This window comes from Suncus etruscus, chromosome 6 (assembly GCF_024139225.1).
Source record: "Suncus etruscus isolate mSunEtr1 chromosome 6, mSunEtr1.pri.cur, whole genome shotgun sequence".
Taxonomy (NCBI): Eukaryota; Metazoa; Chordata; class Mammalia; order Eulipotyphla; family Soricidae; genus Suncus; species Suncus etruscus.
Window position 1 is genome coordinate 117,607,434 of NC_064853.1, and position 62,176 is coordinate 117,669,609.

General features: G+C 50.7%; 2 protein-coding genes and 1 non-coding gene across 5 annotated transcripts; all 3 read left to right on the forward strand.

The window, feature by feature from the left end:
• Positions 1–2,212: 2,212 nt before the first annotated feature.
• Positions 2,213–8,184, forward strand: DOK3 (docking protein 3). The gene is made up of 5 exons (XM_049775637.1): positions 2,213–2,278; positions 3,559–3,867; positions 6,551–6,650; positions 6,735–6,907; positions 7,552–8,184. Exons 1-5 carry the CDS (start codon positions 2,213–2,215, stop codon positions 8,182–8,184), a joined length of 1,281 nt encoding a protein of 426 aa, XP_049631594.1.
• Positions 8,185–14,394: 6,210 nt separating this feature from the next.
• On the forward strand, positions 14,395–14,605 carry LOC126012806 (small nucleolar RNA U3). Its single transcript, XR_007497178.1, has one exon. It is a non-coding gene; the product is annotated as a small nucleolar RNA U3 (small nucleolar RNA).
• A 2,966-nt stretch (positions 14,606–17,571) lies between these two features.
• On the forward strand, positions 17,572–40,061 carry PDLIM7 (PDZ and LIM domain 7). Of its 3 annotated transcripts, none has more exons than XM_049775726.1 (13): positions 17,572–17,660; positions 18,415–18,521; positions 23,990–24,141; positions 24,231–24,260; positions 24,698–24,811; positions 25,400–25,536; positions 25,639–25,675; positions 27,017–27,078; positions 27,232–27,448; positions 29,194–29,374; positions 39,242–39,362; positions 39,456–39,571; positions 39,671–40,061. In XM_049775726.1, the coding sequence occupies exons 2-13, from the start codon at positions 18,426–18,428 to the stop codon at positions 39,755–39,757; spliced, it is 1,350 nt and encodes a 449-aa protein (XP_049631683.1). In that variant the 5' UTR covers positions 17,572–17,660; positions 18,415–18,425; the 3' UTR covers positions 39,758–40,061. The 3 variants fall into 3 exon arrangements, with proteins under 3 accessions (XP_049631683.1, XP_049631684.1, XP_049631685.1); XM_049775727.1 differs by having other exon boundaries at positions 27,235–27,448; XM_049775728.1 differs by lacking the exons at positions 27,017–27,078; positions 27,232–27,448; positions 29,194–29,374; ... (1 more) ...; positions 39,456–39,571; positions 39,671–40,061 and adding an exon at positions 26,338–26,475 and having other exon boundaries at positions 17,575–17,660.
• The last annotated feature ends 22,115 nt before the right edge of the window (positions 40,062–62,176 follow it).

Genomic DNA, 62,176 nt, shown 5'->3' on the forward strand with positions numbered 1-62,176 from the left:
CCCAATAAAGGCTGCTTGGGGCCTCAAGGAGCCTCCCATTTTGGCTCGTGGTTCCACATGGTGGAAGGACTAGCTTGTGAATGAAGAGCTTGCAGTGTGAGTTTCTGGCTTGCCAACTATGTGTGGATTATGTCCTGCATCGGAATAGCTGCCGGACCTACGTCTCTTGTCCTACCCAGACTCGGGGCATGGAGATTCCCCCCCCTCCCCCCGGGATTGTGGAACACAACCCACCATTTCACAAACATGACCAACCGAGATTTGGTCTCCCACACACTTCCAGGAGGTATGTAAGAGCACAGAGCCTGAAGTAACCTAATGGGCATCACCAGGTGTGACCCCAAAAAGCAAAAAGCTGGAGGATTGGGGCCGAAGAGATGACATGGAGGTAGGGCATTTGCCTTACATGCAGAAGGATGATGGTTTGAATCCTGGCATCCCATATGATCCCCCAAGCCTGCCGGGAGCAATTTCTGGGCAAAGCGCTAGGAATAACCCCTGAGCATTGCCGAGTGTGACCCCACCCCCCAAAAAGAAAAGCTAGAGGCACTACCTTGCACATGTCCAAGCCCAGTTTGAACCCCTGGCTCTGCATAGGGTTCCCCCCAAAGCATATGAGTGATGCATGAGCACAGAACCAGAGTAACCACTGAGTGTGGACCAACATCCCCTCTTCTAGAAGAAAAGCATAATCAGGGTACCAGGAGTAGCACCCACAAACTCAGTCCTCTCAGCCAGGAAGGGGTGTCTACCTACAGTGAGAGGTTCTGGACTCAGTAAAGAATGTAGGAGGCTTCCTGTAGGAAGTATCACAAATGGCCCAAGAATGAAGGGTGCAGGGCTGGAGAGAGAGCATGGAGGTAAGGCTTTGCCTTTCATGCAGAAGGACGGTGGTTCGAATCCCGACATCCCACATGGTCTCCTGTACCTACCAGGGGTCATTTCTGAGCATAAATAGCCAGGAGTGGCCCCTGAGTGTTTCCGGGTGTGACCAAAATAAAAAAAAAAAAAAAAAAGAATGAAGGGTGCCCCAATGTGCCCACTGTGAGTGTGTGCAGAGAAATCCAAGCTGTTCTTCAAGGCAAATTAGAAGGGAGCCATCCAGGAAACAAGGAGGGATGTAGAGGTGGGGTATAGTCATAGTCCAGCGGAGAGAGCACTTGCCTTGCATGTGGCCAACCCAGGTTCAATCCTTGGCAACCCATATTGTCCCCCAAGCCTGCCAGGAGTAACCTGAGTGTTAAGTGTAGCCTCCAAAGCAAACAAAAAAAAGTGTCAGAGGGTAGGGGCAATGTCTCCCAGAGGCAGCTATGTAGGGCCACACTGGGTAGAGCCAGCAGCCAGACTCAAAAGTGGCCCCCCAGGAGTTACCTAGTCTTTGAGAGGTGTGACTAAATGCAAGGTGAGGGAAAGGGGAATGACCAAGTCCCAGGCATAGTGGGTGAGGAGCTAACTCTAGGGTGAGTCCCATTATCCATTCCTGCCAATCACACACAGGCACCTGTTACCCTCCCCTCAACTTCCTGTCTATCTCACCTGGAGAGGGAGAACCCCCCATAGCTGAGAGGGGTCTGGTTGGTAATTTAAGGGGTTGCCTTGGGAGGAGAGAGGGAGATGCAGCAAGAGAGGACGGAGAGATGAGACCCATAGATTGGGTGCAGAGAAGCATCTGGATAGGGCCTTATTAATAAAGCTCCTGAACTTTACCTGACTTCTACTGACTGCCTGTGGGTCATTTCCTTGCCATTATCCTGAACCCTCAGACCCGCTTGCCAAAAGGGGCTGCAGGTACGATCCATCCATCCAACCCATGCGCCATATAGGACTCTATAATTAATATTTAATTCAGGGGCCCGGAGAGATAGCACAGCTGTGTTTGCCTTGCAAGCAGCCGATCCAGGACCAAAGGTGGTTGGTTCGAATCCCGGTCTCCCATAGGGTCCCCCGTGCCTGCCCTGCCAGGAGCTATTTCTGAGCAGACAGCCAGGAGTTAACCCCTGAGCAATGCCGGGTGTGGCCCAAAAACTAAAAAAAAAAAAAAAAATTTAATTCAACGGGCACCCCCATCCAAGTGCCTGCACTGATGCCGGGCTCCCCTCCCCCCAACCCTGCAGCTGCCACTCTGGACAGAGGGAGGGGAAGTGGCCAGAAAGGGGAAGTGAATAGTCGCTCCCCTGGGCCCCAGAGCAGAGCCCAGGCCCCCGGCGCGGCCATGGACGCCCTGGACCCTCCAGTCAAGGACGGGATCCTCTTCCAACAGCAGATCAAGTTCGGCAAGGTGGGGATCCCTCAGGCTACTCAGGACACAGATGGTCCCTGTCCTGAACCCCTGGCACCCTCTTCCCCACATTAGATACGGGACTATGGGAGGTAGGGGCTCAAGTCTGAGAAACCAAACCTGATCCCCGGGACTGAGAGAGCCCAGAGGATGGAAATTCTGAGAAGCCCACACTGGGACCTCAGAGAGCCAGCAACTGGCAGATCCCACAGCCCTACACCCCAATCCAGCCGGTTGCTGCTCCACCCTCTACCTTATACAGGGTATCAAGGGGAGGCTGAGTTGGGGAGCCCCACCCTGCAGAAGTTAGCTTCTCGCTGAGAGCTCACAGCCTGGTCACAGGACTGAAAGAAGGGGTGCCTTCACTACCCTGCACCCACCCTGCACCCCACAGCTGCTGCCTGCGCAGATAAACACTTGGGGATTCTTTGAAGCTATTTGCATGTTTCCTTCCCTGCTTGCAAGAAGCCCAACGCTGCTTTCCCACACCCCTCCCAGTCTTGGGACACAGGATCTTCTATTGGCGGGGGGTTTTGCCCGGGCACTGGACACTACACAGACTTCACCCAGGAGAACCTTTCACCCTCCCCCCATGTACTCAGAACCCTCAGAGACACAAGGGCAGACAGCTCAGTCACTGGAAAATTAAGGAGATGAGGCTGGAGTGATAGTACAGCAGGGAAGGCGTTTGCCTTGCATGCGGCTGAGGTGAAGTCCACCCCAGCACCCCATACAATCCCCAGAGTCCTGCCATAAGTGGCCCTGAACACAGAGCCAGGAGTAATTCCTGAGCGCCTCTGGGTGTGACTCTAAATCAAAAAGAAAGAGAGGCTGGAGCAATAGTACAGTGGGGAGGATTCTTGCCTTGTACCCAGTTGACCTGGATTCAATCCCCAGACTTCCATAGGGTCCCCCAAGCACCACCAGGAGTAATTCCTGAGTGCAGACCAGGAGTAATCCCTTAGTGTTTCTGAATATCGAAATAAAAAAAGAAAAGAAAATTCAACAGAACTGGAAACCAGGTTGGTAATTCCAAAGCCTCATCTGCTCAATGAGCTGTAAGCCAGGTCGCCTACTGAAAGTGAGGGACTTACCCAGCTGCCTGCCACCCCCACATACCTGCATGCTCAGGCTTATGCCTAGCTCTGCACTCAGGGATCATTCCTGGTGGTGCCAGGATCCAACCCCAGTTGACCACCTGCAAGGCAAGTTCCCTCCCCTATACTATGGCTCCAGCCCTGTCTGCCACCGCCCCACTAATCCTGGACTCCTTGCATTAGAAATTCTGGCGGAGGCTGTGGGCTCATCTGTATGCTGGGGGGCCCTTGGGAGTGGCCCGACTGGAGACCTGGGAGATGCGAGATGGAGGCCCAGCAGGAAGCCCAGGTGAGCGGGGTGTAGGGCCCTGCCGGCGGGGAGAGCGTCGGGTGATCCGCCTGGCGGACTGTGTGTCAGTGCTGCCCACCGAAGGTGAGAGCTGCCCAAGGGACACCAGCGCCTTCCTGCTGAGCACCACGGAGCGAAGCCACCTGCTGGCAGCCCAGCACCGGCACGAGTGGCTGGATGCCATCTGCCAGCTGGCCTTCCCGGTGAGTCCCTGAATCTTCCCTATTTCCTGTCCGATCCTTGTGTATGCACACCCTGGGGAAAAGGCAGCAACCAGCATGCCCAGGAAAACCCAGGGAACAATCCTGCTGGACACTGCAAGTTTCTCTGTAAGAAGCAGAGTGCAGAGACAGAAGAGATAGCATGGAGGTAGGGCGTTTGCCTTGAATGCAGAAGGATGGTGGTTCCAATCCCGGCATACCATATAGTCCCCCAGGCGTGCCAGGAGCGATTTCAGAGCACAGAGCCAGGAGTAACCCTGAGCACCGTGGGTGTGACCCAAAAACCAAAAAAAAGAAAAAGAAAAAGAAAGAAAAAGAAGCAAAGTGCAATGCCTCTGAGTGATACCACAGAGGGAGGCCTTGCTCACAGCTGCCCCAGGTTCGATTTCCAATATAGTCCAGGAGCACCACCAGGAGTAATTCCTCAGTGCAGAGCCAGGAGTTACCACTGAGCACTTCTGGGTGTGGTCCCCAAACAAACAAAAACAAAAAGAAGGGAGCAGAGAGCTAATGGGGGCAGGGGTAATGCTTGCCTTCCCTTCATTGTGGCAAAATCAACCCCAGGAGGTCTTTTGTTTGTTTTAGTTATGTTTGTTTTAGTTAGTACCACAAACCCTGTGGTACTTAGGGCCTGACTCTATGCTTAGGAATCATTCCTGGTTGGTCTCGAAGAACCATATGGGATTTCAGGGATTGAACTCTGATCAACTCAAGTGCCCTCCCTGCTGTACTATTTTTTTTTTTTTTTTTTTTTTTTTGTGGTTTTTGGGTCACACCCGGCAGTGCTCAGGGGTTATTCCTGGCTCCTGGCTCAGAAATTGCTCCTGGCAGGCACGGGGGACCATATGGGACGCCGGGATTCGAACCGATGACCTCCTGCATGAAAGGCAAATGCCTTACCTCCATGCTATCTCTCCGGCCCCCTGCTGTACTATTGCTCCAGCCCTATGATCCCAGTACTGCATGGTCTCCCCCAAAAACTCTTAGTGACCCCCCAAGAGTAATGCTAGGAATGGTCCCTGAGCACTGATAGGGTAGCCCCCTCCAAAACAAAGACGATAGGGTCTGAATGATAATACAGCAGGGAGGACATTTGCTTAGCATGCAGCCCACATGGGTTTGATCTTTGGCATCCCATAGGGTCCACAGAGCACCACCATCTGTATTCCTGAATGTAAGAGTGTATAAGTGTATAAGGCCTGAGCACCACTAGATGTGGCCCAAAAGCTTAAAAAAGAGAGATAAACTAAATAAAGGTTAAGCCTGCAGATGGCTGCAATGTAAGTGTAAAAGTCCAGGAGAGCAGGAAAGAACTGGTTGTGTATTCGAAGGGCAGGAAACATGCAACCTGCAGGGTGGGGGTGGACTAGGAGCCAGGAGGAGGTAGAGGAGAGAGACAGATGGGAGGCTGGGTGGGGAAGGGAACGGGTAGAGTGGCCTACCCGCCTCCTCATCTATATCCTGACAGTTTGGTTGTGAGAAGAAGCTCTGAGGGAAAGGAGCTGGGGCTGAGCCAAGAACAGAGCTTAAAAGGTTCTCAGAGGTGGTGATGAGTGAGGCAAGGAAATGAGACAGAGCTTCCTCAAACGGCGGTGTGCAGAGTTCCTGGTGGCTCAGCCACTCAGCAATTCATTCAACAGCAATTCAAACAGAAGTACCAGGAACTTGAGCGATAGTACAATGGGGAGGGCACTTGCCTTGCACATGGCCAACTTGGACTCAATCCCCAACACTCCATAGGTGTGAGCACAGAGCCAGAAGTAAGTCCTAAATAAAAATAAGCTGTGGCTGGAGAGATAATACAGAATTTAATGCACTCACCTTGCATGCAACCAACTCAAAGTTGACCCCCAGCATCAACTGGTGCCCCAAGAGTATCCCAGATCACTTCTGAGCACAGAGTCAGGAACAGACCCTGAGCAATGCCATCTAGAGCTCCGTCATCACCATCTCCAAATAATATAAATGAAAACAAAACTTTTTTGGCAGGGGTCACACCCAGAGAGACTCAGGGGGTTACTTTTTTTTTTTTTTTTTTTGGTTTTTGGTTTTTGGGCCACACCCGGCACTGCTCAGGGGTTACTCCTGGCTGTCTGCTCAGAAATAGCTCCTGGCAGGCACGGGGGACCATATGGCAGGCACACTGGGATTTGAACCAACCACCCTAGGTCCTGGATCGGCTGCTTGCAAGACAAACTCCACTGTGCTATCTCTCCGGGCCCAGGGGGTTACTCTTGACTCTGTACTCAGGAATTATTCCTGCAGAGCTCAAGAGACCATATGGGATACTGGAGATCAAACCCAGATTGGCCACATGCAACCCCCAGGACTGACCCTTGAGCACAGATCCAGGGAAAAGTTCTGAGCACCACCAGGTGTGATTCCCCCCATAAAAAAAAAAAAATCTATCGAAAAAGGAAATATAGGGGGCACAGCCAGTAGGGTGTTTGCCTTGCGTGTGGTTGATCTGAGTTTGATCCCCAGATGTGTCTCGCTCCCCCCCCCCCCCGCAAGTGAGACCCTTGAATAAACAAATTCCAAGGAGTGCCTAGAGACAAGGGGCACAGCTACCAGCTCCCAACAGCCAGAAAACTCTAAGTAGCCTGAACCCAAGAAAGGATGGGGCACTCTGATTTCTGACCTCTGACTTTGGTCTCTTCCCCAGGGCACAGGAGAGTGTCCCTCAGGCTCCAAGGAAGTGGAGTCCCCCCAGAGAGGCCTGGTACACATGGAGGAGAATTCCATCTACTCTTCGTTGACAGAAGGTGACGCTGGGAGGGACTGGTATGGGATGGAATTTTGGAGGTGGGCTGCAGGGACCCCCTCCTCACGTGTGTTCTGGCCCGCAGTGGATGAGTTTCCAGTGGTGGTGCAAAGGACAGAGGCTGCGGCCCGCTGCCAGCTCAAGGGCACATACATCCTGCGGCTGAGCCATGAGGGCATCCAGCTGAGCCTGCCGGGATGCGCCTTGGCACTTTATTCGTGGCCCTATCACTTCCTGCGCAAATTCGGCTCCTACCAGGTGAGAGGAGGGTCTGAGCCCAAACATAGAACCAGAGTTCCATCCCTGGTGCTCTCCAGTGATACTGGATAGCAGAGCCAGGAGTCAGTCCGGAGCACTGCGGTGTGTGGCCCATGGTCCTAAAACAGACTTTAGAGATAAATTCGTGGGAGGAGCCCAGGAGATAGTCCAGTGGGCACAATGCTTGCCCACTGCCCTTGCAGCTGCCCGGGTGCAGTCCCCTGAGCTCCACCGTAGGGTGGTCCCTGAATGAAGGAAGCCCCAAACACCACATAGCCAGGCATATCCCTGAACAAGAGGGTGAGCGTGTCAGCAATTTGCATTGCGTGTGGTCCACCGGGATGCCCACCTGGTGTCTTGGGCGGTGCCATGAGTGATCCTAGAGCACAAGACAGAACCCAAAACAAATGGGCTGGAGCGCGAGGACAGCGGGGAGGACACTTGCTTGCCCGGTGCCAACCCCGGGCTCCATCTCCGACACCCCAGATGGCCCCTGAGCGACCCTCCCCGAGTGGCTGGAGGCAGAGCGGGGAGTCCCGCGGGCACCTCCAGCCTGGCACCCTAGTCGCCCGGCCGGGGTGAAGGGAGGGCTGCCCGGCCGGCCGGCCGCGGGCGCTTACCTGACGGGCCCTGCCCGCCGCCAGGGCGTGTTCTCCTTCGAGGCCGGCCGGCGCTGCGACTCCGGGGAGGGCGTCTTCGCCTTCGGGAGCGCCCGCGCCCAGGACCTGTGCCAGGCGGTCGCCGCGGCCATCGCGCGCCAGCGGGACCAGCTGCCCGACGGCCCCGGCGCCCGGCCCGTGCCGCTGCCGCGCGCCGCCTCCCTCCCGTCGCTGGACGCCCCGGGGGAGCTCCGCGAGGCGCCGCCCGCCGCCCCGCAGTGCGCCCCGCTGCCCGCCGACCCGGGCCCCCGGAGCCTGCCGCTGCTGCTGGGCCCCGCGCCCCCGGACGAGCCGGCGGCCGGGCTGTACGCCACGGTGCACAAGGGCGCCGCCGACCCGCTCTACGAGAACCTGCAGGGCCTGGAGGGCTCCCACGGCCGCGCGGCGCCCGCCAGCCCCGGCTCCCTCTGCCACGGCCGCGCCGGCGAGGCGCCCAGCTGGCCCGGCCCGGGCCCCGACGCCGGCCTGGAGGCGCAGTACCGGCGGCTGCTGGAGCAGGAGCTGGCGGACGACGACGGCGACGAGGCGGCCGCGGCGGGGCGGCTCGGCCTGCACAGCGGCTTCAAGGCCAAGCTGGTGACGCTGCTGAGCCGCGAGCGCCGCAAAGGGCCGCCCTGAGAAGCCCCAGCGCCGGAGGGGACCCCGAAAGGACGGGAAGGAGCGGGGCGACATGGCGAGGAGGGCGCAGCTAATAAAGCCCCACCTGCTAGCGAGTCTCCCTGGAGATCTTCATTCCGAGGGTTGGGGTTCGGGGTTCGGGGAGGCTCAGATCTCTGCTCCCAGGGATCGCTCCTGGGGGGCTGGGGAACCCTGCGGGGTGCGAGGGACCCCACGGGGGTTCGTTGCATGCTCAGCAGGTGTAGCAGAGATGGGCCCCGGTGCACGCCGCATCTAGAACTCACCTGTGTCAGGTGAAGCGGCCGGGTGGCACTCCTGCTCCAGAGCCCACACGAATGCCTTTATCCCGGGCCCGCACCCAGCAGCATTCGCTTAGTAGACTCTGCGCTTAGAAATTACTCCTGACAGTGCTCAGGGAACCATATCAGATGCTAGGGATAGAACCGGGTCAGCCATGTGCAAGGCAAGCACGCTAACCTCTGACCTACCGCTCTGGTTCTCCAAATTGGTTTGGTTTGGTTTGGTTTGGGGGCTATATCCAGCAGTATTTATTCAGGGCTTACTCCAGGTTCTGTACTTGAGAATCACCCCTGATGGGCTCAGGGGACCATGTGGAATTCAGAAGGCTGAGCCCAAGTGACCACGTGCAAGACAAGTGCCCTATCTGCTGTGCTATCATTCCAAACCAGATTGCATTTTCTTTTCCTTTTCTTTTCTCCTAGCAGGCTCGGGGACTATATGGGATGCCGGGAATGAACCAGGGTCCAACGGGAGGGGGGGGTGTCCTTCGGGTTTGGACGCCTGCAAAGCAAACGCCCTACCTATGCTATTGCTCCAGCCCCTGCATCTTTCTTTCTTTCTTTCTTTCTTTCTTTCTTTCTTTCTTTCTTTCTTTCTTTCTTTCTTTCTTTCTTTCTTTCTTTCTTTCTTTCTTTCTTTCTTTCTTTCTTTCTTTCTTTCTTTCCTTTCTTTCTTGATTTCTTTCTTTCTCCCTTCCTTCCTTCCTTCCTTCCTTCCTTCCTTTCTCTCTCTTTCTTTCTTTCTTTTCTTTTTTCTTTTTTTTTTTTGGTTTTTGGGTCACACCCGGCGATGCTCAGGGGTTACTCCTGACTGTCTGCTCAGAAATAACTCCTGGCAGGCACAGGGAACATATGGGACACCGGGATTCGAATCAACCACCTTTGGTCCTGGATCACCTGCTTGCAAGGCAAACGCCGCTGTGCTATCTCTCCGGGCCCCATCTTTTTCTTTCTTCTTCCTTCCTTTCTTTCTCCCTTCCTTCCTTCCTTCCTTCCTTCCTTCCTTTCTCTTTCTTTCTTTCTTTCTTTCTTTCTTTCTTTCTTTCTTTCTTTCTTTCTTTCTTTCTTTCTTTCTTCCCTTCCCTCCTCCTCCTCCTCCTCCTCCTCTTCTTCTTCTTCTTCTTCTTCTTCTTCTTCTTCTTCTTCTTCTTCTTCTTCTTCTTCTTCTTCTTCTTCTTCTTCTTCTTTTTTGGTTTTTGGGTCACACCTGGCAGCGCTCAGGGGTTACTCCTGGCTTCACGCTTAGAAATCACTCCTGACAGGCTCGGGGACCACATGGGATGCTGGGATTCAAACCACCGTCCTTCTGCATGAAAGGCAAATGCCTTACCTCCATGCTATCTCTCTGACCCCTCTTTCGTCTTCTCCCTCCCTCCCTCCCTCCCTCCCTCCCTCCCTCCTTTCTTTCTTTCTTTCTTTCTTTCTTTCTTTCTTTCTTTCTTTCTTTCTTTCTTTCTTTCTTTCTTTCTTTCTTTCTTGGGCTATTCCTAGCTTTGCTCAGGACGCCTTCCTGGAACTCAGGTCAAGCGCGTGCAAGGCAAGCACCCTACCTGCTGTTCAATCGCTCCGGCCCCCTCTTTCTTTCTTTCCTGCATTCTCTCCTCTCTCTCTCTCTCTCTCTCTCTCTCTCTCTCTCTCTCTCTCTCTCTCTCTCTCATTTTGGGACTACACTGGTCCCCATGGTTTACCCTGGCTCTACACTCTGTGATTACTCCTGATGGTGCTCTGGGGACCCTATGGGATGCTGGGGATAGAATCATGAGAAGGCAAGCACCTTCCTCAATGTTCTATTGCTCCAGCCCAGATTACATTTTTTTTCTCTTTTTTGGGGGGTGGAGGATTGGGCCACACATGACAGTGCTCAGGGATTACTCCTGGCTCTGCACCCAGAAATTGCTCCAGACAGGTTTGGAGGACCATATGGGATGCCAGAGATCAAACCCAGGTCTGTACAGGGTGGGCCACGTGCAAAGCAAACACCCTACCTCTTTGCTATAGTTCCAGCCCCCAACATTACATTTTTTTGTATTTTTTGGGGGGCCACACCCGGTAATGCTCAGGGGTTACTCCTGGTTATGCGCTCAGAAGTCACTCTTGGCCTGGGGGACCATATGGGATGCTGGGGGATCGAACCGCGGTCCATCCTAGGCTAGCGCTGGCAAGGCAGACACCTTACCTCTAGCGCCACTGTGCTGGCCCCAAGATTACATTTTTTTTAAACATGTGACCACAACCCCCAGACTGGTCTCCGAGAGACAACCCTTTTCCTCCCCTCCACCCAAAACTTCCTCTTCACTCACCTTTACCTTGTACCCTCCTCTTATGGATGAACATATTGTTCTCCAATATGGCACATGCTCTGGTCCCACACTCAGGGAGAGGCCTGCTGGGTCCTCTCTCCTCCAACCACTCATCCCATCACCCACAAATACACTCCATGATTCCACATTTGAATTAACCCAACCCGTGACCTCAAATTCAGCTGGCTTCTCTGTTCCTCTTCACAGTGAAACTCCACAAAAGACTTGATTACTCTCATTTCCATTTTTTCATCATCTCCTATTCTCTGTTCACCACCCCCATTCTCCCCAGAGCACCCCTCTCTGTGTCATTACACTCAATCATTCATGTAAACCAAATCAACCTGGACTCCCCCCAACATTTTTTGGGGGGTCACACCTGACAGTGCTCAGGGGTTACTCCTGGTTCTATGCTCATAAATAGCTCCTGTCAGGCTCTGGGGATCATATGGGATGCTGAGATTTGAACCACCGTCCTTCTGCATCAAGGCAAATGCCCTACCACCATGCTATCCGCTCTGGCCCTCCCCCCAACTTTTGGAAGGGCACATCTGACAATAATCAGTGCTTACTCTTGGTTCTGCACTCAGGGAACACTCCTGGCAGGGCTTGGAGAACCATGTGAGGTGCCAGGGGTCAACCATGTTCAACTATGTGCAAGGCAAGCATTGTAATCTCTCTGTTATCTTTTTTGCTTCTCTCCCCACCTTTTTTTCTTTTTTCCTATTTTTGGGACACATCTGATGGTGGAGCTCAGGTTATACACCCAGCTCTGTGTTTAAAAGTCACCCTGCCAGTTCTTGGAGGACCATTTGATGTCGTGGATCAAACTTAGAACCCCCTCTTAACACATCAATCTCTTTCTTCAACTTCCTTCTTTTCTTTCTTTCTTCCTTCTTACTCTCCTTTCTAGCTTTCTCTCTTTCTCTCCTATTTCTTTTCTTCTTCATTTTTTTTGTTTTAGTATCACACACAGTGATGCTCAGAATACTCATGGCTCTGTGCTCAGAAATTGCTCCTGGTAAACTCGGGGGACAATATGGGTTGCTGGGAATCGAACCCGAGTTCGTTCTGGGTTGGCTATGTGCAAAGTAAATGCCTTACCATTGTGCTATCACTCTGGCCCTCTTTCTTTTCTTTCTTTCTTTTCTTTTTCTTTCTTTTTTTTTTTTTTTGGTTTTTGGGCCACACCCGGTGTTGCTCAGGGGTTACTTCTGGCTGTCTGCTCAGAAATAGCTCCTGGCAGGCACGGGGGACCATATGGGACACCGGGATTTGAACCAACCACCTTTGGTCCTGGATCGGCTGCTTGCAAGGCAAATGCCGCTCTGCTATCTCTCCGGGCCCTCTTTCTTTTCTTTTTCTTTCTTTCTTTTCTCTTTCTTTCTTTTCTTTCTTTCTTTCTTTCTTTCTTTCTTTCTTTCTTTCTTTCTTTCTTTCTTTCTTTCTTTCTTTCTTTCTTTCTTTCTTTCTTTCTTTCTTTCTTTCTTTCTTTCTTTCTTTCTTTCTTTTTCTCTTTCTTCCACAGTGCTCAGGACTGACTTCTATCCCTGCACTCAAGAATCACTACCTGGGTTGGCAGTGTGTGTACAAGGCAAGTGCCCCACACACTGTACTCTTATCTCTCAGACCCTTCTACTGGAAAGGGGGGTTGTGCAATGGTATATAGGGTGTTCTGCAGTCACAGAGGACAAAACCTGGAAGATGAGATTGTTTATGAGAGGCTGATCCTGCCTTCTTTCTGGAAATGTCTCCTGATTTTGCCCATCAGGCTGTCTGCCTGCAAGTGAACTGAGTCCAGAAAATTTCTGATCATAGGAGCAGCCATAGGAACCCTCCACTGCATACAAATTTTAGCTGGGGCTATTTTCCTGATATTATAATAACCAAAGAAAGGGCTCAAAGGGCAGGAGCACAGGTTTTGCAGGTTCCATTTACAGCAACACTAGCTGGTCATCTAGCATTACTGGAAGAAACTGACAAGCACCTAGCTAAGGAGTAGCTCCTGAGAACCACCAGTGTGTCCCCTACACCACCACAGCGCAAAATAAAATAATTCTCTGGGTGCTTGCAATCAGAGAATAGAGTGAAAATCCTTGGGAAATTGAACTTCGGTGAACTCACCCCAGAAGTATCGATGTTGACCACCAGGTGGCAATGCGACCTCGCCCAGCGCCAGTTTCAGTCCTGGGTTCTTTTCCAGGATATCCAAAAATAGGAGATCCTTGCTGCAGAAAGAGTTCCAAGACTCCCCAAACTGACACTGCCTTTGTTTATTTACTTTTGGGGGGAGAAACGCGGCTGTGCTCAGAGGTTACTCCTGGCTTTGCACTCAGGAATCACTTGGGCAGTGATCAAGGACCATATGGGGTGCTGGGGATCAAACGTGAAAGGCAAATGCCCTATCCTCTGTGCTATCCACTCTGGCCACCTGTTGTGTGCTATTTCTTTGTTTGTTAGTTTTACTTTTTGGGTCACACCTGGAGGTGCTCAGGACCCTGTGGGGTGCTGGAGAGATCAAACTGGGTTAGTCCTGTGCAAGGCAACTGCCCTCTCTGCTTTGGTCCCTCACTGTATTATTTATCTGGCCCTCGGCTCTTATTTTTTGAGGGGTGCTCCATGTGGATTCAGGGGACCATGCAGTGCTGGGAATCAAATCTAGGACTCTCACATAAAAAAATCTGTGTGTTCCAAAAAAAATCCTTCTTCAGGAGATGTCTCTAATAATCTGGGAATTTTCCTGAACTTATTCTTTCCCATAAATATTTTCTGAAAACAAACAACAAAAATTCCAGTTCTTAAAGCTAGCTCCCAAGGGCCAGAATGATAGCACAGCAGTAGGGCATTTGCTTTGCATGCAGCCAACCCTGGATAGACCTGGATTTGATCCCCAGCATCCCTTAAGGTCCCCCAAGCCTGCCAGGAGCAATTTCTTAGCACAGAGCCAGGATTAACCTCTGAACTCCGCTGGATGTGGCCCCCAACCATAAACAAACAAAAAAAGTTAACTCCCAAATCAAAATGGGCAGCTGCATTAAGGTAATCAGGGGCTGACTGGAAATAATACAGCAGGGAGGGCACTTACCTTGTATGTGGCTGATTCAAGTTTAATATCTGACACCCCAAATAGTCTTCAGAGCCCTGCCAGGAGTAATCCCTGAGCACAGAACCAGAAGTAATCCCTGAGAATTTCTGGGTGTGGCCCAAACTCTACAAAAATTAAAGTTAAAAATAAATTTAGGGGCCTGAGAGATAGCACAGCAGTAGGGAGTTTGCCCTGCAGGCAACCGACCCAGAATTGACTGCGTGGTTCGAATCCTGACATCCTGTATGGTCCCTAGTGCCTGTCAGGAGTGATTTCTGAGCACAGAGTCATAAGTAACCCCTAAGAACGGCCGGGTGTGACCCAAAAACCAAAAAAATTAAAATAAGGAGCCAGAGAGATAGCATGGAGGTAAGGCGTTTGCTTTGCATGTAGAAGGACGGTTTGAATCCTGGCATCCCACATGGTCCCCTGAGCCTGCCAGAGATGATTTCTGAGCATAGAGCCAGGAGTAACCCCTGAGTGCTGCCAGGTATGACTCAAAATTTTTTAAATAAAATAAATTTGGAAGACTATACTTTCAGGGATCATTTCTATACTATGTGACTAGAGAAGTTTCTCTGATCATTGTAGAGCATCGGAAGCCATGAGGAGGAGTCAGAGCATCCTCTCCTGAGCATGAAAATGGTTCTAGGTGTTGCTTCTGCAACTGCCCTTTGCCATTGATGATCATTCTTCCCTCCCTTTATAAGGGGTAGAGGGAGAGGATGCAGTTAAATAATAAAAACAGGGCCTGGAGAGATAGCACAGCGGCGTTTGCCTTGCAAGCAGCCGATCCAGGACCAAAGGTGGTTGGTTCAAATCCCGGTGTCCCATATGGTCCCCCGTGCCTGCCAGGAGCTATTTCTGAGCAGACAGCCAGGAGTAACCCCTGAGCACTGCCGGGTGTGGCCCAAAAACCAAAAAAATAAATAAAAATAGAAGAAGAAGAAGAAGAAGAAGAAGAAGAAGAAGAAGAAGAAGAAGAAGAAGAAACCCCTGAGCACTGCTAGGTGTGACCAAAAAAAAACACAAAATAATTAATTCATTAATTAAAATAATGTCAGGGATGTAGAAGAGAAATAATTCAGGGGTAAGGCACTTACCTTCCATATAGACAAACAAGTTTCAATCCCCAGCACACTATATGGCCTTCTGAGTTCCACCACGAGTTATCTGTGAGTGTAAAGCCAAGAGTAAGTCCTGAAAAACCATTGGGAGTGGCCCGAAAACAAATCACTCAGCAAGTAGTGAAAACAGCCAAGGATAAAATTGGGAGAGAGGCAGAGCAATAGTACAGCGGGCAGGGTGCTTTCACATTCCTTGCATGTGAATGGCCCAGGTTTAATCACTGGTACCCCAGTCTCCTGGGCCCCACGAGGAACGCAGAACAAGGACTCAGCTCTGAGCACTGCTGGGTGTGACCCAAAAATCAAAAAAAAAAAAAAAAAAGAAAGAAAGAAAAAGACAGGATACAAAAGAAATCAATAAGGGGCAGGAGAGATAGCATGGAAGTTGGGCATTTGCCTGGCATGAAGAAGGATGGTGGTTTGAATCCCAGCATCCCATATGGTCCCCGAGCCTGCCAGGGGCGATTCTGAGCATAGAAACAGAAATAGCTCCTGAGCTAAGCGCTGCCAGGTGTGATCCAAAAAAAAAAAAAAAAAAAAAAGGGGCCGGGCGGTGGCGCTGGAGGTAAGGTGCCTGCCTTACCTGCGCTAGCCTAGGAGACGGACCGCGGTTCGATCCCCCGGCGTCCCATATGGTCCCCCAAGCCAGGAGCGACTTCTGAGCGCATAGCCAGGAGTAACCCCTGAGCGTCACCGGGTGTGGCCCAAAAACCAAAAAAAAAAAAAAAAAAAAAAAAAAAGAAAAGACAGGATAGTGATAGCTGTGGTATTTCAGGACTGACTAGTTCCAGCACTACATTCTAAAGTGACCTTTGGTTGTGCTTGGGGACCTTATGTGATACTGAAGATAGAATTGGGATTTGCTGGGGCTGGAGAGATGGCATGGAGGTAAGCCATTTGTCTTGCGTGAAGGAGGACGGTGGTTCAAATCCCAGCATCCCATATGGTTCCCCAAATGAGCCTGCCAGGAGCGATTTCTAAGCATAGAACCAGGAGTAACCCCTGAACCCTGCTTGGTGTGACTGCCCCGCCACCCAAAAAAGAATTAGGATTTGCTGTATACCATGGCCAGCTCCTTATGCCCTGTCTTATATCTCTGGCCTCTTAAAATTTTTATTTATTTTGTTGTACCAGGGACCCAATTCAAAGCCTTAAGCATAACATACATGAACTTTGGGGCTGGAGAGATAGCATGGAGGCAGGGCATTTGCCTTGCATGCAGAAGGACGGTAGTTCGAATCCCGGCATCCCATATGGTCTCCGGAGCCTGCCAGGAGCAATTTCTGAGCGTAGAGCTAGGAGGAACCCCTGAGCGCTGCCAGGTGTGACCCCCCCAAAAAAAACTGCTTTTGAGGGCTTTAGTCGTAGTGTAGAAGTAGGGTGTTTGCCTTGCGCGGCTGACTCAGGATGGACCTCGATTGGATCCCTGGCATCCCTATGGTTCCCCAAGCCTGGAGTGATTTCTGAGCGCATAGCCAGGAGTACCTCTGAGCGTCACCAGGTGTGGCCCAAAAACAAAAACAAAAAATAAAGCTACTTTTGGGGGGCTGGAGAGATTGTACATCAGATAGTGCATTTCCTTGTAGGCTGCTAGCCCAAATCCAATTTCTGGCACCCCATATGATTCGCCAAAGTCCACCAGAGTAAACCCTGAGCACTGCAGGGTCTGGACCCAGATCCCCCTAAAATACACTGTGCTTTTGCTGGGAGTCCCGAGAGGGTATCACGTGACTCAGGCCATCCCAACACAGCACAGAGAGGAGAAGGCAGCTGGGGAGATGGCTCAAGTGGGGCATGTGCTTTACATAGACAGAAGCCTTTTTTGTTGTTGTTGCTTTTTCGGCCGCACCCGGTGATGCTCAGGGGTTCCTCCTGGCTCTGTGCTCAGAAATCGCCCCTGGCAGGCACAGGGGACCATATGGGATGCCCGGATTCGAACCACCGTCTTTCTGCATGCAAGACCAACACTCTACTTCCATGTTATCTCTCCGGCCCCTATTGTATTGCTTTTGGTTTTGTTTGTTTTTGGGTCACACCCAGCGGTGCTCAGGGGTCACTCCTGTCTCGGCTCAGAAATCGTTCCTGGCAGTCTGAAGGTGACCCTATGCGAAGCCATATGGGATTCGAGGCCCGTCCTTCTGCAAGCAAGGCAAATGCCTTTGCATGATAGCCTCCATGCTATCTCTCCGGCCCTAATTTTTTTGTTCAGACAGACATTGTTAAGTCAAGCCCCAGGGGATGCGCATCGCCTCGCGCGGGGCGACGTCCACCACACGGCGGCCCTGCGACTGCGACTGCGACGCGATGCTTCGTGGCCAAACGCCTCATGTCCTCCGGAGGACGCGGCGGTCCAAAGGGTCCGTCAGGATGCCCGGGGGCGGTGTCACCCTCAGACCACGCCCATATGGGCGTGGTCCTCCAATCCGCCGCCGATTGGCCCTCCGTGATTGGGCGGGCGGGAGGACGGGGCGGGCTTCCCGCCGGTGGCGGGGCCGAGAGAGAAGGAGGGAGGGGCGTGTCCTGGAGTGGGCGTGGTTATCGGCCCCGCCCTTTGGCGCCGGCTTTAAAGGGTCGCGGCCTGGGGGCGGGGCCAGGACTCGGCGGCCGAGCCCGAGGCAGCTACGGGAGCGGGCGGGGAGCTTCGCCCCGCGGTGGGGCCGAGCAGGTACGCGGAGCGGCGGCGGCGGGGCGCGGTGCGGAGCCCGCGGGCGGGCGGGCGAGCGGGCGAGCGGGCGGGCGGACCCTGAGGGCCCGCGGGGGGTCGTGCTTGGCCAACGCGGCGTTTCCTCTCACAAGCCTCCGCCCCCGCCTTCCTGCCGCTCGCGCCGGCGCCTGCGCCGCTTCCTGCCCTTGCGCGGCCCGGCCCGCGTGTGGGGCCCTGGGAGGGAAACTGAGTCACGCCGTCGGACGGCGGAGGCGGCACCCCCAGGCGAGGCCCCGGACGCGGCGCTTTCCAGGCCGGCCGCCTCCTCCCTCCCCTCCCCCGAGCCCGAGCCCCCGCGTGCGTGCGCCGGCAGCTGGCCCCGCGCAGTGTCGGCTTACACGCCTTATATAGTCCTCCCTGCAGGCTCGAGCCGGCCTGCCGGGCCAGCCAGGACTTGGGGGGCCCCTGACCCCACCCACTGTCCTAGGCTCCAGCTGACCAGTGGCACGCATGCACCCTCGGCCTCCTTCACGCAGCACACCTCCCTTCTGGATGTGGGCCTCTCCCCGCACCCTCCCGGGGCCCCTCGTGGCTGCCTCTGCCTGCCTCAAGTAAGGGGGGTGCAGCCCAGCCCGTTAAGGTCTCCAGGACCCTCTGCGCCCTGCTTGGGCTTTGTGTGTGTGTGTCCATGCCTGCACCAGCCCGATGCGGGTGTCCAGAGCTTCGCCTGCCTGCCTACCTGGACGTCCAGCTTTCACCTGGTCTCTCTCTTCAGGATCTGGCACCATGGAGTCGTTCAAGGTGGTGTTGGAGGGACCAGCCCCGTGGGGCTTCCGTCTGCAGGGGGGCAAGGACTTCAATGTCCCCCTGTCCATCTCCCGGGTGAGCCTGACTTGCAGCTGGGGCATCCCCAGAGCTAAGGATGCTCAGGGCTTCCAGAGGCTGTGGGGGAAACTTGGAGCAGTGGCAAACCAGGGCAGAGACCCCACGGGGGTCCTGGACCACAGCCAGACAGTCAGATCTAAGCAGAGGATCCTTGAACCTTATGGGGCCCTCAGTGTCCTCAGGCTGGGGGACTCTTACCTAGTTCCATTCCACGAAGTTTTGAGTCATGGCTTGCTGGGGTGTAGGGGCGTGATCACACCCATTTTGTAGGAGGAAAGCCTGAGGGAGTTTAGTAGCCTTCAAGAAGCACTACTTGGGGGGCCAGAGCAATAGCACAGTAGGAAGGGTGCTTGCCTTGCATGTAGCTGACCCTGGTTCGACCTCAGGTATTCCATATGGTCCCTCAAGCCTGCTAGGAGTGATTCCTGAGTGCAGAGCCAGGAATAATACCAGATCACCGCTGGGTATAGCCCCAGAACAGAACACAAACAAGCCCAAACAAACAAAACACAACTTGGGTGGCCTAAGAGATAGCATGGAGGCAGGGTGTTTGCCTTGCATGCAGAAGGACAGTAGTTCAAATCCAGCATCCTATCTGGTCCCCAAAGCCTGCCAGGAGCAATTTCTGAGCATAGAGCCAGGAGTAACCCCTGAGTGCTGCCGAGTGTGACCCAAAAACCAAAAAGAAAAAAGAAAGAAAAAAACACAACTTGGTTTGGGTTTGGGTTTTGATTTTGGGGGCCACACCTGATGTCACTCAGAGGTTACCCGTGGCTGTTAGCTCAGGAACCACTTCTGGCTCCATACCCAGGAATTATTCCTGATACGGGGTGCCAGGAATTGAACCTGGGTCAGCTGTATGCAAGACCAGTGCCTTCCCTGCTGTACTATGACTCCAGCCCCTGAGAAACAGTGCTTGGAGCCAGGGCCTCCGGTGGGTACTCTGGTGAGAAGCACATTTTCACTTTAGACCCCACAGAATTAAACAAGCCCATCTGATCTTCCAGAGGAGAGAAGATCTTCCACCCAGGGCTGTGAGAAGTAGAGAGGCTCCTTCTACTAGGTTTGAAGATCCATCCTGCATTAGGATGCACTTTTATTTTCTTCCCCTTCCCCGGGATGCACTTTTGTTTTGGGGTCAGAGTTTCTTCCTGACTCTGGCTGGAATCACTCCTTAGTGGGTCTCAGGTGACCACATGGATGCCGGGGATTGAACCCCAGTCAAGCTCCTTGCTGTACTATCACTCCAGCCTCTTGGGTGCACTTTGCTGGTAGGAGATTCTCTCTCCAGTACCTGTGCAAACTTCCACCCCAGTGCATTGGTTGCATCCCGGATGTGGTGGGGGTGGCCTTTGACCCTCAACTAGGCTTCAGAGCTTCAGACTGCTGAGCAATTTCCCAGAGCCTGCCCTTGTGAGGGCGTGCCTAGGGCCTAGCTCCACCCATGGCTCAGGATTGCCTTATAAGCCCAAGAATGCAGCCCCACATTGCTTGGGCTGAAAGGGCTGGGGGGCAGGGGACCTGCATCGGTAGGGCCGGAAAGGTGGCTGGCCTGGGTCCTTGAACCCCACAGGTGGTCCCCGTCCGTGGGTCACCCCTCAAAGCGATGGCTGTGGCTGTGGGGTCATTTGGGGGCCATGACTACAAACCCAAGGCTCTTGCCAGGGTGAGGCCAGGCTGTGTGGCCTGAGGGTCAGGAGGGGGTGGCTGCTTCCTGCATTGCATCTCTCTGGCCACAGAGACCCACCCAGGCACTGGGTGGGCAGGCAGCGGTTGGCTGGAAGCCCAGAACCTGCTGGGATGGGAGCAGAGGGTTTCTAGGCACTGCTACCCAGCCGGACACTGGCCTTTGGGCAGAGCCTGCCCTCAGCAGTTGGGCAAGGTGTCCTGGGTGGTCCCTTCTTCCCAGGGGACCTTTCCCAGGAGTTCTAGAAACATGGGGTAATTAAACCAGCTCCCCACTCTGAAACCTTTCCTGTCCTGAAAACCTATCCCATGTCCCTCTCACTGCGAAAATGCTGAGTGCAGGGTTGCTGAGCCAGGTTCTGGCTGGCCTCAGGGTTGACCCAATGGGCGGGCCTGAACAACCTCAAAACTTGGGGCACTCTTCCAGGAGTGGGTCACTCCTGGCTCCACCCACTTGTGGGCCAGCCCTTCCAGTAGCCCAGCCCTACAGCTGAAGCTTAACCCTGATAGGAGGGGCCAGCAAAGGAGGGGGTCTTTGCTGAGGTGTTGGCCCCCTCCCTCTCCCCTGACCCCTAGCCAGAAGGGAGGAAGGAGGGGCTAGGCCTGGCTGTGGGCCCAGGCCTGGGTGATGAGGTAATGTCTGGGACTTAGGGGGTTGGGCTGGCCCTGGGAGCCCTCAGGCTGACTCACCCCCACCCCAGACTAGTGTCCAACCTCCCCTGGCTTTTCTCCTTCTGGGTCTGTTTCACCAGGCATCAATTCCAGGCGGCTTCCCTGGGGGTTGTGAGTTTCCTGTCCTGGAAGGGAGGCAGGGCTGAAACAGTCTCCAATCCCCCCTTCATTACACCTCCAGCCAGCCCAGGGGCCAGAGCCATAGCACAGTGGGTAGGACTTTTGCCTTGCGTGTGGCCAACTTGGATTTGATCCCTGACATATGATCCCCTGAGCCTGCCAGGAATGATTTCTGAGTGCAGAGCCAGGAGTAACTCCTGAGTGTGGCCTGGTGTGGCTCAAAAACCAAAAACAAGACCACTAAAAGGGTGGGGAACCCCTCCCCTGACTATCCCTGCACCTTCCCAGCTAGGACCCTGGACAGACTCAGAACAAGTTTGGGGTGGCCCAGAAGAGCTGAGCAGGATCACTGTTGATGAGCCTCTTACCCCAAAGCTAAGACCTGGTTCCATCTCCTTCCTTGGTGTCCTCCCCTCTCACTTTCCCCAAAGCCTCCCTCATTAGCTCCACTCCTCTAGGAGCCATTCTTTCTAAATTCACTATTGCCCAAGGCATCCGGGTTTCATCAGAGCCTGCAGGGTTGCAATGGGAAGGTCACGTGACTGCTGAGGCTTGGGGGTGTCTGCCCATCCTGTGTGTTTGTTTTGGGGCCACCAAAGCCTACTGTGCTCAGGGAGCACTCCTGGTGGTGCTTGGAGGATCTTATGGGATACTAGGGATTGAACCCAGTTGGCTAAGAGCAAGGCAAGACACCTTCTCATTGTACTATCACCCTGGCCTCATGTTCTCCCCCCCCTTCCTTTTTTTTTTTTTTTTTTTTTTTTTGGTTTTTGGGCCACACCCGGCACTGCTCAGGGGTTTCTCCTGGCTGTCTGCTCAGAAATAGCTCCTGGCAGGCACGGGGGACCATATGGGACACCGGGATTCGAACCAACCACCTTTGGTCCTGGATCGGCGCTGTGCTATCTCTCCGGGCCCGTTTTGTTGTTTGTTTTTTTTTTTTTTTTTGGGTCACATCCGGCAGCACTCAGGGGTTACTCCTGGCTCTGTGCTCAGAAATCGCTCCTGGCAGGCTCGGGGGACCATATGGGATGCCGGGACTCGAACCACCGTACATCCTGGATCGGCTGTGTGCAAGGCAAACGCCTTACTGCTGTGCTGTCTCTTTGGCCCATTCTCCCCATTTTTTTTTTTGTTTTGTTTTGTTTTTGGGTCACACCCGGCAGTGCTCAGGGGTTACTCCTGGCTCCAAGCTCAGAAATCACTCCTGGCAGGCATGGGGGACCATTTGGGATGCCGGGATTCGAACCAATGACCTTCTGCATGAAAGGCAAACGCCTTACCTCCATGCTATCTCTGGCCCCCATTCTCCCCCTTTTTTTGGGGGGGGGCCACACCCAGTAACGCTCAGGGGTTACTCCTGGCTATGCGCTCAGAAATTGCTCCTGGCTTGGGGGACCATATGGGACACCGGGGGATTGAACCTCGGTCCGTCCTAGGCTAGTGCAGGCAAGGCAGGCACCTTACCTCTAGCGCCACCACATCGGCCCCCATTCTCCCCATTTTTAACCCTTAAAATTTCCCATGGAAACTCCGAGGCCCATCCAGGGCCCTTTTCACTAGGAATCTAGAAATGGGAGGGCAGCAGCACTGTGCTTGGTTGATCTGTAGATAGTTGAGGTTGCCGGAAGCAGCAAATCAGGGTGTTGAAGGAGGGACTGACCACATGTCCAAGCCAGAGAACATGCCTGGGAGGGGAAACAGCCTGGGCCTGAGGCCAGCAAGACTTCGCCTGGCTGGAGCCCGAGAGAAGATTGGGATATAGCTGTTGACATCACAGGCAATTTCTGGGGATTTTTGTTTTGTTTTGGGCCCACACCCAGCAATGCTCCTGGCACTGGGCTCTGGGATTACTCCTGGCAGGTGTTCTTGCACTTAACCAACTTGGATTCAACCCCCAGCATCCCATATGGTGCCCCTGAATCCACCAGGAATAGTTCTTGAGTACAGGGACCGGAGAGATAGCATGGAGGTAAAGCATTTGCCTTACATGCAGGACCGTGGTTCAAATCCCAGCATCCCATATGGTCCCCCGGGCCTGCCAGAAGCGATTTCTAAGCATAGAGCCAGGAGTAATCCCTGAGTGCTGCCGGTGCGACCCAAAAACCAAAATAATAATAATAATAATTCTTGAGTGTAGAGCCAGGAATAAAGCTGAGTACCACTAGGTGTGGATCCAAAAAAAATTCCCCCAAAGAATAAAAAACGTCCTGGTGGGGCTCTGGGGACCCTCTGAGTCCTGAAAACAATCCCAGGTCTGTGACATGCATGAAAGCATTGACACCTGGACATGTATAATGCCCTATCCCTTCCTTGAGTCCCATTCCTTTCCACCCAGGTGTAGGGAAATAGTCCCCAGAGGTCCTTGGGTTTGGTTTTTTTTTTTTTTGGGGGGGTGTCGATTTATTGGTTTTGGGGTCATACCTGGCAGCACTCGGGTTACTCCTGGCTCTGCGCTCAGAAATCGCTTCTGGCAGGCTTGGGGGACCATATGGGATGCTGGGGTATCAAACCTGGGTCCATCCTGAGTCAGCCGCGTGCAAGGCAAAGTCCCTACCACTATAAGTCAGTTCGGCTCCTGTTTTTGTTTTTTGTTTTTTGTTTTTGGGTTATACCCGGCAGTGCTCAGTGGTTACTCCTGGCTCTACGCTCAGAAATCGCACCTGGCAGGCTCTGGGGACTATGGGATGCTGGGATTCGAACCACCGTCCTTCTGCATGCAAGGCAAATGCCTTACCTCCATGCTATCTCTCCAGCCCCTGTTTCTGGGTTTTAAGGCCAACCCCACTCAGCACTTAGAGATAACCCCTAGCAGTCAGTGCTCAGTGGACCATAATGGAGTGCCAGGAATTAAACCCGGGGCAGCTATGTGCGAGGCGAACACTCACCCTGCTGTACGGTCCTTGGCTCCAGTGCCAGGTCCTTAGATTCTGGAAGGCAGACCAGAGGAGGACTGACCTCCGTCATCATCCACCCACTCTCCACAGCTCACCCCTGGCGGCAAGGCTGCACAAGCAGGCATGGCAGTGGGGGATTGGGTGCTGAGCATTGATGGAGACAATGCAGGGGGGCTCACACATATCGAAGCCCAGAACAAGATCCGAGCCTGCGGGGAACGCCTCAGTCTTGGGCTCAGCCGGTGAGTGGGAGTAACCCCCTTCCTAGGGATTGGGGCATCTGTGGGTGGGGCTCACCTTCATTGCTTCCTTCCTATGGTTTCCCTTACAGGGCCCAGCTGGCTCAGAGCAAGCAGCAGAAGGTAGGGTACCCTCTGGAACACCAGTGGTTAGAATGGGGACACTTCTAAGGAGAGACAGAGAGACGGTGATCTTGTCTCTCCGCGGGGTCCCACGGGCAGGGGCTTCGTGGTGGGGGAGTCAAGGAAGCGGGAAGGAGGTGCGCCAGGGGCTGCTGCTGAGTCCAGTGCCACTGTCATGCATGCCCGCCTGTCTCCACAACTGCACCCACTGCAAGCCACGCCCGCCACCCTCCACCCTTGCGCCCCGGGGAGCATGGGTTGACATCATCCTATAAACCAGCCTCTTGAAACCAGAGTCGCGCCCCCACTCCTTCCCAAGTCGCCAGATGTGCAGGGGTGTGGCTTAGAGCACAGCATCCTCTCAGCCCTGGAGGGTAGGGGAGCCCCCTCCCACCCCACCCCTGCCCTGCCCGGCTCTGTCTTCTGCCCAGGCCCTGGCCCCCACCGCGGAACCCCCGCGGTACACCTTTTCACCCAGCGCCTCCCTCAACAAGACGGCCCGGCCCTTCGGGGCACCCCCGCCTGCTGACAGCACCCCGCAGCAGAATGGGTATGTCCCCCCTGTCCCCGTGTGCCCACTGCTCCTGTCCATGCCCTCTGCTGCTGCGCCCACGGCATTGCACCCTCGAGCCTAGCTGGACCTGACGGTAGTGACCCCTGGCGGCCAGGGAAAGGGCTGCAGACAGGGCCCCGCCCCAGGGGACCTGCTCGGACCAGGCACCCTGGTCCCCTGAAGTAGTTGGGAGTTGAGGTAGTGTCCTTAAGCCTGATGAGGCCTTATCCTGGCTCCTCTGACCCCTCGTTATCTCTCTTCTTCCTCTGTGTCCCTCTTTCTGTCAATCTGTCTGTCTTTCACAGGTGCAGACCCCTGACAAGTCAGTGAACCCTGTCCCCCCCCCCTCCCCGCCTGCCCCTCTGTCCTCTTCCTTGCTTTTGGCACTCTGGGCAGTGGCCCCTCCTCTCACCCCTCTCCCCACTCTCACAGGCCTCACCCCCCCCAACTCTACCTCCCCATTCTGTGGCCCCAGCCAGGCCCCTTCCTCACTCCCCTTACACCTACACATGGCCCAGTCGGAGGGGGGGCTCCCCCACTTCCTGACACCCCTCAGCAGAGGTTCTGAGAACCCCTTCCCCACAGACAGCTGCCCCGGCCACTGGCCCCAAATCCCAGCAAGCAGCGGCTGATGGAAGACACGGAGGACTGGCGGCCACGGCCAGGCACTGGCCAGTCACGCTCCTTCCGCATCTTGGCCCACCTCACAGGCACCGAGTTCAGTAAGTGCCAGCACGGTGGACTGGCCTCTTCCCCCACATGGTGCCCTGGGTTTGTGGGAGCCTGTCCCTTCTGTGAACCCACGCTTGCCTCTGCCTTCTTAGTGCAAGACCCGGATGAGGAGCAGCTGAAGATGTCAAGGTAAAGGGTGGGGGAGCCCCTTGTTCTCCCTTAGCTCCTCCCCCTCCGGCCCTCCCCTGCCTTAGCCAGGGTTCTCCCTTCTTATATCCCTCAGCCTTTCCTCCCTTTCATCTTCCCATTTCCCCTTCTTATCCTTCCCCCTCATCTTTCTTTCCTTTCATTCCTCTATCCTTTCACCCTCCCTCCTTCACTCCTGTCCTTCCTCTCCCATTTCTCCTTCATCTCATTGTTCTCCCCCCATTTTATCCCCTCCTCCTAGCACTTCTTCCTCCCCACATTCCTTCCTCTCTCCTTCCGTTCTTCTATCTTCCACATTTCTTTTAGTCCTTCCTTCTACTCCCCTTCTCCTTTTTTGCCTTCTTTTCTCTCTTATCCCTTACTTTCATCCATCCATTCTTCCATCCACCCACCTATCTGTCCTTATAGTTACCCTTTCAGCTCTGCTTTCTCCCTTTCCTCCTTTCCTTTCATCCATGCTTTCTTTCATTCAATCTCCTACCCTTTTGTCTTTCCTCTTATCCTTTTTTGTCTTTCTTTCCATCCTTCCTTCTACTTAGTTCTTTCTCCCTTCCATCTCTTCTTTCTTCCTCCCTCCTTCCCTCTGCCCTCTCTCCCTCCGATCTCTTTTGCCTCTTCTTCCCTCTTCTCTCTGCCCCCTTCAGGGAAAAGTATATCCTGGAGCTTCAGAGTCCCCGCTACACGCGCCTCCGGGACTGGCACCACCAGCGCTCTGCCCACGTTCTCAATGTGCAGTCATAGTGTGGCCCTCACCGGCCTGCTGCCCTCTCTGTCTGTTTCTCCACCCAACTTCTGCCTCCCTCTCCCTTCACCTGCCTGGGCACTGAGACTCGTCACTGCCTGGCACGGGGCCTGTTCTTGTCTGTCACTCACTGCCTGTCCTCTGCCCCATGGTTCTGCCGTCTGCCAGGTCTGTGCCAGCTGGGAAATGGAAATAAATGTCCTCAGCTCTGCTCTCTCTGCCTCTGTCTTCTCTCTTTGTGGGGGGGGTGGGGAGGCGGCTAGCCTAACCTTTGGAGGAAGGGGTGGAATTAGCTGGTTCCAACACAGTGTTAAGGTGATACAGTTTCGGGCTCCCTGGGACGGAGGGCGGGCCACTTGACAAAGGGAAATATGCTATCAGAACTGATCTCTGGGCTGACTGATCGCAGGGTGCCCAAGGAGCAAGAGAGAGCCCTATTTGCATTTGACAACCTGACTGAGAGCAGCTATACCCCAGGGTTGTAACAGGACCTTAGGGGTGCTCAGCCTCCTGTATTATGTCCCATGTGAGCACCAGTTTAGGGGTTCAGCTTACAGAGTCTTGAATGATAGTTTTTGCAGCCAGGTGCCCCGGACGGAAGCCCCTGCCCCAGACACAATGACACCCCAGGAACCGTGGCCTGGTGAGAGTGTGGAGTGGGAATCAGGAAGGGAGGGGAAGCCTCTGGGGGCAGAGGAGTGTTCCCCTTCACCCTTCATAGAAGGCCCATGGGCAGGAGGGTCCGCTTATCCTGGTCTGGGGAGACCCTGGCTGGACCCCTTCTCCTTGGTCCCAGCAGGCCCACCCACCCCTAGTCCCACTAGCCGGCCACCCTGGGCCGTGGACCCAGCCTTTGCTGAGCGCTATGCCCCGGACAAGACCAGCACAGTGCTGACTCGGCACAGCCAGCCTGCTACGCCCACACCTCTGCAGAACCGGACCTCCATTGTGCAGGCAGCCGCAGGGGGCCAGGGCAGCACACCTGTGTGCCACCAATGCCACAAGGTTATCCGGTGGGTAGCCCTGTGCTTTCTCCAGCCACCTTCACCCCCATTTTCTGGCCCAGGCCTGGAGCCTGGCGCCACCCCTTCCACAACTGCATCTATACCCACCTTGACTAGGTGGTCACTAATCTTGGGAGTGAGGGGTGTGGGGAATGCCCAAGGTCTTGTGTCTCCCCATCCCACCACAGCAGCTATTCTGTGTCCTGTGGATGGGGGACTTGGGAACATCAGTTCTTAGTCCCATATGTACCACTACATTCATCCATGCTATAACCTGAAGTTAATTCTAGGTACCCCCTTAGACATGTACAGCTGTACCCCTAAACCCATCCTGATGTACCTAAGCTTAGCTTAGCTGTACCCTATGCTAGTTCCAACTGTATTTTTTTTGTTGTTGTTTTTTTTGGGAGGCCACACCCGTTTGATGCTCAGGTTACTCCTGGCTAAGCACTCAGAAATTGCCCCTGGCTTGGGGGGACCATATGGGACGCCGGGGGATCAAACCGTGGTCCTTCCTTGACTAGCGCTTGCAAGGCAGACACCTTACCTTTAGCACCACCTCACCAGCTCAACTGTATGCTTAAGTTCATTATTGCTACCCTCTTAGACATGACCCAGCTGTACCCCTAGTCAGTGATGGCTAGCCTTTTTGAGCCCGAGTGCCCAAACTGCCGCACAATGCCCGGTCCTTCCAATGGCCAGTTCGGCCCTAATGCCAGGTGAGCTGCAAAACAGACACCGGCACACTCGCCTCCCACTGCGCCGCATAACTTAATTGCGGACCCCTTTCCGTGTGCCAGCTGCAAAGCCTTCGCGTGCCACCGCTGGGACATGTGCCATAGGTTCGCCATTGAGTCCCTAGGCTTTCCTCTGTACCTTATTTCCTGGGAACCAGAACATTCCCACAATGAGTTCCTTGCTCCCTCTGCACGTACGTATATGCGTGTTCACACACACACACACACACACACACACACCAGAACACACAATTGTTTCACACATACACACCAAAATGTTCCCACAATGAGCTCCTTGCCCCTCTGCATGCATGTGCATGCACACACACACACACACACACACACACACACACACACCAGAACACACAATTGTTTCACACATATACACCAAAATGTTCCCACAATGAGCTCCTTGCCCCTCTGCATGCATGTGCATGCACACGCACGCGCACACACACACACACACACACACATTGTTTCAGGTGTCCAGCTGTAGAACTTTCTCATTTACCTGTGTATCTCCAGCTCCAGTCAGCCCTCTTCAGGCTGTCAGACATTCCACTTGCTCCAGGCTCAAGGTTGCATGTAGATGCCACCAAGGCTGTTTCAGGTCTCCACTGGTCGGAAGGCTTGGGGTCACTCAGTCTCATGGCTTGAGTGTGCCTTCTATATTAGATCCTTTTCTCCATAGGAGATCCCCAAGTCTACCCACCATTTTCTTAAGTACCATGATTACAAACATGATTATAGTTGGGTTACAGTCACAAACAGAACATCCCCCTTCACCAGTGTAACATTCCCCCCCTCTCAGTCCCCCCTTCTCCCCTTCCCATTCCCTGCCTGTATTCGAGACAGGCAGGCATTCTACAGTTATTTGTTTTTAAGTTCAGTAAACTATTTCTACCCACCATTCTATGTAACCACCACCCCATTCCCATCACTACTCTCTAGAAAATGGGGGGCCCTGGAGAGTATTGACGGTCCTCCACTTGACAGGCACTCCCTCCTTTCACACAGGGGCCGCTATCTGGTAGCACTGGGCCACGCATACCACCCAGAGGAATTTGTGTGCAGCCAGTGTGAGAAGGTGCTAGAAGAGGGTGGTTTCTTTGAGGAGAAGGGAGTCCTCTTCTGCCCAGCATGCTACGACGTTCGCTACGCCCCCAACTGTGCCAAGTGCAAGAAGAAGATTGCAGGCGTGAGTTGGGCAAGGTGGGGAAATAGGTCTTACATTGGCCTGGAAGCTGTTTCTCCCAGCATTGGCCTGGGACCTGGGCTACTAAACCCTACTTCCACAGGCCCGGCTTAACCTGAATCTGGATCATTTAAGCAGACTTAAGTAAAATCCTCAGTTCAAGCAGAACTGAGTCAAGAACCAGAGAGCTAGGACAAGAGAGATGGAATTTGCTTTGCACACAGAGAACCCAGGTTCGATACTTGGTACCTGGTACCCCATAGGGTCTCCTGAGCCTATGATTCCTGAGCACAGAGGCAGAAATAAGTTCTGAGCAGTGCTGGATGTGGCCCCAAACAAACAAAGGAACCATAAAAGCTACTTGAGAAAGAAAGAAGACCTAGGAATTAGATCAGTGCAAGCAGTAGCTCCCAGTTTGATCCTAGCACCATATAGTTCCCAAACACCACATGCTGTGGTTTAAGAAAAATGAGGTGTAAGGCCAGAGAGATAGCACAGCCTTAGACACAGAAGGACAATGGTTTGAATCCTGGCATCCCATATGGTCCCCCGAGCCTGCCAGGAGTGATTTCTGAGCATAGAACCAGGAGTAACCCCTGAGCACCGCGGGTGTGACCCAAAAACAAAACAAAACAAACAAAAAAACAAGAAAAATGAGGTGTGGAGCGATAACAGAACAGGTATTTAGTGCATTTACCTTCCACGCAGTCAACCCAAGTTGTATCTTCAGCACCCTGTGGTATCCCTCAAACTCTTCAGGAGTGATCCCTGAGCGCAGAGCCAAGTGTGAACTCTAAACATCAGTGGGTGTACTCAAAAACAAAAAATACTGACAAACAAAAGAACAGTAAACAAGGCTGGAGAGCAAGGTAAGCTTGCTTGGCTGAGCTGTCTTTTTCTTTTTCTTTTTTTTTTTTTTGGTTTTGGGCCATACCCAGTGACGCTCAGGGGTTCCTCCAGGCTGTGCACTCAGATCATTCCTGGCTTAGGGAACCATATAGGAGCTTGGGGGATCAAACCGAGGTCCATCTTAGGTTAGCACATGGAAGGCAGATGCCCTCTCGCTTGCACCACTGCTCTGGTCCTGGCTGAGTTGTCTTTGATCTTCAGCATCCCATATGATTTCCCAAGCCTGCCAACTGTGATACTTGAGCACAGAATCAGGAGTCAGCCCTAAGCACTGCTAGGTATGACCCCAAAACAAAAGAGATGTTTTGTTTTTCTTGGCTTTTGGGCCAACTCTGGTTGTGTTCAGAGCCTACTCATAGCTGTGTTCTTTTTTTGTTTTGTTTTTGTTTTTGTTTTTGGGCCACACCCAGTGACAGTCAGGGATTACTCCTGGCTATGCACTCAGAAGTCGCTCCTGACTTGGGGGACCATATGGGATGCCGGGGGATAGAACATGGTCCATCATAGGATAGCGTGTGCAAGGCAGATAACTTACCGCTTGTGCCACCACTCTGGCGCCCCCCCCCCCCCGGTTGTTGTTTTTTTTTTTTTAATATATAAAAATCTTTTTTTTTTTTTTTTTTTTTGGTTTTTGGTTTTTGGGCCACACCCGGCGTTGCTCAGGGGTTACTCCTGGCTGTCTGCTCAGAAATAGCTCCTGGCAGGCACGGGGACCATATGGGACACCGGGATTCGAACCAACCACCTTTGGTCCTGGGTCTGCTGCTTGCTAGGCAAACGCCACTGCTGTGCTATCTCTCCGGGCCCAATATATAAAATCTTTATTTAAGCACCATGATTACAAGCATGATTAGAGTTGGGTTTCAGTCATAAACAGAATACCCCTCTTCGCTAGTGCGACATTTCCACCACGAATGCCCCTTTCTCACCCACCACCAACCCTGCCTGTTTTCGAGACAGCCATTGTACATCTCTTGTTCTTTAACATTGTCATGCTAGTTGTTAGTGTAGTTATTTCCCTAACAGCATTCACCACTCTTTGTGGTGAGCTTCAAATTGTAAGCTAATCCTTTCGGCCCCCTAGCCCTTAACTCTATTGTCTCTGGACCTTATTATAATAATGTCTTTAATTTTTCTCTTCTTTCTTTCTTTCTTTCTTTCTTTCTTTCTTTCTTTCTTTCTTTCTTTCTTTCTTTCTTTCTTTCTTTCTTTCTTTCTTTCTTTCTTTCTCTCTTTCTCTCTCTCTCTCTCTCTCTCTCTCTCTCTCCCTCCCTCCCTCCCTCCCTCCCTCCCTCCCTCCCTCCCTCCTTCCTTCCTTCCTTCCTTCCTGTATTTTGGGCCACACCCGGCAGTGCTCAGGGGTTACTCCTGGCTATGTGCTCAGAAATAGCTCCTGGCAGGCACGGAGGACCATATGGGACGCCGGGATTCGAACCAACCACCTTAGGTCCTGGATCGGCTGCTTGGAAGGCAAACACCGCTGCGCTAGCTCTTCGGCCCCTTTAATTTTTCTTAAAACCCATAGATGAGTGAGATTATTCTGTAGTTTATTTCTCTCCCTCTGACTTATTTCACTCAGCATAATAGATTCCAAGTACAACCACATATAGGAAAATTTGATGGCTGCATAATATTCCATTGTGTATATGTACCACAGTTTCTTTAGCCATTCATCTGTTGAAGGGCATCTTGTTTGTTTCCAGAGTCTGGCTATTGTAAATAGTACTGCAATGAATATAGGTGTGAGGAAGGGATTTTTTTGAATTGTAATTTTGTGTTCCTAGGAGTGATAGAGCTGGATCATATAGGAGCTCAATTTCCAGTTTTTGGAGGAATCTCCATATTGTTTTCCATAAAGACTGGACTAGAAGGCATTCCCACCAACACTGAGTTCCTTTCGCTCCACATCCCAGCCAGCACTGATTGTTCTTGTTCTTTGTGATGTGTGCCAGTCTCTGTTGTGTGAGATGGTACCTTATTGTTGTTTTGATTTGCATCTCCCTGATGATTAGTGATATGGAGCATTTTTTCATGTGCCTTTTAGCCATTTGTATTTCTTCTTTGAGAAAGTGTCTGTTTCATTTCTTCTCCCCATTTTTTGATGGGGTTATATGATTTTTTCTTATTAAGTTCTGTCTTACCTTGTATATTTTTGATATTAGCCCCTTGTCTGATGGGTATTGGATGAATAGTTTCTTCCATTCTATGGATGGCTTTTGTATCCTAGGCACTATTTCCTCTGAAAAAGAAGGTTTTCAGCTTAATCTAGTCCCATCTGTTTATCTCTGCTTCCACTTGTTTGGAGAGTGCTGTTTCCTCCTTGAAGATGCCTTTGTCTCATTGTCATGGAGTGTTTTTACCTATGTGTTATTCTATATACCTTATGGTTTCAGGCCTGATATCAAGTTCTTTAATCCATTTGGATTTGATCTTTGTACATGGTGTTAGATGGGTCATAAGTGTGTTCTAGGGTTTCTCTAAGGACTTGGGATGCCAAGGATCAAATATGGGCTTCCCACATGCACTGAGTCCATTGTGCTTTCTCTGTAGGCCCTTGCTGCTGAGATTTAAAACAACTAGGATAAGGGAGTAGAGAATAGTCCAGCAGTTAGGGTGCTTGCTTTGCCTGCAACCAAGTCGGGTTCAATTCCCGGCATCCTATAGGATCCCCTTAGCAGTGCAGAGTCAAGAGTAAAGCCTGAGCACTGCCAGATGTGAGTCAAACAAAAAAATTTAACTCGAGGACCAGTGTAATAGCACAGCGGGGTAGGGCGTTTGCCTTGCATGCAGCTAACTGCTGTTTGATCCCAGGCATCCCAGGGTAGTGGGTAGGGTGCTTGCTTTATACCCAGCCAACCTGGGTTAGAGTTGGGGTGTTCAATCCCTGGCACCCCATATGATACCCTAAGCCTGTCACTAGTGACTCCTGAGTACACAGCCTACTGTAAGTCCTGATCACAGGTGTGGTCTAAAATCTAAAGAAAGAAAAAAACACTAAAGTGGGTTGTTAAGCACCATCCAAGAATTCTAGTTAGCAGAGTTGCGCAGCAGAAGCGTGCTGGGTCCATAAACACCATCCAAGTATTCTAGAATTCTTATGTCAAGGATGAGAACAGCCACTGCGAACAGCCACTGCGAATGCCCTGGAGCTTTTCCTGCTTTGGGTGAAAATGAGCCTAGATCTCTGAGCTCTTCTTTTTTTTTTTTTTTTTTTTTTGGTTTTTGATTTTTAGATCACACTCAGCAACGCTCGGGTTATTTCTGGCTCTGTGCTCAAAAATCTCTCTTGGCAGGCTTGGGGACCATATGGGATGCCAGGATTCGAACTACCATCTGTCCTGGGTCAGCTACATGCAAGGCTAATACCCTACCACTGTGCTATCTCTGGCCCTTCTGAGCTCTTCTTATCATACGACCTCACAACCACTGGTCTTGTGAACTTGGAGTGGAAAGCAGGACAGGATCAGAGCCATCTTTCTTCTTTTTGTTTTTTATTTTCTATTGAGCCACACCCCCCAGTGCCTCCATGCCTAGGATTTCCTCCTGCAAAATATGCAGGAGCCCTCTGAAGCATCTCTAGGCTTACCACCATTCTTTGAAGAAGTTTCTTTGACTTTGTCTTGGAGACTCAAAGGTATGAGGGGCTGGGGCCAGAGAGATAGCATGGAGGAAAGGCATCTGCCTTTCACGCAGAAGGAAGGTGGTTCGAATCCTGGCATCCCATATGGTTTCCTGAGCGCTGCCGGGTGTGACCCAAAAACAAACAAAAAAAGGTATGAGGGGGGCCGGGAAGGTGGTGCTAGAGGTAAGGTGTCTGCCTTGCAAGCGCTAGCCAAGGAACAGACCACGGTTCGATCCCCCGGCGTCCCATATGGTCCCCCCAAGCCAGGGGCGATTTCTGAGCACATAGCCAGGAGTAACCCCTGTGGCCCAAAAACCAAAAAAAAAAAAAAAAAAAGGTATGAGGGGCTCCTGAGATAGAGTGGAAAAGAGCAGTGACCAGCTGAGGGTGTGCCTGTTCCACTTAGACAAAAAAAAAAAAAGTTCCCAGAGACAGGGGACAAAAGCTCTCCCTTGCTGCCCAGTGTGCAGAATAGCCAAGCCAGAGGTAGCCACACTTTGATTCTTCGCATTGCTCAGGCTCACCATGGAAAACAAAAATTAGTGGGCTGAAGAGATAGCAAAACATTAGGGTGTTTGCCTTGCACGCAGCAAACTTGGGTTCGATCTCTGGCATTCCATATGGTCCCCCAAGCCTGCCCGGAGCGATTTCTGAGCGCAGAGCCTGGAATAAGCCCTGAATGCTGCTGGGTGTGACCCCCCCCCCCCAAAAAAAAAGAATGAAAACAAAAATTAGGGAGCCAGGGCTGGAGAGATAGCATGGAGGCAAGGGTGTGTGCTTTGCATGCAGAAGGACCGTGGTTTGAATCCCGGCATCCCATATGGTCCCCCGAGCCTGCCAGGAGTGATTTCTGAGTGTAGAGCCAGGAGTAACCGCTGAGCACTGCTGGGTGTGACCCCAAAAAAAATTAGGGGGCCGAAACGATAGTATAGCGAGAGGGTATTAACTTTCCACTCGGGTTGGAGCAGCGCATATGGCACCCAAGCACCTCCACTCCAGGAGTGAGTCCTGAGATCAGAGCTAGGAGTATCCTGAGAACTATTGGGTGTGGCCCAGAAACAAAAAGGAGAAGGAAGAAGAGGAGGAGGCAGAGGAGAAAGACAAGGAAGAAGGAAGAAATCTACTGCAGCCAATTTCTCATCTAAGAACCATCAGAGGTGACAATCCTCTGATAGGTGTGGCATATGGAGTTAGGAATCTTCTTTCTCAGCCAATTCAGCAAATCCTGATTAGCCTTTCTAGAGTCCTAAGCCTCAGGCCATGCTGCAGAAAATGATTGAGAAGAACAGGGAATGCAAATGGAGACATCTTTAGAAAGTGTGGCCTTCCCATCAGTCATAACCCATCACGTGATCACCATGAGTTGCAAGGCATGCTGGACAATTAGGTATATTAGGATACTGCCTTGTATCCAAATACTGCCACTCATAGTGGTGTTGCAGGACCCAGTGTTCCAGGCAGCAAACCCAGGGCCCTATATTGAAAGCGTCCATCTTTATCTTTGGGACCCTACCTGAGGGTGTTATCCAGCAGGATCTTTCCCTTGTGGGAATTTTGTCAAAAGCATCTCTCCATGGGGCCGAAGAGATAGCATGGAGGCAAGGCGTTTGCCTTGCATGCAGAAGGACGGTGGGCATCCCATATGGTCCCCTGAGCCTGCCAGGAGCAATTTCTGAGCGTAGAGCCAGGAGTAACCTCTGAGTGCAAATAAAACCAACATCTGTCCTCTCTGACCCCCAGGCCACGCCCTATTTGGATTGTTTTCACAGAGGCATGCTTGCTTCCTATAGATCAGGGGTCTCAAACTCGCTGCTTGCGGCCCTCCGTACAACATTGTGACCCGTGGCCGGCCTTCAAATATCGCAGTATTCGCGATTATTCGCTTATTGAATAATCGCAATAAAAATCGCATTAGTAAGAAAAAAAATCGCATTAAACATTCGCATAACCCGAGCAGTTCCATTCGGGGTATGCAAATGTTTAATGCGATTTTTTTTTTTTTTGGTTTTTGATTTTTGGGCCACACCCGGCACTGCTCAGGGGTTACTCCTGGCTGTCTGCTCAGAAATAGCTCCTGGCAGGCACGGGGGACCATATGGGACACCGGGATTCGAACCAACCACCTTTGGTCCTGGATCGGCTGTTTGCAAGGCAAACGCCACTGTGCTATCTCTCCGGGCCCTAATGCGATTTTTTTTATTGCGAATATTTGGAAAGTGAAATCCCTTTAGCAGCCCTGCCTCACCCCGACTTTGCCTCCTGTGGCCCCCAGGTAAATTGAGTTTGAGACCCCTGCTATAGATCAAGGCCTTTCTACTCACTGAGAGAAAGAGAGAGAAGAAAGAATGATTCTTCTTACTTAAAGAGAAAAGAGAAAATATTGACTCTTCTGACTTCTAGCAGTAAAGTGTCTAAGGGAGAAAGAGAGAGAGGTTCTTGTGACTCAAACAGAAATATGCCTGGGGAGGAGGAGAGAGCTTGAAGAAATAATGAAATTATTATGACTTTCAGTAGAAATGTACAAAGACTTCTGTTTGAGAAATCAGATTTCTGGGGCCAAGCATTGGCGCAAGCAGTAGGATGTTTGCCTTGTACATACTAACCTAGGATGGACCGTGGTTCATATGTCCCCCAGCATCCCATGTGGTCCCCCAAGCCAGGAGCAATTTCTGAGTGCATAGCCAGGAGTAAACCCTGAGCATCAATGGGTATGGCCCAAAAGGCAAAACAATAAAAAAAAAAATAAGTCAACGACTTCTGATTTCCTGCAGAAATGTGCCCAGCCCAGGCGGTGGCAAGAGCTAGGATGCCAGGCATAGCTACAAAATCCATATTTGTGTTCAGTGGGCTGTGTGATCTGGGCCAAGCACTCTCTGGGGCTCAGGAGAAAGGGGGTGGCAGTAATTTCTAGCTATGGAAATGTGTAATGCCACCTACCATGTGAAAATGAGACAGGCATGGTAGGTGGCATCAAGGGACAGGTGAGCATTGGGGCCGCCCATACTTACAAGGAGTTTGTCCTGGCTTGGTTCTTACTTGTTATTTATTGTTCTATTTTGTATTTGGGTCACACCCAGCGATGGTTAGGGTTTACTCCTGTCTCTGCACTCTGGGCTAGCATCCCTGCTAAGGCTCAGGAAACATCTCTGGGATACCAGGGATTCAACCTGGATTGGCTGTGTTGCGAGGCAAGTAAGTGTCTTTCCCTCTGTTTTATCTCTCCGGCCCCTCAGTTTTTCTTTCTTTTTTTTTTTTTCTTTTGGTTTTTGGGTCACACCCAGCAGCTTTCAGGGGTCACTCCTGGCTCCACGCTCAGAAATCGCTCCTGGCAGTCTTGGGGGACCATATGGGATGCCGGGATTCAAACCACCGACCTTCTGCACACAAGGCGAACGCCTTACCTCCATGCTATCTCTCCAGCCCCGCCCCTCAGTTTTTCTAAATGAATTGACCATGCTTGCTTATCAGGATATTGCTTAGAGTTACAGCACAACTAGCATGGCTCTTGCCATGCCTATGATGAACCTAGGTTTGATCCCTGTCATACCCTGAGCCTTGAAAGCATGGCACTGGAAGGGTGGATTATCTGGGTTTTTGTTTTTTGTTTTGTTTTTGGAGACGGTGGTTTGGGTTTGGGGGCCACACTCAGCAGTGCTCGGGGGTTACTCCTGGCTCTGTGCTCAGAAATTACTCCTGGCAGGCTCAAGGGACTATATGATATACTGGGGACTGAACCTGGTTCGGCCATGTGCAAGGCAAATGCCCTACCCTCTGCTGTCGCTCCACCTCTAGCTGTGATTTTTTTGGTTTGTTTTGGTTCTTTGAACCACACACCTGACCCAGCACTCAGGAATTACTCCTGGTGGGGTTCAGGAGACCGTATGGGGTGCCAGGGATAGAACCTGAGTCAACCATGTGGAAGGCTGATTCTCCCTGATTTGGCTGAGTGGGAGGTGTAAGAATGGACATGAAGGGTGCCAGAGAGATAGCATGGAGATAAGGCATTTGCCTCGCATGTAGAAGGACGGTGGTTCGAATCCCGGCATCCCATATGGTTCCCCGAGCCTGCCAGGAGCAATTTCTGAGTGTAGAGCCAGGAGTAACCCCTGAGTGTTGCTGGGTGTGACCCAAAAAAAAAAAAAAGAAAGAAAGAAAGAATGGACTTGAAGGAGGTGACAATTGAGAAGAGAGGTGATGGAGAGGAGATGAGAGCAGAGCCTTGGAGACATCTGGGGTAGAGCTAATCATTTCCAGGACAGTTGCAACACAGTCAACTGCAGCCTGGCTTTCCTCACAGAGATGGATCAGGCTGTGGGACCACTGTTCCCCAGCTCAGGTTGACAGGTTGGAGCAGTGGTCCTCAAACTATGGCCTGCGGGCCACATATTGTATTTGTATCTGTTTTGTTTCTTCATTGCAAAATAAGATATATGCAGTGTGCATAAGAATTTGTTCATAAGTTTTGTTTTTACTATAATCAGACCCTCCGATGGTCTGAGGGACAGTGAACTGGCCCCCTATTTAAAGTTTGAGGACCCCTGGTTGGAGGAAGGAAGCCAGTGTGTCGAATCATGGACAAAGGTGTCTGGCGCTCTCCAAGTGGTGCTCAGGGGAATGTGGGGTTCTGGGGCTCAAACAAGGCTTGACCTTATGCAGGACAATCCCCTTAACAGCCATATAATCTCTCCAGCCTCCAATTTTGTAGTTCCTGGGACCACACCCAGCAGTACTGCTCCCAACTCCGTTCTCCCAGGTTATTGTTGGTGATGCTCAGGGAACTATGGGGTGCTTAGGATTGAACCAGGGCTGGCTGCATTCACCATGGAAGCCTTTTCTCTTTTTTTCTTTCTTTTGGGGGTTGGGGCCCACACCCAGTGCCCAGAGGTCACTCCTGGCATGCCCAGGGAACCTATGGAATTCTGAGAATTGAGCCTAGATTGATCACATGCAAAGCAGTCACCCTCCTACCCCCTAACCTGTGCTTTGTCACCATTCTCCCCAAGAAAGTACCTCAGGACACTTACTTTGGAGTATCAGAAAAAGTGGGGAGGGGCAGAGAGATAGCATGGAGGTAGGACATTTGCCTTGCATGCAGGACATTGGTTTGAATCCCGGCATCCCATATGGTCCCCCAAGCCTGCCAGGAGCTATTTCTGAGCATAGAGCCAGGAGGAACCCCTGAGTGCTGCCGGGTATGACCCAGAAACGTAAAAAGGAAAAAGAAGTGGGGAATTTGGCACCTGAACTATGATGCATTTCCTGTGAGAGCAGAAGGGCCTGAAGTCCCCAGCTCCAGAGACCATGGTGCTCATGTTCGGGTGTCTGTTGCCTCCTTGCAGGAGATCATGCATGCCTTGAAGATGACGTGGCACGTTCACTGCTTTACCTGTGCAGCCTGCAAGACCCCAATTCGCAACCGAGCTTTCTACATGGAGGAAGGGGCGCCCTACTGTGAACGAGGTAATGGGAGTGGGGGGCTACCATCTAGGCTAAGGGCCTGGGAAGAGTAGAAGGCTAGGACTGGCCAGAACCCAGCTCGCCCTTCCTCTCCAGACTACGAGAAGATGTTCGGCACCAAATGCCGAGGCTGTGACTTCAAGATCGACGCCGGGGATCGCTTCCTGGAGGCACTAGGCTTCAGCTGGCATGACACCTGCTTCGTGTGCGCTGTGAGTGTATTTCTCCCCCCCTCCCCCCTCCCAGAGCCCATCATCCCTCCTCTTCCATCTAGCCCCAGTGCCATATGACTGAACCTAAGCTGTCCTCAGATCTGTCAGATCAACCTGGAAGGAAAAACATTCTACTCCAAGAAAGACAAGCCCCTTTGCAAGAGCCACGCCTTCTCCCACGTTTGAGCCCGCCTGCCTGCATCACCAAGCCAACCGACGCCAGTCCCGCCCACTCACCTCATGCCTGCCCAGTGTCGGCCACGCCCACTCGCTCCTGCCACACCCACCAATGTGGTGCCCTTCAGAGCGTTGGCAGGATGGGGTTGGTATATCACCCTAGCCCTGACTCCGGGCCCGAACCTGGGGTTCCCTGGACCCTGTCTCACCTCCTCATCTCCCCTCACTCGCCCCACCACCACACGCACACCGGTACATGCCACACCGGGCCCTCTTCACCTCGAGTACCACAATAAAGGTATTAGCTATGTGTGCCAGGTGTTGATACTGTGGGATTTGGTGCTGGAGCAGTATCACAGTGGGTAAGACATTTAACTTACATGAAGCCAGACCTGGGTTCAATCCCCAGCATCCCACATGGTCCAATAAACCCACCTGGAGTAATTTCTTGAGTGCGGGAGCCTGAGCATCACTGGGTGTGGCCCCAAAACAAAAGAAGAAATATGGGATTTGAGGTATATAACAAAGTGAAAATTTCTCCAGGGGCTGGAGAGATAGTACAGTGGGTAAGTCTCTTGCCTTACACACACCTAACCTTGGGTCAATCCCCACCATCCTATATGGTCGCCCTATCCCTCCAGGGAATAGTTCTGAGTGCAGAGCTAGGTGTAAGGCCTGACATTGCTGGTGCAACCGGAAAACAAACCAAGAAACTTTGTCTTCTCTAGGCTGGAGAGATGGTATGAAGGGGAAGGTAAGGTTGGCTTTGCTTGGTCAACCCCATTTTGATCCCTAGCATCACATATGATGCTCAGAGCATAGAGTTAGGCCTCCCACCCTTGTCTGGAAAAAAAGAAAAATAATATTCTAGGGGCTCCAGAGATGACTCTTTTTGGGGGGAGGAGGGTTGGACAACACCCAATGACGCTCAAGGGTTACTCCTGGCTCTGTGCTCAGAAATCGCTCCTAGCTTGGGGGACCATATGGGATGCCGGGGATTGAACGTAGGTCCATCCTGGGTCAGCTGTGTGCAAAGCAAACACCCTACTACTGTAATACTGCTCCGGCCCCCAAGGATGACTTTTTTGTTTTGTTTTTGGGTCACACCTGGCAGCGCTCAGGGGCTTCTCCTGGCTCCACACTCAGAAATCGCTCCTGGCAGGTTTGGGGGACCATATGGGATGCCGGGATTCGAACCACCATCTTTCTGCATGAAAGGCAAACGCCTTACCTCCATGCTATCTCTCCAGCCCCCAAAGACGATCTTAAGGACAGAAACACATGTTTTATGTTTTAGACCTCCAGGATTGATCCCTGACATTGCATGATCCCCCAAGTCTGTTGGGAATAATCCATGAGTTCTAGCCTAAATTCTGCTGAGTGTGACCAAAAGACAAAACAAAACACTGAGTTCGAAAAAAAAAAAGAAAGATTCTAAGGACCAGAGCAAAAGCACGGTGAGTTGAGCGTTTGCCTTGTACACAGCCAACCCAGCTTCAATCCCCAGCTTCCCATGTAGTCCCCGACCCTGCCAGGAGTGATTTCTGAGGACAAAGCCAGGAGTAACCCCTGAGTGCCACCAGGTGTGGCCCAGAAACAAAAAAAAAAAGGAAAAGGTTCTAGCCTGGGGCATGGTTGACCCAGGTCCCACTTCCAGCACCTCATATGTTTCCCCAAGAGCCCCACCAAGAGTGATCCTTGAGTGGAGAGGCAGGAGTAAACCCTGAGCACTGCCACTGGGTGTAACTAGGAAAGAGAAAGAAAAAGAATGAACTATGGGGCCGGCGAGGTGGCGCTAGAGGTAAGTTGTCTGCCTTGCAAGCGCTAGCCAAGGAAGTACCGTGGTTCAATCCCCCGGCATCCCATATGGTCCCCAAGCCAGGGGCAATTTCTGAGCCCTTAGCCAGAAGTAACCCCTGAGCATCAAACGGGTGTGGCCTGAAAAACCAAAAAAAAAAAAAAAAAAAGAATGAACTAGAGGGCCTGAGTGATAGTTCAGAGGGTGGGGTGCTTGCCTTGCACACAGCTGACTTGGGTTCAATATCAGCACCTTAAATATAGGTGCTCCCTATATTTACCCTAGCTCACCAGGAGTAATTCCTGAGTGCAGAGATGAGTGTGGATAAGGCCTGGCTGTGGCCCCCAAAATATTTAGTTAAGAAAAGCTGAGAGGCTGGAGAGATAGCACAGCAGTAAGGCATTTGCCTTGCATGTGGCCAACCCAGGACAGACCCAGTTCAGTTCCTGACATCCTATATGGTCCCCCGAGCCTGCCAGGGGTGATTTCTGAGCACAGAGCCAGGAGTAACCCTGAGCATCGCCAGGTATGGCCCAAAAACCAATCAGTAAATAAACATTTAAAAGAAAAAGAAAAGCTGGAAGACCAAAGCAGGAAGAGCACTTGCTTTGCATACAACTGGTATGATCCCCATATGATATGAGGTATGATCCCCATATGTTCCCCTGAGCACCACTAGGAGTGATTCCTGAGTGCTGAGCCAGGAGTAATCCCCGAGCATCAGCAGGTGCGACTCAGAAACAAAAATAAAAGGGCAAACAAACAGAAAAGTGGGGGGGGGGGTAAAAGTACGTGTGTTTTAGCAGGATCTACCTGTGTCACAGCCCTGGAGGCATAGCCAGACTAGAAGCTGGAACATCATTGCAGGACCTAGGGGGAGGAATGACACTGAGCACCATTCACCAGCAAGTGCCCGGAGAGCTGCCTTCTTCCTAGCACCTAAGAGACATCAGGGGCCTGAGCGATAGCACAATGATAGGGGGTTTGCCTTGCAAGCTGCTGATCTAGGACAAACCCAGGTTCAATCTCCAGCATCCCATATGGTCACCTGAGCCTTCCAGGAGAGATTTCTTTTTTTTTTGGGGGGGTGGACCCCACTCAACCACGCTCAGGTATTACTTCTGGGTCTGTGCTCAGAAGTCGATCCTGGCAACCGTGAGAGACCATATGGGAAGCCTGAAATTGAACCCAGGTCCGTCCTGGGTCGGAAGCATGCAAGGCAAAAGTTCAATCACTGCTATCTTTCTGGCTCCAGGAGTGATTTCTTTTTGGGTAGGAGGCACCCCCGGTGATGCTTAGGGGTTACTCCTGGCTATGCGCTCAGAAATCGCCCCTGGCTTGGGGAACCATATGGGACGCTGGGGGATCAAACCGTGGTCTGTCCTAGGTTTGCTGTATGCAAGGCAAACGCCCTACCACTGCGCCTCTGGAGTGACTTCTGAGCGCAGAGCCAGGAGTAACCACTGAGCATCACTAGGTGTGGCCCAAAAAAAAGCAAAAAGAAAAAGAAAGGGACTGGAGAGACAGCATGGAGGTAAAAGCATTTTTGCCTTTCATGCAGAAGGTCATTGGTTCGAATCCCAGCATCCCATATGGTCCCCCGAACCTGCCAGGAGCGATTTCTGAGCGTAGAACCAGGAGTAACCCCTGAGCGCTGCCGGGGGTGACCCAAACCCCCCAAAAAAAGAAAAAGAAAATAAAAAGGCTGGAGAGATAGCACAGCTGTAGAGTGTTTACCTTGCATTCAGTAGACCTAGAACAGACCCAGGTTTGATCCGGCATCCCATATACTCCCCTGAGCCTGCCAGGTGCGATTTCTGAGCACAGAGTCTGGAGTAACTCCTGAATGCCATCAGGTATGCCCCCCCCCCAAATACTAAAAAACAAAGCGGGGGGGCTGGAGAGATAGCATGGAGGTAGGGCATTTGCCTTGCATGCAGGATGGTAGTTCGAATCCTGGCATTTCATACGGTCCCCCGAGCCTGCCAGGAGCGATTTCTGAGCCAGGAGTAACCTCTGAGTGCTGCCGGTGTGACTCAAAAACCAATTTAAAAAAAATTATAAATGGGGGGGCCGGGGTAGTGGTGCTAGAGGTAAGGTGTCTGCCTTGCCAGCTCTAGCCTAGGACAGACCGTGGTTCGATCCCCCGGCGTCCCATATGGTTCCCCAAGCCAGGAGTGACTTCTGAGCTCATAGCCAGGAGTAACCCCTGAGCGTCACCGGGTGTGGCCCAAAAACAAAACAAAACAAAACTATAAATGGGGGCCAGAGAGATAGCATAACGGTGTTTTGCCTTGCAAGCAGCTGATCCAGGACCTAAAGTGGTTGGTTCGAATCCTGGCGTCCCATAAGGTCCCCTGTGCCTGCCAGGAGCAACCCCTGAGCACTGCCTGGTGTGGCCCAAAAAAAAAAATTATAAATGGATCAGAGGGGTGGAGCGGGAAGGGCATTTGCCTTGCACCTGGCTGACTAGGGTTCTATCACTAGCATCTCTGAAACTGCCCCGGAGAGATAGCACAGCGGTGTTTGCCTTGCAAGCAGCCGATCCAGGACCAAAGGTGGTTGGTTCGAATCCCGGTGTCCCATATGGTCCCCCGTGCCTGCCAGGAGCTATTTCTGAGCAGACAGCCAGGAGTAACCCCTGAGCACCACCGGGTGTGACCCAAAAACTAAAAAAAAAAAAAAAAAAAAAAAAAACTGCCAGAAGTAATTTCTGAGCACAGAGGCAGGAGTAACCCCTGACCTCCACTGTGTGGCCTAGAAACAACAACAAAAAATAGAGATGGGTCAGATAGGAGAGTAGGTAGGTTGCTTGCTCTCTTTGTTGCTGACCTTTGTTCAATTCTTTACACCCATATGGTCCCCCAAGCAAACACCCACAGGAGTTATCCTGAGCTAACCACAACCAAAAGTAAACTCAGAGAACCTCTGTGTGACATAAAGGCAAAAACAAAAAAAAATTACCTTGCATGTAACCTACTGAGATTGATCTATGGCACCTATGTGGTCTCCTGAACCCCACCAGAAGTAATTCCGGAACATGAGCTAGGAATAAGCCCTTGGCACTACTGTGTGTGGCCCCAAAACGAAAACAGAAAGCAAAAGAAAAAACGAGTCCAGAGACCAGAGTGACATTACAGCCAGGTAAGACACACACAACTGACCCAGGTTCAATCCTCAGCATCCCATTGGAACTTCCAGAATAACCCCTGGCATCCCCATAGTGCAGAACCAGGAATAACCCCTGGCTTCCCTCTTCTCCACCAAAAGTAAAATAAAAAAATAAAAGTCCAGCCCCTCTGGAGCCAGGTAAATGGTCAAAGGGCTGAAGCACATTGTTTTATGTAGGAGGCCCAGGTTTGATCCTCAGCACCTCATAGTCCCTGAGTCCCACCAGCTTTGGCCCCCAAAAATGAAAGTAGGAGCTTTCTGGAAAGATACTACAGCAGGTATGGTGTTTGCTTTAAAAATGAACAAAAAGGCCGGAGAGGTGGCACAAGCAGTAGAACGTTTGCCTTGAAAGTGCTAACCTGGGCCGGAGAGATAGCATGGAGGTAAGGCGTTTGCCTTTCATGCAGAAGTCGGTGGTTCGAATCCCGGCATCCCATATCCCTGTGCCTACCAGGGATGATTTCTGAGCCTAAAGCCAAGAGTACCCCTGGGCGCTGCCAGGTGTGACCCCCCCCCCAAAAAAAAGCGCTAAACTAGGATGCACTGTAGTTTGATCCCCAGGCATTCCCCAAGCCAGGAGCGTTTTCTGAGCACATAGTCAGGAGTAACCCCTAAGCGTCATTGGGTGTGCCCCCCCAAAAAACGCACACACAAAAAGAAGAATTTGAGTATTCCTCTGTGATCTGGGAGAAGGTGGAACTTCCTGTCCCTTTGTTGTTTTTTTTTGGGGGGGGGCGGAGTGAGACTACATTCAGAGGTGCTGGTACTGACTCCTGCCTCTTAGCTCAAGGATCACTTTTTTATTTTTATTTTTTGGGTCACACCGACAGTGCTCAGGGTGCTCCTGGTTCTATGCTCAGAAATTGCTCTTGGCAGGCATGGGAGACTGACCTTCTGGGATGCCAGAATTCGAACCACAGTTGGTCCTGGGACCGCTTGGCCCTATGGTGGTGCTATCTCTCCAGCCTCAAGGATCACTCTTGATGGTGCTTGAGGGACCCTAAGGCAGTGCTGGGGATTAAACCCAGCTCAACTGCCTGCAGGACAAAGTACTTGACCTCCTGTACTATCTTTCAGACCCTGTTATCTTTTTAGACCCTGTCAGAGCCTGCCAGAACCTGGCAGAGTAGCAGCTCTTTGTTGATTGAATGAAGTGTCTTTGGGACATTCAAGACAGGTTTGGACAGCCAGTGAAATTCTAAATTTAGGGACAGGAAATAGAGTCCAACAGGTGGGGCACTCACCTTGCCTGTGACTGACCTAGGTTCCATGTTCCCCGGTAACCCTGAGACTGCTAGGAGTAATTCCTGAGCGTAGAGAAAAGAGTAAACCCTGAGCATCACCAGTGCGGCCCCCAAACCAAAAATTTAAAAATCCAAATTCAGTTTCCTCTTCCTGTTAATTTAGGACTAAGTTGGGAGCAGACCAGAGTGGATCATCATCATAGCTGATTGTAACTGATGCCCAGGGAGAGCTGAGGTGTGTAGGGAGGCCAAAGAAATGGGAAATTAAATCACCCTAAAGGAAGGCAGCAGCATGAGCCGCTCTCTCTCTATTTTTATTTTATTTGCCTTTTTTTTTTAAGCTCAGTGGTTACTAAATTGTTTATTGTTGGGTTTTGGTCAAACAATGTACACCATCCTTCACCAGTTCACCCTTCCTATCTCCCGATGTCTCCCATTTCCTCCCCCCCCACCCCCCACCCATCAGCCTCTCTATCAACTTGAGTGACCCTCCAATCCACAAAGGACAGTCCTAGCTCCTTTCACTCTTGCACTGTGAAGCCCTCTACAGCCCTTCCTGTTTCCATGGAGACAAGCCAAGTCACATTGGGTGGGAGGTGTGAAAGCTCCTCTGAACTGTAGCCTCTTCCGCTCTCTGGCCCAGCACAACCAGACATTCAGACTTTTTTTGAGGGGGGGGAAGGGCAGGGTTTACTCCTGGTTCTGCGCTCAGAAATTGCTCCTGGCTCGGGGGACCATATGGGACGCTAGGATTCGAACCACCATCCGTCCTGGATGAGCTGTGTGCAAGGCAAATGCCCTACCTCTGTGCTATCACTCCAGTCCCTTATTTATTTATTTTTTTTTTGTTTTGTTTTTGGGTCACACCTGGCTCAGGAGTCACTCCTGGCTCCATGCTCAGAAATTGCGCCTGGCAGGCACAGGGGACCATATGAGATGCCGGGATTTGAACCACCGTCCTTCTGCATGAAATGCAAACGCCTTACCTCCATGCTATCTCTCCGGACCCCAGTCCTTTTCTTTTTCTTTAATTCAGTTTGGAGGCCTCATGTGGCAGTGCTTAGGGTTTACTTCTGACTTTGCTCAGGTATTACTTCTGGCAGGCTCAGGAGACCCTGTGGGATGCTGAGGATTGAATCTGGGTCAGCTGTTGTGTAAGGCAACCTCTTTGCCAACTAGACTATCACTTTGGCCCCAAGATTCAGACTTTTATGTTAATCTGGGTTGGTTTTAGGCGTGGGCTTGAGGAAGGGGGGAATACTCCTTACTGAAGCTCAGGGATTACCGTATTTTCCGGCATATAAAACGACTTTTGAAACAAAAAAAAGTCAACCGAAAATACGCCAAGTATATCCCGAAAAATGTCTCAATATGCCGCTAAACGAAAATTGTCTGCATGGGGCCAGGCGGTGGCGCTAAAGGTAAGGTGCCTGCCTTGCCTGCGCTAGCCTTGGACGGACCGCGGTTCGATCCCCCGGTGTCCCATATGGTCCCCCAAGCCAGGAGCAACTTCTGAGCACATAGCCAGGAGTAACCCCTGAGTGTCACCGGGTGTGGCCCAAAAACCAAAAAAAAAAAAAAATTGTCTGCATATTGCCACAAAACGAATTTTCCAACTCGATCCTGCACCAATCACTGCCAGGCTGCACGGACCGCCTCTCTAACTCAGCCAATCCAAGCAGGCTTTTGATGCATGCAAATTAGACAATGTTCTGGACCAGAATCTACACAGTAAAAAGCCTGCTCAGATCGGCCAGAGTCAGAGAGGACGTCTATGACAGTAGAACCTCTGAACCTTTGCTTGTTGTGATTGGCTCACTGTGGTACATACAGTTGCAGCACAGGAACGTTCTGTCTGATACAGCGAATATAGGCCTAAACCTATGTTTTAACTGCAAAATTAGGGGGTCGTCTTATACGCCCAGTTGTCTTATATGCCGGAAAATACGATACGCCTGGTGGCTGAGTACTCTATGAGGTGCCAGAGGTTGAACCTGCATTGGTCTTCTACAAGGCGAATGCCTCACCAGCAGGACCTTCGCTCTGACCTTCAGGGCTACTTCTGGCTCATTGTTGGGATGGGGGGGGGCATTCCCTCAGGTACTGGAGAATCTGGCAGCATCTTGTTCAAAAGCCAGATCTCCTACTCATAGAGCAAGCAACCAATCCGTGAACCATCTCCCCAGATTGAGCTGTTTGAGTTGTTTGTTTGGTTTTGGTTTGGGGGTTACATCCAGCAATGCTCAGGGTTTACGCCTGGCTCCGCACTCAGGACTCCCTCCTAAAGGTCGCTCAGGGGACCATATAGGATTCTGGAAATCCCACCTGGCTTAGCTGCAGACAAGGCAAGTGCCCTATCTATTTTTCTATCTTTCTGGCCCCTCTTTAAATGTTTTGACCACAGAGCCTGATTTTATTTTGGAGGGGATTACACCTGGTGGCTCTCAAGGGTTATTCCTGTCTCTGCGCTCACAAGTCGCTTCTGGCCAGTCCGGAGAGATAGCATGGGACCGGAGAGAAAGCACAGAAGTAGGGTGTTTTCCTTGCACACAGCAGACCCAGGACAGACCTAGGTTTGATTCCCGGCATCCTATATAGTCCCCCAAGCCAGAAGTGATTTCTGAGCACAGAGCCAGGAGTAACCCTGAGCACCACTGGGTGTGGTCTAAAAAGAAAAAAAAAGTAGGGCCCGGAGAGATAGCACAGCGGCGTTTGCCTAGCAAGCAGCCGATCCAGGACCTAAGGTGGTTGGTTCAAATCCCGGTGTCCCATATGGTCCCCCATGCCCGCCAGGAGCTATTTCTGAGCAGACAGCCAGCAGTAACCCCTGAGCAACGCCGGGTGTGACCCAAAAACCAAAAAAAAAAAAAAAAAAAAAAGTCTCCTGGCAGGCACAGGGGACCATATGGGATGCTGGGATTCGAACCATCTGTCCTGGATCAGCTACATAAAAGGCTAACGCCCAACCGCTGTGCTATCTCTCTGGCCCCTGATTTTATTTTTTAAGTTTCTATTCACAAAACTATCATTATAAACATGTGCCAGTTCAAGAGAGGATGGCCAGCAACCCAGTTCAGAGAGAGAGCTGAGAGGTCACAGGACTGGGCAGAGAAAAGTGAAGGAGCAGCCAGCAACCGAGGATGGACAGCATCGAGAGGGCCAGAGTATTAGAAGTTGCCAAAAATGTCATGGCCAGATAAGGCCAAGGATTCCTCTTGGGGTTTGCAACATGGAGGCACTTGCCAGATCAGTTTAGCAGAGAGTTGGGGCTGCTGCCAAGGTTATCAGAACCAGGAGGGGAAGGCAGGGAGGAAGTGGATGGAGTGGGTGTAGACAGCTTTTAAAAGAGGGTTGTCGGGGCCGGAGAGATAGCATGGAGGTAAGGCGTTTGCCTCTCATGCAAAAGGTCATCGGTTCGAATCCCGGCGTCCCATATGGTCCCCCGTGCTCGCCAGGAGCGACTTCTGAGCATGGAGCCAGGAGTAACTCCTGAGCACTGCCGGGTGAGACCCAAAAACCAAAAAAAAAAAAAAAAAAAAAAAGAGGGTTGTCGGGGCGGAGATAGCTCAGCAGTAGTGCATTTGCCTTGCAAGCAGTGGACCCAGGACCGAATCTCGGCATCCCATATGGTCGGTCCCCTGAGCCTGCCAGGAGCAATTTCTGAGTGTAGAGCCAGGAGTAACCCCTGAGCACTGCCGGGTGTGACCCAAAACAAAAAACAACAATAACAAAAGAAAGGTAAAGGGGGACCCAAAGAGACAGCTCAGTGGGCTGGAGCACAGGAGCCTTGGTTTGATTCCCAACACTGTGTGGTCCCTCCACTTCAGTCACCACCCCTGAGCACCTGAGCTAGGAATAGACCCTGAATGCCACTAGGTGTTGCCACCTAAATAAAAAAAGATGAAGATGGGACCAGAGAGATAGAAAAGGGGGCAGAGCATTGGCCTTGCACTGGCAGACCTTGGTTTGATCCCCAGTAACCCATAGGTCTACTGTCAGTGATTCATGATTCCTTTTTTTTCCAGTCATTTCTTTTTATTTACAGTTTGTGTTCAATGTAAATCAATTCCATAACATAAGAAGTTAATACAAATCAAAGCATAAATACACAAACACAATATACAATGCAAAATAGATGTACAGCATTCAAATATGAAACAAAAGGGAATGTTCATTCACACACTAAGTAGCTTGAGATGTGTTGAATAGGGTTGATTCCATGTAGATTTCTTTTTTTTTTTTTTTTTTTTTGGTTTTTTTGGGCCACACCCGGCGTTGCTCAGGGGTTACTCCTGGCTGTCTGCTCAGAAATAGCTCCTGGCAGGCACGGGGGACCATATGGGACACCGGGATTCGAACCAACCACCTTTGGTCCTGGATCGGCTGCTTGCAGGGCAAACACCGATGTGCTATCTCTCCTGGCCCGGATTCCATGTAGATTTCTAAAGATGAATAAAGAAGGACTTTAGTTATCATGACTTCCGTGGCCATATTAAGATACTGGGACATCTGGGGGCTGGAGATAGCATGGAGGTAAGGCGTTTGCCTTTCATGCAGAAGGTCATTGGTGTGAATCCCGGCAATCCCATATGGTCCCCTGAGCCTGCCAGGAGCGATTTCTGAGCGTTGAGCCAGGAGTAACCCCTGAGCACTGCTGGGTGTGACCCAAAAACCAAAAACACACACACACACACACAAAAAGATACTGGGACATCTAAGCATCAGTGTGTGAACGAAAGATTTAGGGAATGTCTATTTTTTTTTTAAATTTTTGGGGGCGGGGGGAAAAATTTCTGTGCATTGTGGCAGCTGTGAAGAGAGTTACTTTTAAAACAAGCTTGGGGACTGGAGAGATAGCATGGAGGTAGGGCATTTGCCTTGCATGCAGAAGGATGGTAATTCAAATTCTGGCATCGCATATGGTTCCCCGAGCCTGCCAGCAGCGATTTCTGAGCATAGAGCCAGGAGTAACCCCTGAGCGCTGCCTGGTGTGACTCAAAAACAAATAAACAAACAACAAACAAAAGTATAAAAGTTGGGGGCTGGAGAGATAGCACAGCAGTAAGGGTATTTGCCTTGCAAGCAACCCACCAAGGACCAGTGTTGATTTGAATCCCGACATCCCATCTGGTCCCCTGTGCCTGCCAGGAGCAATCTCTGAGCACAGAGCCAGGAGTAACACTTGAGCAATGCCAGGTGTGATCCAAAAGCCAAAAAAAAAAAAAGGATAAAAGTTTTCTGTTTTTTTTTTTTTCTTTGTTTTTTGGGCCACACTCGGTGGTACTCAGGGGTTACTCCTGACTATCTGCTCAGAAATAGTCCCTGGCAGGCATGGGGTACCATATGGGACTCCAGGATTTGAACCAATGACCTTCTGCATGAAAGGCAAACGCCTTACCTCCATGCTATCTCTCTGGCCCTAAGTTTTCTGAATTAAAAAAAAAAAGTTTTCTGAATTTAGTCACTATATACCTAGAATTTCACTGTGAATGATTTGTAATCCACTTTGGTCAAAATAAAAATTATATTTGGGCCGGCGAGTTGGCGCTGGAGGCAAGGTGTCGGCCTTGCAAGCACTAGCCAAGGAAGGACCATGGTTCTATCCCCCGGTGTCCCATATGGTCCCCTCAAGCCTGGGGCAATTTCTGAGAATAACCCCTGAGCATCAAATGGGTGTGGCCCGAAAAACCAAAAAATAAAATAAAATAAAAAAAATTATTATTAAAAAAAGTTTTCTGGGGGCCGGGCGGTGGCGCTAAAGGTAAGGTGCCTGCCTTGCCTGCGCTAGCCTTGGACGGACCGAGGTTCGATCCCCCGGTGTCCCATATGGTCCCCCAAGCCAGGAGCAACTTCTGAGCACATAGCCAGAAGTAACCCCTGAGCGTTACCGGGTGTGGCCCAAAAACCAAAAAAAAAAAAGTTTTCTGAATTTAATGCAAGTTAGCTTCCAGTCTTCACTTACAGTTTGGCTACATAACCTATTTACTTTAATTTCAAGATGCGTAGATTTTGTCATCGAAACATGATTTTTTTCTTGTTGTAAAAAGTATTTGACATATGCATTAATAAAAAGCATTTTAAAATTGGTTGAAGTCGGGCCCGGAGAGATAGCACAGCGGCGTTTGCCTTGCAAGCAGCCGATCCAGGACCAAAGGTGGTTGGTTCGAATCCTGGTGTCCCATATGGTCCCCCGTGCCTGCCAGGAGCTATTTCTGAGCAGACAGCCAGGAGTAACCCCTGAGCACCACCGGGTGTGACCCAAAAACCAAAAAAAAAAAAAAAAAAAAAAAATTGGTTGAAGTCAATCCAGGTTCAGTATTCCATGAAATCACTTTAGCTAAATGGATCTTGTTGAGTTGGAATAGATGAGTAAGTATAAAAGCAAAATTTACTCACTTATGCTTAGATTTTGGGGGATTCCAAACCAAATGAAGCACATGCTAATTACTACACAGGTCAGGTGCAATGTCAAATCCAAATCTGCAGAGGAGGGCTTTCAGGCCCCAAGACCACAGTAATAGTTTAACAATGTAAAACTTTCTTTTTTGGGGGGCCACACCCAGTGACGCTTAGAGGTCACTCCTGGTATTAGTTCAGAAATCGCCTCTGGCTTGGGGAACTTTATGGGATGCAGGGGATCGAACTACCATCCATCCTAGGTTGGCACATACAAGGCCAACACCCTACCACTTGCATCACCGCTCTGGCCCCTAACAATGTAAAACTTTCCTTTTTTGTTGTTGTTGTTTGTTTTTTTTTTGGGTCACATCGGCAGTGCTCAGGGATTACTCCTGACTATGCTCAGAAATCGCTCCTGGCAGGTGCAGGGGACCATATGGGATGTTGGGATTTGAACCACTGACCTTCTGCATGAAAGGCAAATGCCTTACCTCCATGCTATCTCTCCAGCCCCGTAACAATGTAAAACTTTCTATCTGAAGTTTATTATAATTTTTAATTAATATCTTTATTTAAACACCTTGATTACGAATACAATTGTAGTTGGATTTCAGTCATGTAAAGAACACCCCCTTTCACCAGTGCACCATTCCCTTCACCAATGTTCCAAATCTTCCTCCTCTCCACCCCACTCCCACCTACACTCGAGACAGGCTTTCTACTTCCCTCATTTATTCACTTTGTTATGATAGTTCTCATTGTAGTTATTTCTCTAACTGTACTTATCACTCTTTGTGGTGAGCTTCATGTCATGAGCTGGATCTTCCAGCCCTCCTCTCTTTTGTCTCTGGGAATTATTGTAAAAATGTCTTTTATTTTTCTTAAAACCCATAGATGAGGGAGACTATTCTGTGTCTATCTCTCTCCCTCTGACTGATTTCACTCAGCATAGTAGATTCCATGTACATCCATATATAGGAAAATTTCATGATTTCATCTCTCCTGACGGCTGCATAATATTCCATTGTGTATAAGTACCACAGTTTCTTTAGCCATTCATCTGTTGAAGGGCATCTTGGTTGTTTCCAGAGTCTGGCTATGGTAAATAGTGCTGCAATGAATATAAGTGTAAGGAAGGGATTTTTGTATTGTATTTTTGTGTTCCTAGGGTATATTCCTAGGAGTGGTATAGCTGGATTGTATGGGAGCTCGATTTCCAGTTTTTGGAGGATTCTCCATATTGCTTTCCATAAAGGTTGGACTAGATGGCATTCCCACCAGCAGTGGATAAGAGTTCCTTTCTCTCCACATCCCTGCCAGCACTACTTGTTCTCATTCTTTGTGATGTGTGCCAATCTCTGTGGTGTAAGGTGGTATCTTATAGTTGTTTTGATTTGCATCTCTCTGATGATTAGTGATGTGGATCATTTTTTCATGTGCCTTTTGGCTATTTGTATTTCTTTTTTGTCAAATTGCCTGTCCATTTCTTCTTCCCATTTTTTGATGGGATTAGATGTTTTTTTCCATGTAAAGTTCTGTCAGTGCCTTGTATATTTTAGATGTTAGCCCCTTATCTGATGGGTATTGGGTGAAAAGTTTCTCCCACTCAGTGGGTGGCTCTTGTATCCTGGGCACTATTTCCTTTGAGGTGTAGAAGCTTCTGAGTTTAATATATTGCCGTCTGTTAATCTCTGCTTTCACTTGTTTGCAGAGTACAGTTTCCTCTTTGAAGATGCCTTTAGTCTCAGTGTTATGAAGTGTTTTACCTACAACTTCTGAGACCCTTTCTCCAGGCTGGCCATGGGGCCCTCCCTTCCATGCAGGATGAGTCCATCACCACAAATCTCCTGGAACTATCCCTGCTTCTGAGCTCCCAGCAAGCTCCTTTTGCACCCCGTTCAACCAGGCCCCATTCTTACCCTCCGTCCAAAAGAAGGGGACTCCCCCAGACCATTCTGTGTTGGTTTGGACTAGGCCACTGAAGTTGGGATCCAGCTCTTGAGAACATCCTGGACCCAACCTTGTGCCAGGCCCTGGAGCTGTATGGAGGGTCTTCAGGAGAGGCCCCAGGATCAGAGTATCAGGTTCCTGCAGGAACACATAGCAGGATTAGAGCCCCAAGTTCCAGTTTCTGTATAACAGAAACCCCCTCACTGCCTCTCTCTCTCTGCTCACTCTAAGGAGCTCTTGCTGCACAGGAAAAATGCCTCCCATTTTTCGGGGCTGCAAAGCCCACTCAGCCCTGCCGGAACTCAGCACCCTCCAGGGTGCTAATGGTCTCCCTGCTGGTTCCAGAATCTGCCCCCTGCTCCCCCCCCCCCACCTTCCACCAGCACAGCCTGGGATCCAGCTTGGGAACACCCTGATCTTGGTGATTTCTGCTGAAAGGGGAGAAGCAGAAAGTCACTCTTCTGATATTTTTCTTTTGATTTTTAGGCCACACCCGGTGATGCTCAGGACTTCTGGCTTGGTGCTGAGAGATCATTCATGGTAGTGCTGGAGGAGCCATATGGAATCTTTGTCAACTTTGTACAAGGTATATGGCTTTCCCGCTGTATTGTTGCTTTGGCCCCAAGGGTAAGAATATTTTTTTTGTGTGTGTGGTTTTTGGGTCACACCCGGCAGTGCTCAGGGGTTATTCCTGGCTCCAGGCTCAGAAATTGCTCCTGGCAGGCACGGGGGACCAAACCGATGACCTTCTGCATGAAAGGCAAACGCCTTACCTCCATGCTGTCTCTCCAGCCCCAGGTGAGAATATTTTAAGAACTGGGACCGGAGCACAGTAGAGAGGGCATTTGCCTTGCCTGGGTTCTGGGTTTGATCTCTGGCATCCCTTAGGTCCCCTGAGTCTGCCAGGAGTAATATCTGTACACAGAGCTAAGAGTAACCACTGAAGGGGCCGGGCGGTGGCACTGGAGGTAAGGTGCCTGCCTTGCCTGCGCTAGCCTAGGACGGACCGCGGTTCGATCCCCCGGCGTCCCATGTGGTCCCCCAAGAAGCCAGGAGCAACTTCTGAGCGCATAGCCAGAAGTAACCCCTGAGCGTCACAGGGTGTGGCCCAAAAACAAAAAAACAACAACAAAAAAAAAAACAACAACAAAAAATAATAATAATTGGGGCCGGGCGGTGGCGCTGGAGGTAAGGTGCCTGCCTTGCCTGCGCTAGCCTAGGACGGACCGCGGTTCGATCCCCCGGCTCCCATATGGTCCCCCAAGAAGCCAGGAGCAACTTCTGAGCGCATAGCCAGGAGTAACCCCTGAGCGTCACAGGGTGTGGCCCAAAAACCAAAAAAAAAAAAAAAAGAGTAACCACTGAGCACAGCCAGGTGTGGCCCCAAAATAAAAAGAAATTATCTTTTTTTTTTGGGGCCACACCCAGCGTTGCTCAGGGGTTACTCCTGGCTGTCTGCTCAGAAATAGCTCCTGGCAGGCACAGGGGACCATATGGGACACCGGGATTTGAACCAACCACCTTTGGTTCTGGATCGGCTGCTTGCAAGGCAAATGCCACTATGCTATCTCTCCGGGCCCTAAAAGAAATTATCTTAAGGGGGTCAAAGAGATAGCACAGAGAGCTACCAGCGAGTATGGCATTTGCCTTACACATGGCTGACCCAGGTTTGATCCCTGGCATCCCATATGGTCCTCTGAACACCTCTAGGAATAACCCCTAAGCACCATCAGATATAGCCCCAAAACAAGAATTATCTTAGGGGCCGGAGTGATAGCACAGTGGTATGGCATTTGCCTTGCATGTGGCCAACCTGAGACGGACCCAAGTTTGATGCACAGCATCCTATATGGTACTCCGAGCCTTCCAGGAGAGATTTTTTTTTTTTTTGGGTTTTTGGGCCACACCCGGCATTGCTCAGGGGTTACTCCTGGCTGTCTTCTCAGAAATAGCTCCTGGCAGGCATGGGAGACCATATGGGACACTGGGATTCGAACCAACCACCTTTGGTCCTGGATCAGCTGCTTGCAAGGCAAACACCTCTGTGCTATCTCTCCGGGCCCTGCCAGGAGAGATTTCTGAGCAAAGAGCCAGAAGACCTAAGCGTCACCAGATGTGGCCCAAAAACAAAGTGCAACAACAACAACAAAAGAATTATCTTAGTCCTTTTTTTTTTCTTAATGTATTTTGTTTTTTTGGGGAGGGCACACAATGATGCTCAGGGGTTACTTCTGGCTCTGCACTCAGGAATCACTCCTGCTGGTGCAGTGGACCATATACAATGCTTCAATGCTTTGGGCTGAACTCCTGACCTTCTCTCTCTCTCTCTCTCTCTCTCTCTCTCTCTCTCTCTCTCTCTCTCTCTCTCTCTCTCTCTCTCTCGTTTGTTTGAGTCACACCTGGGAGCACTCAGCGGTTACTCCTGGCTCTACACTAAGAAATCACTCCTGGCAGGCTCAGGGGACCATAGGGATGCCAGGATTCGAACCACCGTCCTTCTGCATACAAAGCAAATGCCCTACCTCCATGCTATCTCTCCGGCCCCAACTCCTGATCCTCTCTTTGATTCTTGATTCTCTGGGGCTACTTTGGAGGGCTGCTGGAGGATCTTGGTGGCAGTGTCAGAGATCAGACCTGGAACTGAACTGCTGCATGCAAAGCATACATTCAAGGAAGCGGGGGTGGATAGTATAGTGGATATGGTGCATTTTTTGCCTGTGGACAATCTGAGTCTGAGTCTTGCTAGGATCTCTGAGTGGCTGGAGAGATAGTCCAATGGATAAGGTACTTGCTTGCATAGAGCAGACCTGGTTCAATCCCAGGCATCACATTTAGTCCCTCAAGTATCTCCAGGAAGAATTTCTGAGCATAGAGCCAATAGTAATCCCATAGCATTACCAAGTGAAACAAACAAACAAAAATAAAAGAGTGATCTCTGAGCAGAGACAGAAGTAAGCCTTGAGTACTGCCAGATGTACTACAAAAATTAAATATGGCTGGAGGACCAGTGTGACAGCATAGAGGGTAGTAGTGCCTTTGGCCTGCACACAGCCAACATGGGTTCAAATTCTCAGCACGACATATGCTCCCCCAAACCTATCAAGAATGACTTCTGAGGGGCCAGAGCAGTGGCAGAAGTGGTAGGGCATTTGCCTTGCTACGCGTTGGCCAAGGATGGACCACAGCAGTTTGATCCCCCAGCTTTCCATATGGTCCCCCAAGCCAGGAGCGATTTCTGAAAACATAGCCAGGAGTAACCCTTGGGCGTCAAAAATTAAAAAAAAAAAAGAACAGGGGCTGGAGCGTTGGCACAAGTGGTAGGGCATCTAGCCTAGGATGGACCACAATTTGATCATCCCAGTGTCCCATATGGTCCCCCAAGCCAGGAGTGATTTCTGAGTGCATACCCAGGAGTAACCCCTCAGGGTCACCGAGTGTGGCCCAAAAGCCAAAAAGCCCATAAAAATAGATTTTGGGACCGGAGAGATAGCATGGAGGTGGGGCATTTGCCTTGCATGCAGAAGGATGGTGGTTCAAATCCCGGCATCCCAATGGTCCCCCAAGCCTGCCAGGAGCAATTTCTGAGTGTTGAGCCAGGAGTAACCACTGAGCGCTGCTGGGTGTGACCCAAAAACCAAAATAAAAACAACAACAACAACAAAATAAGAATAGATTTTATCTTACCCAGTTATAAAAGATGGGACGTAGAACTAAGATTGATTTGTTGTTGTTGTTGTTCATTAAATTGTTATAAGACAGCTACATTAAAAAGATGGATGTGGGGGCCGGAGAGATAGCATGGAAGTAGGGTGTTTGCCTTGTAGGCAGAAGGACGGTGGTTTGAATCCCAGCATCCCATATGGTCCCCTGAGCCTGCTAGGAGCAATTTCTGTTGCCAGGAGCTATTTCTTTTCTTTTCTTTTTGGTTTTTGGGCCACACCTGGTGGTGCTCAGGGATTACTCCTGGCTATCTGCTCAGAAATAGCTCTTGGCAGGCACAGGGGACCAGATGGGATGCTGGGATTCAAACCAACCTCCTTAGGTCCTGGGTCGGCTGTTTGCAAGGCAGACACCGCTGTGCTAACTCTCTGGCCCCAGGAGCAATTTCTGAGCATAGAGCCAGGAGTAATCCCTGAGCACTGCAGGTGTGACCCCCCCCCAAAAAAAAGAAAACCCCCCAAAAAAAAGATGAACGTGATTCTATTTTATTTTTGTTTGTTTGTTTTTGGTTTTTGGGTCACACCCGGTGGTGCTCAGGGATTACTCCTGGCTGTCTGCTCAGAAATAGCTCCTGGCAGGCACGGGGGACCATATGGGACACCGGGATTCGAACCAACCACCTTTGGTTCTGGATCGGCTGCTTGCAAGGCAAACGCCGCTGTGCTATCTCTCCGGGCCCCTCTATTTTTTAATTTATGTACACATGAGAAGAAATTTACAAGTGGTACTGCAAATCATCAATGTAGCATACTAATTCAATGATAATATACACCACTGGTTAGCCACTCGCAAAAAAGTGAACTCAGACCCCCAGCTAGCACCATGCACAAAGATCAAATTCAAATGGATTAAAGACTTTGATATCAGACCTGAAACCATAAGGTATATAAAACAACACGTAGATAAAACACTCCATGAATTTGAGACTAAAGGCATCTTTAAGAAGGAAACAGCACTTTCCAAACAAGTGGAAGCAGAGATAAACAGATGGGAATATATTAAGCTCAGAAACTTCTGTACCAAGGAAATAGTGCCCAGGATACAAAAGCCACCTACTGAGTGGGAGAAACTATTCACCCAATATCCATCAGATAAGGGGCTAATATCCAAAATATACAAGGCACTGACAGAACTTTACAAGAAAAAAACATCTAATCCCATCAAAAAATGGGGAGAAGAAATGAACAGACACTTTGCCAAAGAAGAAATACAAATGGTCAAAAGGCACATGAAAAAATGCTCCACATCACTAATCATCAGAGAGATGCAAATCAAAACAACTATGAGGTACCATCTCACGCCACAATGATTGGCATGCATCACAAAGAATGAGAACAAGCAGTGCTGGCGGGAATGTGGAGACAAAGGAACTCTCTTTCACTGCTGGTGGGAATGCCATCTAGTCCAACCTTTATGGAAAGCTATATGGAGATTCCTCCAAAAACTGGAAATTGAGCTCCCCTATGATCCAGCTATATTACTCCTAGGGATATACCCTAGGAACACAAAAATACAATACAAAAATCCCTTCTTCACACCTATATTTACTGCAGCACTATTTACAATAGCCAGACTCTGGAAACAACCAAGATGCCCTTCAACAGATGAATGGCTAAGGAAACTGTGGTACATATACACAATGGAATATTATGAAGCTGTCAGGAGAGATGAAATCATGAAATTTTCCTATACATGGATGTACATGGAATCTACTATGCTGAGTGAAATAAGTCAGAGGGAAAGAGATAGATGCTCATCTTAAAAAAACCCACTCACGGGCCCGGAGAGATAGCACAGCGGCATTTGCCTTGCAAGCAGCTGATCCAGGACCAAAGGTGGTTGGTTCAAATCCCGGTGTCCCATATGGTCTCCCGTGCCTGCCAGGAGCTATTTCTGAGCAGACAGCCAGGAGTAACCCCTGAGTACCGCCGGGTGTGGCACAAAAACAAGAACAAAAACAAAAACAAAAACCCACTCATCTATGGGTTTTAAGAAAAATGAAAGACATTCTTGCAATAATTTTCAGAGACAAAAGAGAGGAGGGGGGGCCGGGTAGGTGGCGCTGGAGGTAAGGTGTCTGCCTTGCAAGCGCTAGCCAAGGAAGGACCTCGGTTCGATCCCCCGGCGTCCCATATGGTCCACCCAAGCCAGGGGCGATTTCTGAGCACATAGCCAGGAGTAACCCCTGAGCGTCAAACGGGTGTGGCCCAAAAACCAAAAAAAAAAAAAAAAAAAAAAAAAAAGAGAGGAGGGCTGAAAGGTCCAGTTCACAACATGAAGCTCACCACAAAGAGTGATAAGTGTAGTTAGAGAAATAACTACATTGAGAACTATCCTAGCAATGAGAGCCTGTCTAGAGTACAGGTGGGGGGGTGGGGAAGAGGGAGATTTGGGACATTGGCGATGGAAATGTTGCACTGGTGAAGGGGGGTGTTCTTTACATGACTGAAACTCAATCACAATCATGTTTGTAATCAAGGTGTTTAAATAAAGATATTAAAAAAAAAGAAGTCCGATCAGCTGCCACACAGGTTCCATGGTGATGAAAATATCCATTGAGGGGTTCCAGAGAGAGGACAGTGGGGAAGGCACTGTCTTACAGGACTAATACTTGAGCACAGTCATGGTAAATCCTAAAGAAGTCAGGTGTGGCACAACAAAAGAGAAACAAGGGGCCAACGGGATAGTACAGCCAAAAGGGTGTTTATATTGCATGTGGCCAACCTAGGTTAATTCCCTGACATTCTGTATGGTACCCCAAGCACCACCAGGAGTAATTCCTGAGTGTAGAGCCAGGAGTAACCCTTGGACATCACCAGGTGTGGCACGCGCGCGCACACACACACACACACACACACACACACACACACACACACACACACACTCCAACAACTTGAGGACTGGAGCAATAGCACAGCAGGTAGGACATGTGGCCAACCCAGATTCAATCCTTGGAATTCCATATGGTCCCCTGAACACCACATGAGTAATTTCTTTTTCTTTTTCCTTTATTTTTTTGGTTTTTGGGTCACACCTGGTGACGCTCAAGAGAGACTCCTGGCTCTGCACTCAGAAATCGCTCCTGGGACTATATGGGATGCTGGGGATTCAAACCACCGTCCGTCCTGTGTTGGCTTCGGGCAAGGCAAATGTCTTACCGCTCCAGCCCCGACAGGAGTAATTTCTTTTTTTTTTTTTTTTTTATTTAAACACCTTGATTACATACATGATTGTGTTTGGGTTTCAGTCATAAAAGGAACACCACCCATCACCAGTGCAACATTCCCATCACCAAAGTCCCAAATCTCCCTCCTCCCCACCCAACCCCCGCCTGTACCCTAAACAGGCTCTACATTTCCCTCATACATTCTCAATATTAGGACAGTTCAAAATGTAGTTATTTCTCTAACTAAACTCATCACTCTTTGTGGTGAGCTTCCTGAGGTGAGCTGGAACTTCCAGCTCTTTTCTCTTTTGTGTCTGAAAATTATTATTACAAGGGTGTCTTTCATTTTTCTTAAAACCCATAGATGAGTGAGACCATTCTGCGTTTTTCTCTCTCTGAGCACAGCAAACAAACAAATAAAAATCACCACCAACAAAAAATCAAAACAACAAAAAGTCAAAACAAACAAAAGCCAAGACAATTGCTTGGCACTGAAAGAACTCAGAGGTTAAGATGATGCCCCTGGAGTGACCCCCAAGCACTGCTGGGTGTGGCCAAAATATCTGACTACAAGAGTGATTTCTGAGGGCAGAGCAAAAGTAAAGGGTGCCAGACCGATGGCGCAGCAGTAGGGCATTTGCCTTACACGTGGCTGACCCAGGACAAACCTTGGTTCAATCCCTGGTGTCCCCTATGGTCCCTCAAGCCAGGAGCGATTTATGAGCGCATAGCCAGGAGTAACTCCTGAGCATCACCAGGTGTGCCCTCCCCCCAAAAAATAAAGTAGGTAGGTTGTTTGTCTTATGCACATTCAGTGTTGGTATGACCCCAGACATGATTCCCCTGAGCCCCGCCTGAGTCAGGAATACTGTTGGGTGTGGTGAAAAGGAGAAAAAATGACTTTTACCTCGGAACTTTAAAGATTAAAAAGGGGGTCCAGCTAGATAGCATGAAGGTAAGGCATTTGCCTTTCATGCAGA

Coding starts and splice junctions, on each gene's coding strand:
- DOK3 (XM_049775637.1), top strand. CDS start 2,213: ATGGACGCCCTGGACCCTCCAGTCAAGGACGGGATCCTCTTCCAACAG. Junction 2,279..3,558: donor AGCAGATCAAGTTCGGCAAG/GTGGGGATCCCT, acceptor TCCTTGCATTAG/AAATTCTGGCGGAGGCTGTG. Junction 6,651..6,734: donor CTACTCTTCGTTGACAGAAG/GTGACGCTGGGA, acceptor TCTGGCCCGCAG/TGGATGAGTTTCCAGTGGTG.
- PDLIM7 (XM_049775726.1), top strand. CDS start 18,426: ATGGAGTCGTTCAAGGTGGTGTTGGAGGGACCAGCCCCGTGGGGCTTC. Junction 18,522..23,989: donor TCCCCCTGTCCATCTCCCGG/GTGAGCCTGACT, acceptor CACTCTCCACAG/CTCACCCCTGGCGGCAAGGC. Junction 24,812..25,399: donor AGCACCCCGCAGCAGAATGG/GTATGTCCCCCC, acceptor CCTTCCCCACAG/ACAGCTGCCCCGGCCACTGG.